Here is a 72089-nt window from a genome sequence, read left to right as displayed (position 1 = left end):
ATTCCTCACGTGTAATTTATGTTTTTGGTCCGACGGATGTAGCATACTTTTGTTTGATGTAAGAGCTCTTTTTTCTTTTTTTTCTTTGTTTTTTTTTTGATGAGTAGCTTTTACTTTCGATTGAAATACAAGAAAACCAATGGATGGATATAAATATAAGAAGACCCTCGTCCACTTTCACTTCATATATTTTCTGTTTCTTTTACTTGTTCCTTTTGCACCCACAATGTCTATGCCACTTTCTTCCCCTCTAGTATTCTCAGTGAGACATTGCGAGCCGGAGTTAATTGTGCCTGCAGAACCAACACCTTATGAGTTAAAGCAACTATCAGACATAGATGACCAAGAAGGCCTTCGTTTTCAGCTTCCATTTATAATGTTTTACTCAAACAGTAATCCATTGATGGTTCATAAAGACCCCATGAAAGTCATCAAAGCAGCTCTAGGTAAAGCACTAGTGTATTATTACCCTTTTGCAGGTAGGCTTAGAGAAGGACCTAACCGCAAACTTATGGTGGATTGCACCGGAGAAGGAATCTTGTTCGTTGAAGCTGATGCTGATATCACACTGGAGCAGCTTGGTGACACAATACAACCACCATGCCCATATATTGATGAGCTTCTACGTGATGTTCCTGGCTCTAATGGTATACTTGGATGCCCTTTGCTATTCATTCAGGTATACAAATGTTAAAGTCGTCTCTAAATTTCCTCCACTCCAAGTTATAAATTAATACCATAAATTCCGACTTCGAAGGTTAATTTTAATATAGTGGGCTGGTGAAACCATTGTAAGGCCTAGTCAATACCGTACTCAATGTCATTTCACTTTAGATCGAAGAATTACATCTTCCGTTTCTAGTTAATACTAAGGGTCCGTTTGGATAGAGCTTATTGCTAAAAACTGAAAACTGAAAACACTGTACCAAAATAATTTTTAAATGTGTGAATAGTGCCGTGGGTCCCATTTTTAATTTTAAAAAATCTGAAAAGTGAAGTTTGTGGGTCCCGTGAACAGTATACGGGACCCACAAATTTGCTGAAAGTCAACAAAATCGGCTACTGTTCATGCACAGTAGCATGAACAGTAGCCGCTTCTCCTATGAAACGCGTGAAGCAGAAGGAAAAAAAAAAAAAAAAAAAACGCTGAACGCAGACACCCCTTTTTTCATCCGTATCCAAACTCAGCCTAAGAGTCTATTTAGGATTCATTTAGGGTCCCTTTGAATAGAATTTAAAACTGAAAATTAAAAACACTGTAGTAAAATAATTTTTTAATGTGTGAATAGTAGTGCGCGACCCATTTTTAATATTTTTTTTGAATAAAGTGCTTGTGGGTCCCATGAATAGTGTGTGAACAGTACTGAAACAGTGCGTGAACAGTGATAAACAGTGTTATTTGTCTCCAAAAAGCAGAAAATGCGTGATTCAAAAAAAAAAAAAAAGAGTTGAAACGTGATCTCTCTAAACGCAGATGCAAATAATTTGTATCCAAACCGCACCTTATTTTGTTGGAATTAAAATTTTTTTGCTAAAAGTACTGTACATAAAAGTAAAAGTTAGTTATATTAGTATAATAAGTCTCATGAATAGTACCAAATAGTTTAAATACAAAATATATCAAATTTAAATTTAAAATAAATATTAAAATAATGATATTTAAAATTATAATGCCTAAAAGTTTATGCAGCACAATATTATGAATTCAATCAAAAGTCAAATGTTTTTGACTTTTTTAAACATATTTTACTCTCATTATAATTTTTTTTGTTGTTGTAAATTTGTTATTGTTGCAAGTAGGTTTTTATTTGGGAAAAAAAAAACTTGCCTTTAAATGCATCGGCATTTTTGTTTCTAACTTGTTAATTAATGACATTAAAAATCATGTAGTTCAATTGACACTTTTATGAAGTTAAAAATATAACAAATTTTACCATGCAAATTTTACAAATGAAGGATCATCAATTATAAAAAAATAATTCAAAAATTCATTTAATAGGTTTTTTTAAAATTTTTTTTATAGGAAATAGGTTTCTTAAGCGGCACCAATTATTATTTTTTGTTACATTTAATTTATTTGTAAGGTTGTTGTGGTAAAATTTGTAATAGTTAACATTTATTTAATATGTTGTTTTAAGGGCACCTTTTCTGGATTTATCCTCATCTTGGTAGCCTAAACTGTCATCTAACGAATTGCAGGTGACCCGTTTGACATGCGGAGGATTCATCTTCGCGGTACGACTAAACCACACTATCAGCGATTCACTTGGGATGGTGCAATTCCTCAACACTGTTGCGGAGATGGCAAGTGGTTCATGTGTACCATCAAAACAACCCGTATGGCAAAGACATATCTTAAATGCACGAGACCCACCAAGAATTACTTGTATACATCACGAGTACGAGATGGTGAGTAACAACAAATGCACAACAATAATAGAGAACAACGACATGGCCCATTGGTCTTTCTTTTTTGGTCCAAAAGAGATGAGATCGATACGGAAGCATCTTCCTCCACACCTTCAAACATCCTCTACCTTTGAGATACTCACCGCTTGTTTATGGAAATGCCGCACGATCGCGCTTGAGTTTGATCCAAATGATGTGGTTCGTTTGTCATGCTTTATCAATTTGCGTGGTAAGCAACGCCTGAAATTGCAAGTGCCTAATGGATATTATGGCAATGCATTTGCATACCCGACTGTACTTTCCAAGGCTGAATTACTATGTAAAAATCCATTAGGATATGCACTAGAGTTGGTCAAAAAGACAAAGGCAGAAATGAGCGAAGAGTACATAAGGTCAGTGGCGGATCTTATGGTGATCAAAGGACGTCCTTCTTATATAACTGCTGGGAACTATCTCGTTGCTGATACAACACAAGTTGGGTTTTCAGGGATCGATTTGGGGTGGGGGAAGCCGGCTTATGGGGGTCCTAGCGGGGCCAAACCATCTATTAGCTTCTATTCAAGGTTCAAAAACAACAAAGGTGAAGATGGGGTTGTAGTACCAATATTGTTGCCTTTGTCTGCAATGGAAAGGTTTCAACTAGAGTTGTTGAAGATAACTCATGAGGAGCCAGTTGATCAATCCTATGGCATAATGCCAACAAAAATTACATCCATGCTCTAAAGTGACATGAGTATTGTTAAGTTTTAAATTGTTTAGCTAAATTCCGATATCAATATAAAATGTTTTAGAAGTTGTGATTGTTGGGAAAATGGTTTTTCCCAAGTGTTTGGTGGCTATTTTTTTAAGCCAAATTAAATGTGAAATCCTCTTGTCCGTGTCCTTTAAGGTGGATCTAAAACAGGATGTGTTCTCCTTCGTATGACAGAGCAGAACATAACCTTATGCTTTAATTTTTTTTTTTTATTGGAATATAGCTATAATACTTTTTAACAAAATAAAAATATTTTTATAATTGTTCCTGTAAGGACAAAAAATAAATATGTTCACAGTGAGCATGTGAGTCAAATTGTCCACCAAAGTGTGACTTGAGGGGCTGGATCTTAATTTTACATGATCCAAATAAGCAAACTTGCAAGGCCCATTATAAAAGAAAATAACACAGTACACTTTTTGGAGGTCCACGTAACTGAAGGCTTTTGTAAAAGTGAGCATGTGAATCAGTTATCCACTAAGTCAGAATACAATAGAAGTTACCAAACTATGAGGAGGGAGCAATAACTGTTTTTGTCTATTATAAATAAAGATTAAAGATGTTATTAGAGGGACACAACAAAAAATTTGACAAATTAGATTCACATACCCGGTCAACGGAAGGATAACTTCAGGTTTGTAAGTGCGTTTGCCTCACATGAATTATCTAAGGATAGTTTTTGTTATTTAACTTAGGAATTTGTGTGATTTGAATCTTTCTTATTTGTATGAACTTGAATTTTGAAATAAAATATCTACATATTGTGATTACATTGCTTGTTCCCTTGTTTTTCTTAGTTGAATATTTTGTACTTTTGAAGTTCTATTAATTTAGGCAATGGCAGAGCCCATCATTTTGGTGTGAAGTTTTGTCTTCCAAGTACTTATTTTTCAAGATAGTTTGTATTCTCACAAACAGTTCCTGTTGGCATGAAATAATCAATTAAGTTTAGAAATTATTAAAAATATAATTAGAAATTAAGAAATTTTGGTTGGATATTTAGAAAAGAAGATTAAAAATATAAAGAATTAAATAGAAAACTGCACACATATGAGCTTTAAGAGGCATTTTGAGATAAGATAGTTTGCCATGCGTTGCGCCTAATTAATATGTGCTTTAAGAAGCTTTTGCCCTTTTTTTTTTTCACAAGTAGAAAAAATGAAATATTACTAATTAAGAACATTCTCTACATAACCAGAGTACAACTACAAAAGAGTCTAACCTCTGTATTTGTAGAATGGGGTTATAACAACGGACACTAGACACACCCAACTAATGTGGGATAAACATCTCTATTTCCTTTTGTAATTGTACTCTAGTTATGCAATGTATTATAAACCCGATTTAAAACATTATTATTATTTATGTGTGTGTTCTAATAAGTATTATTATTTACTCAAAAAAGAAAGGAAAATAGAGACGTTTATCCCACATTGGTCGTGTGCGTCTAGTATCCGATGTTTATAACCCCAGTCTACAACTACAAAGATTAGACTCTTTTGTAGTCAAGTCTGAGATTTGGCTAGATTAGTCGAGATCTGGCCTAGATTGATTTTTCTAATAACTATGAGATCTCACTGGATCTCAAAGCATCTAGACAAGATCTCAAAGCATCTAGACAAGATCTCTATTGATCTCAACGAGATCTTGTCGGATTTGGTCTGAAATGCTTGAAAAATTGCTAAGTCTAAAGTATTTCGCATGGGTCGGGTTTCATGAGTTTTGAAAGAGGAGACCCTAATCGGCCATTTTGGAAGGTCAGGACCTACGTTTGACCGCCGAAGCAGTCAGATCAAGTGGCGGCGGATTGGGTGGGTGTATGGGTGCTTTGGACACCCCTAGCCCTAAGGGCACCCATTAAGAGGACCCAAAATATATAAATAAATTATTTTTTGTAAGAAATAAATGTGGATAATTATGAGTATATAAATTTATGATAAGCATTTAATTATAAGGCATGGTCATTAGTAAAATGTGGCGGCCAACTAATTAGAGAAATTGATATTGACTAATTAACTTGTGCTATGTGGAATTATGTATCCAAATCATCTTAAATATTGACACATATTAGTCTGGAGAAGAAGCTAACACAACACATTTTTTCGTGGAGAGAGAGAGAGAGAGAGAGAACTTACAAGATCCATGTTGGAGTTCGCTCTTCGATTTTGTATTAAACGTCATTGTAGTTCTTTTTTATTTTTAGTTCGTACCATTGAAGTAAACAAATTCCATAAACCTGCATGCTTTTATGCTTCACAAATTCTTCAAAGCATTTTTTTTTTCAGCTTGTGCACCACTTGGTTGTATTGAATTATTTGGGAACGTCATATATTTTCAAAGTTCAAAACCCTCGGCAACATATTTGGAACGTCATACACTTGGTTTTGACATTTCCTTACATTTTTCAACCTCTTTTTCTAGGCAAGTAGAATACTTTCTTTGAGCTTTATAAAATTTGAAAGGATGAGAAAGCAGGATCGACGTGAAGAGGGGTGGAAGGAGGTAGCTACCACTCAAAAGAAAACTATCACTTCAATGCGCATTAGGATAACCAAATCTATCATCATCGCCATAAATTCTTTTATAAGTCCATCAATATTCTACCACTCAAAACAATAATTAAGATTGAAACCCTTATTACCTTATATAAAATTAAAAAATTATAAACATTTGAAATAAAGATTTCAATCTATAAAATGATTTATTCTTAAAATAAACTTGTTCATAAAAAAGTTTGTTTAAAAATTTTGAGCATTTTTAAATTGGTTGGCTAATAGTTTGTAATACCTTTTGGTTACAGTCACAAGGTTTCAAAATAATTTTATGTCGACATATGATTTTTCACATGTTAAGAATAGACTCATTAGACAAATGAATATGTGAGACAATGCATAATCCAATAATCACAGAATATATTATCAAGGAACTTATTTTAAAGATTTTAAAAGAAGTTCTTGGTTCAAAAAGTATGACAAACATGTGATATTAGTGTATGTAAAGTTGTGATTTACAATTATGTTTTATGTTGGCTTTATTCCATAACAAAAAGTGTTGTATTTGTTTTAATTTTGTTCCTTGTATTTTGTGGGATTTTATTGTTTTAGGTTTAGTATTAAGTTGGTGAAGAATCGAGCATAAAATGAAGAATCAGTGGATTTCGCGAATGTCTCGCTAAAAGCTTACCCGTGAAAGAGCTACGTGAAAAGCACATGCTGGAAGCTGAAAAGTCGTGTCAACCTAGAGGATTTCGCGAGTGTCTCGCGAGAAAGGCCTTCCCTCGAGATATCTGCAAAACTCTCTGCTTGAAGGATTTTTAAGTGTAACTTTCTTATCCTTCACTAATACTATATATACCCTCATAATCTACAGAAATTGTAAGGAGGCCATTTAGAAAAAAAAACCCTAGATAGGTTTTCAACAGCATACACACCCATCTTTTTAGAGAGAGAGAGAGAGAGAGAGAGCTACTCATCCTTAGTGAGAAATCATTCTAGCCTCTTCTCCTTCCCTCTCCCATTGTCATACCTTGAGAGGAGATTTGTATATAAACACAACTCACACATTTTCAGAGTGTAGAGAGTATTTTGGAGCTTAGGAAGTTTTGGAGATTTGCCAAAAGAAGCCGATGAAGCTTGGCGGATGCAATCGGACGTATTGCGAGATCCGAAAAACTAGACAAGATATGGTTCCAAGAAGCCTTGTTGGAGTAGGACCTTGAAGGGCTTGAGTGCATTAGGTAAATTAGGCTTGAAGGGTCTCTTACTATTTGTGTATCCTAATTTATTGTCTAATGGATCGATTTACCGCTTAAAGGGCGGCGGAGAGGTTTTTTGCTGAGTTCTTTTATTTCCTCTTCGATAATACATCTTGATATTATCTTGTGGTTACATCTCTCTTCCCTTACTCTTGTGCTTTACTTTTATTGTTTGTTATTCATGTTTATGCACTAGAGTAGTTATCGGTTTATTGCGCTTCATTTACTTTTGTTCTACACTTAGATAAATTAGAGTAAAAGCAATCTAGCTGTAACTTTTAATTGGGGGTCTAAACAAGCTCTTGTGTATTTACACAAATCCGAGCTTTCAGTGTATATGGAATTCAAAAAATCTTACTGTTCATTAATTGAAACTCAACATATATGATTATATTTTATGGTGAAATTATTATTTAGAAAACTTTTTCAAAACATATAAGAAAAAAATGAGTTGTTGTATTTTATGATGTGACATTTAATTTGAAGCTAGTAGTATAAACAAAATTACAACTTTGGTCCTATAAAAAAGAAAAACGACTTTGGATGGTAGTAATCAGTTAAATCTATTCTTAAAGTTGGTGAAATGCTATATGGTATTAACATTACCCTAAACAAAGTGTTTTTTTTTAAATGGTGAGTTATTTAAATATGTGACTTTTGATAAATACAGATTATGTATTGACCAACTTGATAATGTCCTTTGGTCATTGTTATGAGATTTTTAAACAGTTTATTATGCAGCTAGTTGATAAATTTTAGCAAAAAGCATATAAACTATAAATCATTGGTAATATCTATGATAAACAACAAATTTTTTTTCAATCTGCCTCCTAATTTAAGATTTATTTAAAAGTTCTAACAATCATTTTAAAATTGGCAACAATACCTTCCTCTCTTCCAACCAGACATTGAACTTCTAAGTCCCCCATTGGTGACAATTTTTGGAAGAGAAGACCTCCATCTCTCTGCAAAATAGGTCAACCTTCCTCCCTTCGATTTTGAGTGAAAAACTTGTAGTGTTGAAGTGCGAGTCATCTATTCAATAGTCAATTGTTTACAAATTATAATTGCTACCCACTCATATAGGACGGGCTTAGCCTATTAAACTCATGGACCATGGCCCTTCAACACATGTCTATCTTAGAAACACAAATAAATTCAACCACTTTATTGTCTTACTTGGTGACATGCCAACGTTATCCGGCATGGCATAAAAACTTGTAGTGGGTTTCACACTTTCACGTTAGTGCTGAGACTTATGGATTCAAGGAAAAAAAGGATTATGAGGAAAATATTGTAACTTGGAATTTGGGTGGGGACCAAACCCCACAGGCATAGAAAAAATTTGGTAGCAATCCATTAAATTAATCGATTTGAATTCATGTCTGACATATCTATTAGGTATATATCAAATCTTTTGTTGAAATCGTATTTTGGCCAAATTTTGTTATTTCATGTATTTTGTGTGATGTGCTATTTACAGGATAGATCCTACACATGTTGCAGACTTGCAGTTAGAAATTCATATACATCGAAGTTGTCTGTGCTACATGGTTATAATGGAGGCGACCATGCATGGGATTGATTTGAATTTGGTTTTTTATAACAAATTGATTTCCTTAATTCGAATAGTTATTTCCCTTTTCTTTTGGTTGAAAAGTTATTGCCCTTTTCTAATCCCAAATCTGTCAGGAGAAAGATTTGAGTTAGCCACTACATTTAAGAAATTTTAATAAATCATAGAGTGGCCACTTTTGGGAGGAAAATTTCATAATAACTAGTGTCGATAGATTAATCTAGCTACACTAAAAAATTTCAAATTAATTGGATAAATATAGATTGGTAAAACGAAATTTACAAAAAATAAAAATAAGAAATGAATATATAAATAAGAGATGACATACTGTTAATTACTTAATTTAATCTGAAATAGAATGGAAAGCCTAAAACCTTGTGAAATTTGTTATAAGCTTTTGTTGATTGGAATTAATTTAATTTAAGAATTTTTTTTATGTATATTACTTTTTTGAATTTCATTATGGCCAAATCCTATTCTATAGTATCTAAAAGGATGTTTGCCTTGTTTTATTTTATGGTATTCCCTTATTTTATGAATGATTTCTTTTTATATAATATTCAAATGATTTGCTTATTTATGAAGTGCACACAGTTGGGAATTGTATTTGACCCAAGCTATAGGAACTAAGCCATAGGTTATTCCATTTACACTACATTTGTTTTGAAATAAAATATTTTTCCTAAAATGTTTTATTTTTTTATTTTTTTAGGTGTTTGTTTACATGTAAAATGCAGTCAATCTTATAAACATTTTCTGTTAACAGTAAAATTTAATGCAAAAAATTGTAGAGCATTTTACTTTTAAAAACTTAGTAAAACATCTTATAAAAACACACGATGACCCTACCCCCAATCTAGTGATTAGGCCACTAGCCCGACAACTAGTGTTAGTGGTTTGATCGTTGGAGTTGCCTGTCTGGTCAATTTGGCAATCAGATTCGCTAGTCTGACTACTGATACTAGTGGTCTAGCCTTAAACACTAGCTACTTTGGTGGTTAAGCCTCTGATTTTGGTAGTTTATACTTGAAGAATTTTATGTCATACCAAATACTTAAAAATATTCTTCATAATATATTTTCTTTTGAAATAAATGGGGTGTTAGAATCAATTTAGATTAGGGAATCTAGAGGAGACATGTGACCATTTAGGTGCCCATGTTATTTCCTCTAGTGTACCAAAGCATTGATGTAAGCTAAGTCTTTATACAATTGATTTTTTCCCAAGATTAAGGGCATATTTGGTACATGTGTTTAAAAACGGTACATGTTTTCAGTTTTTAAACAACATTATATGTATTTTCACACATTTTTTCACCCACACGTATTTTCAAAAAAACTAAAAACTATTATTTAAACACACCTACTAAACCGGCACTAATATATTTGAAACATGCTTTTCCAGGTTACTTTGCTTAAACTTGACACCACTTGCAATGGGTTCCAACTGGCATATGGTCAAACTTGAAATATATGGGGATTTGCCCAGCTGTGCATGGTGAAACACATGGGCCTCATTTGTTGGATGGGCTTTTCCTTACTTTCTCCCTCAGGCTTTTAAGTATGATGTGCCTCATTTGGGCCTACACATGTAAGAAAATAATGGATTTAAGTGTTAATAGATATAATTTTGAAGATAATGGTCATGGGTTCTTTGATAATATTTATAGGGCTAGATTCCATTGACAATTAATTTTTCATGGGCTTAAATCATAGACTTTAATAAATATATTTGCTATAGGTTTGAACCATATGCTTCAATAATGGGCTTGGATCCATTTGGCAAATAATTTGCCACGGGCTTTTAACTATGGGTAGTGTGACATGATCATTGAGTCATGGGTTTTAAAATATTGTGTCATGATCTTTGACTCATGCGTTTTATAATAATGAATTAATGATGTGCCATGATCTCTGAGTCATGAGCTTTGTAATAATAGTGGAAACAAAATAAGGTGAGGTATGAGAATTTGGTTTTGCATGGATGGGTTTTTCTTGTGGACCAATTTTGTAATGGAATCATGTGGCTAGAGCTAGTCACGAAATCTCAAATAAAACAAAATAGTAATACTAATAAACTACTACCAGCTTCTCAAAAATAAATAAACTACTACCATAGAGCTAGAGCTAGAGTTACGTGATATCAAATCTAAGATGTTAACAGTATAGTGGATGAGTAAGTTGATGCCAAGTGTCCCTATAATTAAATGGGCTTCAATTTGTGCTCAGTGTCATCCCATCTCATCTATAAAATTTTGAATATACAGTATGGAAGCAAGAAATTAAACCGTAGCTTAATCACTCGCTTAAGATCACAAATTAATTTACTCTATCGGTTCAAATCAGTCCGCAATGAGAAATTTGAATAAGAATCAGATAACCCTGTCTTTCTTTTATAAAAAAAATGCCAAAAGCTTTATTCATGTGATTTTCACTATTACATTTCTCGCTCATTGTTTTCACACACTTTTTCTTCTGATTTTTCTCTTCTTATACACTTCCTTCTCTGCTTCTTTCTTCTTATCTTCATCTTTTGCTTAGTTCTCTTCATTTTCTTCTCCAGCATGTGCCATAGCAGGTGTTGTCCTAATATAGTTGGCCAACCTTTGTCCATTAGGCTCTTCTTTTTTCAAGGTTACGATAAATAAAGACTTTTGGGACTTCTTATCTTATTCTGATAAGTTATCTGTTGCATTAAATGCAATTGTGTCAAGTGGTATTTTCTTGATTTATCAAGAAGATCCGGACAGAGAGACCTCAAATACTTCTCGAATACCTCAGAAAAGGTCTTCGATAACTCAGGGCACAGGTTGAAGTGGGTGGTATAGTCAATGGGCATTTAACTCAGACAACTCTAGTGGTTCGTTCATGATCGGACTAATAAGAGTCATGAGTCCTGTTAGATCAAATTCCAAGGTTAGGGATCTTATGGTTGTTCCTAATGATCTCTTGTTTTAACTTCAGTTCATGCTTTGAGGTATGTGCGTCAGTAGTGGGGCCCCATGTTTCGGAATGGTATTTTCTAGGCTTGTTCTAATCTAAGGCTCAATGCTTACTTGGGTTTTAAGTGCTACTTCCCTACATATAATACTTCCAATTTATTTAAAAATATTTGAAGTCCATCTAAAATTACTTAATCTAAAACCACTTCTAACTCATTCTATTTAGGTTCCGTTTGAAAATTACTTCCAATCTATTTAAAACCTATATTTTCATAGTAAAAGTTATTATTAGTTCAAATAGAATTTTCAATGAAAAAGAATATTATGTTTTAGAATTTAATTGTTCATATCTTATTTTAAAGACGCACACATGAAATAAATTTATTGCATCACAATAACCAAAATTAAGTTAAGAAGTAATATAATATATTTTTTTCTAAAATAAAATACACATGTATGAACAATTTTCATTGCTAAAGAATATTCTTACAATGCATTTTTAAGAGTTAACAAAATATAATAGTGACTATATTTAGTTTATGTAGGAATTATAAAATGGATCTAATTGCGTATTTAGCTCATGTAGGAATTAAGTGAGACCCAATGGGATTGGGACACATGACATGTGGAAAAATTACCCCTTAACAAAAAATAATAATGTAATTCTTTCAATGCACCTAATAATTTCACGTTATTTGCTTAAGGAATTTGTCTTTTTATTCATTTTCATTTATTTTTTTTCCCTTTTATATTATGTCATTTGAGTTTATCTTGAATTATGCATTATTACTATATTTTATTTTGACATCGTTACTATTTAACAAAAACATCATTTAGCCATTCTCAAATCAAGTAGAGAGAAACTTAAGACAGTATCATGAGACCATCCTCTCGTGATGCATAAAAACTACATATATAAAATTGATATTTATATAATATGAGAGAGAAGTTTTTTTAGAGAGTTTCAACCAATGTTATCTGTTTTTTATCATAGCTCTTTATCATCAGAATAAGACACCAATTGATTTTTGGTGTAATCAAGAATTGAATCACAGATCTTTATTCAAGGCTTATAACACCGCTCCATAAAATATTGTTTCCAAACCTAGAGCCGTAGAGACCAAGTTTCAATAGACAAACAACTACCTTGGAAAAGGTTAACAAAGGAGATCCACACAAAGTTGTTCTAACTTTCTAGTTTCTATTCCCTTCCTCTTTAGAAACCCCAAAAACAAGGAAGTAGTGCCATACTCGATTATAGAGATGCCCCCTATATAATATAACGAGATGAAAACAAATGGGTGATAGTGGGCAGGGCTTGTATTTTTGCACTTTTCTAAGCTTTGTTGTGTAGCAAATGAAATGAGACAAGCAATCGAAGGTGGCAAAGGCAATGCAAAAGGTGCGAATTTCAAAAGGGGACAAAATGGACACAGCCGCTCCTACAATCTTGATTCCCCTAACGCATAACAGCTGCAAGCAATGATGGGTACCGAGCGTCAAGAAGCGACAATTGACAGCCCCCCTCTCTACCGGCGCCTTTCTTGGCCCATAAAATGTGGGACGAGGCAGAGGCATAACACACACTCTTCCTCGTGTGATTTATGTAACGTCCTTCTTCTTTCAAATTTTTTTAAAAAGCTAATGATCTTTTACATTATTCTTACTTTCCAAATATACAATATTATAGCTTTTTAGACCAAACACTATTTTGTGTAAATCCCAATGCATTACAGCTTAAATAATAATAAGCTTTGTTCAATATTTTATTCTCATCCCAGCATACTATTATTCTTATGTTTTTAAGATAAAAATATAGATATAAAAAGAGAGAAAATTATTGTGTACTTCGGGAGTATACTTCTTCCTTCTCACATAAGGATAAGCTTCATAGTGAGTGAGACTTACTACTTTGTAAGAAGAGGGAGTATACTTTAGAGTACACAATAATCGTCCCAACAAAAGGGGCTTTTCCTTCTTTTTAATTAAGATTGATACAGCTACAATAGGTTGAAGAAAGCCGAGCCAAGCATAGGATGAAGGATGAACTTCGGCTCTGTGCTTTGACTTTTGAATTATGAGCTTTTCTGAGAATCGATGTTACGGATTTTTGGTGCATACTATGAGTGTGGACATAGATACAATATATTAGAAACATGGCGGTTAATATATAATATGTAATTCGATTATTTATGTATAAAATGCGAAGCCATGGAAAGACATAACACTTAATTAATTAATTCTTATAAAAAAAAGTAATTAATTAATCATATAAATTATATATAAATAAATTTTACAAATTGTGTCCCTACTGTAGATCGTACAACACAACTTTTGTGTTTATTTTAGATTTTAAAAATAAGTAACTAATATCAAAAGAAAGCTCATCTAAAATTCATTTAAAAGTAATAAAAGATAATAATGAAATACAATGATACCCATAAAATTTATTGGCAATCTTCAAGATGAAATATCGTGTTTTGATACGCTTAGCTTTCTCACAACATGCGGGACTCACACATTGTTTAGAGTCTTGCATATTGTGGAAGCTGAGTATATACACTCGAAACACTATATATATACACGCGCGCACGCGCGAAACATAAGATCATTTTGCACAATTTATAGTAGATGCACTAAGATAGTTAGTATGAAGCCTAATTGTCTGCAAACTAGTTAAGGTCTTAAGGGTTATAAACTTCGAACCCTAAATTGTACTAGCCAATCATAATTAAATTTCTTAATTGAAGAATGCTAGCCCACATAGGCTAAGTGGTTTTATATGGTAGTGGAAGAAAGGTTTATAAGTTCCTTTGAGCATAATTTTATTTCAGCAATAGGCCTAAGGCTTCAATGGGCCTTATTTTCATGACTCATTTTCTTTTTGGAGAGTATGCCTTGAACATGTGGACCATTAAGTAGGAGGGTTTGAGAGTTGTTACCTGGTTTAGGTATAGGAACCAACTTAGGCCCCTTGCAAAGGCCTACACACTAAACTTTGGGTATAGAGTTAAGCTACGAGATGGAAAGAAGCTGGTACCGTAAGTCTACTTGGTCCATAGACCAACCTACACTCATTATGTTCCATAACCTAGTTCTATCCTAAAAACACACACTATGTTCATTGTACTCATCACACAACATGTTATTCACCATCTCTTCTAAACATTCATCACAAACCCATCACACATTAATCATACGTTTGTCATCTCATTCATTAGAACATGTTCAACTCACGCATTCATCATGTTCATCACATCATGCATGATCATGTCACCAAATTGCTTTGGATTTGTGCGATTAATGTCATCATTTTATTGTTTGATTCTTCGTGGAAGCTCATGTCACAGTTCAGCCTTGGCTCTCCAATAAGAGAGAGAGAGAGAGAGAGAGAGAGAGAGAGAGATAAATTTTGGGAGGTAAATGTTAATTTTTTAAATAAAAATTAATATTTTTTTTAATCTACTATATTTGTATATGATGTGGTCTGACATTTTAATTGGAGAAATTGTAAATATTGTAGGACCATTTTGCATTTAATGGCCACCTCAATGACCTCATCACTTGGAAGGAATTAAATTCTATGTAACGCTAGGGTTACGAATCCAAATTTTAAAAATTTAAAGAGAAAATTAAATTACCTTAAATTTAAGAGTGTGAATTTCAATTTTGTGAATTAAGTGACTGTGGAGGTAAATTATGAGGACTAATCCTAAGTAGCTTAAATTTTATTTTTTATTTAAAAAAATGCACAATGAGTTTGAAGGTACAAGATCTTCAAATGTTTACATATGTAGCAATGTTGCAAATGAAACTCGCACAAGCCTAGATTAGGCAGAGCCAAAACTTATTAAGAAAGAATTTTCAAAGTAAGCTTAACTATGTTGTCTCAACCCAGCAAAATTGAGGCCCAAACTTTTGACTCCACATTCATAAGTTAGCTTATAATAAATGTGAGAAGGGGGAATCTGACCTCAAGTTCTCTCCATAAAAAAAGAACTAGAAAATAATATTGAGTTATAATGTTTTTTTAATGGAAAATTGTTTGAATGGATTATACTTAGAGGTGAGCTCATTGAGTCATTGCATATTAGAAAAATGTTAAATTTACTACAATTTTTAGTAATTTTATTAATTAGATATAACAATAAACGTTATTGGTATTAATTCAACACATTAAATAAGTTAAAGAAGGTTAAAGCTCAAATAGTTACTACCTCTTCGTATTTTCAAAAAAGACATCCACTCCCAACTATCAAATTATAAAATAAAAAATAATACATATTAAATAATAGTCTTAATTACAGTATTTGGTGGTTACTAACAAATCAGCGGTACTGTAAAATTAGTAATATTGATGATAGATAGATGTAAAAAATGTTAGAGTTACAAATTATTTTACAATCAATAATTTGTAAAAATATTATAAAATAATTTTATAACTGTAGCATTAATCCATAGCATTATCTATATGAGTAATGCTACAAGTACAAACTATTTTTTTTAGTAAACAGTAATACTTATTAGAACACACACGAAAATAGTAATATTAGTATTTTAAATCGAGTTTATAATACATTATTTAACCAGAGTACAACTATAAAAAAGCCTAGTACAAACTATTTTAGATTATTTTTATAAACTGTTTTCATCTAAGTCCACCACTAATATTACTTTTTTACTTATTAATAACCATCTACCACATTAATAATTTGTAAAATACTTTTTGTGATTTTAGCATTTTTTTTTTTTTTTGTGTGGCTAAAAGGCAATTCATTAAAAGAAACTAAGTAGCTACAAAAGGTTGACAAAGGCTATTAAATTACATGCCATTAAAGTCATCCTTACAAACTTTCAAAACACAATACTCTTAACTGTTGGACAGCACCCAATCTCGCCACAAAATTACTCTATCTATATCTATACACAAAATTACATTAATATTTTCTAGGAGATTTAAAAAAAAAAAAAAAAAAGTAATCGGCGCGGCGCTATCCAACATATGAGTGGGCCCCCAAAAGCCCGCGTATGACAGAGGTCCACGAACCAACACCAGAAAAGCACTGTGCATCACATCTGGACCGTCCAATATAAACAGTAACAATGTAGGACCAACATATCAAACGGTTGAGATTGAGCTTAAGCGCGTCCCGTTAATTCAGAGGAGCCTCCAAAGCTCTTTATATCCACTCTCTCTCTCTCTCTCACAAATAATAAATTCTCTTCCTTCGGTAATTAATAAACGTGCCACAAAATATTTCACAACTTTATTATAGGCAAGTTGTAAGCGGTAAAAATAAAATAACGAACCTACGTGATTTTATAATTTCATCCCTTACGGGTTATCATATAACAAAATTGTGATAAAATTATAAAAATATTTGTGATACTAAACTTAGCCTTAATAAATACACCCTTTAATTTCTCTGTAGTACACTCTTCTTACTTGTCCCACCAACCCCATTTGTGTTATCTCATCTCCCTCTTCAATAGCCTTCACCACTCTTCATTCTATTAACACCCAAAAACAGATTCTCTCTCTCTCTCTGTCTCAAACCTTAGCTCCCTCTCTCTCTGTCTGTACTATGCTGTACAACATGCAAATACTAGTTTAATTAGGGGGAAAATGTTTATTCTGATTGAATGCTCCAATTGAAGCTGAAGTTGAATGCTTTGCCTAGCTCCTCCTGACCATTGTGCTTCCCTTCACTAAGGTCTGTCTGTTTATCTCATCTGTCTGACTGTCTCCATTTTTCATATTCTTTGATTAATATGTTATGTGGGTCTTTTTCATTTTTCTCATTTCTCATATGCTTTTCGGTAAACCATATTGATATGCATGTTGGGTCTCTCTTCTTTCTCATTTCTCTGTTTCTCTCTTGCATTTCTTTCCTTTTGGTTGACTGGCTTGTGGTGGCTACTGGCTACTACTATTTGGTTTCTATTTTGATTTTTGAACTCTAAAGTGTTCTTCTCTTTTTAAATTTCAAAAGCCAAATTTTGCAGCATTTGGGGAGACCAGAGATGCTCCTTTTCAATTTCTTTTTAGATCTCTATTCATTTTACATCAATCTTGTTTGCTTTGGTTAAAAATTGACTGTGTATGATGGTGTTGAAAAACACAAATTTTCAGTAAAAAGAGTGATTGTGTAAGCTTTTTGAACTATAAAATTGACTTTTTTTTTTTTTTTTTTCTCCCTTAAAAACTAGAACTTTACCTGCAACTTTTTTGTACGCAACAGTTTGAAATTACAGACTTTAAAAGTTTATCAGGCTGACACATGCTAAAGCACTTTTTCGATATTCTCAAGATTCGACTGTCAGTCCTAAAAGCCTACATAATTACTCTTTTTTACTGAAAATTTTTGTTCAACATCATACAAGTAACTCTTTATTCCTAATTCAATAGCAATAATTCCAGTCTTTATTCCAAAAAAACAAATTCAATAACAATAAATAAAATTGCCCTTTTTTTAATACAAGTTTTGATGTGGATATTATGAATCATAATATAAAAGTAATTACAAAAAAAAATAGTGAATTTTTTTTTTGAGGTTTTAAAATTTAGGATTGCCCCTTTAAAAAAAAATTACTAAGTATGCGTATATTAAGAAGGTCCAACTTTTGAATATGCAATCCAAGTTTTTTTTTGAAGAAAATATGCCGCACAATTTTAAAAATCTCTTTAATTCATACTTATTTTTTAATATAAGATTAATCTATTATTTTTTCTATTGAAAATTCTAAATATTTTTAACACATATGAGCCACAGGGAGAGGGGAAATTTTTTTTAAAGAAAGTGGTGTATATCCTTAATTACTTCCTTTTGTTTTACAATGATTTCAACCAAAACAAATTGAGGTTCTTTTTATTTTTTTATGTGTTTTACTGTTTTTGGCTGCTTAATAAGGATTAGTGGTGGGACCCACCATTGATTATCTCGAGTTAGCAGATTTATTAATTTTAATTTTTGAAGGGAGATTAGAGCTTGGTCACACAACTAAGCTAATTACACAGACCAGACCAGTCAGCGGGTGCCACGTCATCAAAAGTACAAAGTTAGTAGGAAAGTCACCAATTACCACGAGTTTGGTCATATACCCATGGTTGACTTCTGCTGACGTGGCTTTCTTGCACGTAAATCTGTGACTTCTGCTTAGTCTGTCATGGTGCTGGGACCTTATTGTACATCTAGTTTGAACACAAAAAAAAAAACAATTATTATTCCTTAATTTTTTTTTTTTTTTTGTTAACTTATATCATGTGTGAACTGTGAACCAGAATGAATAGTTTTTAATTTAGGACCACCACTAGTGACTCTAGTTATTTGGCTTATTAAAATGTGTAGTGTAGAGAATATTATTTGTTTAATCAGAAAAAAAAGGTTCAAATTATAATGTTGATGGAACGTCCTTCATTATGTTAAGAATATATATAAATTTTTTATTTAAGTGAGATTAACATTAACATAATTACTAAAAGTATATTAATGTTGCTTGATTGATGTAATTGTAGGGCTGTGGAGCAGTGGGATTGTCTGCTAAATCATATACTAAAGTTTGGTGTTATTTTTTATTTATTTATATATTTCCAATTCAAAAGAAAGAGACAAAAAGATTTCAATAGAACATGATGATGAGAAGAAGGCTCGTTTGCTGCACTCGTGACAGAGAGATAAGCCTCGACTTTGACGAGCAAGAAAGTAAGGCCCTCATACCATTTTTTTTTTTAAAATTTAAAATTAATACTTTTATAGGTAATTTTATTAATATTAATGCCTATTAATTTAACTTAATTTTCCATGATTGATGCTGATTTGTTTCATTCATGTGGGGCATTGATAGATGACATGCTAAAAAATTTCAAATCTTCGCCGTCCCCCAAGATTTCTAGACTTTTTTAAGGTCTAATATATACCTACCCACATGGGATGAAAAATTGAAAATTGAAAAAGAAGTAATAGATTATTATAGGAGTATAGGGCTTGGACTTGGTCGTATAGGTAACATGATTTAGACCCAAAAAAAATAGTTTTATTTATTTATTTATAATAAATTCGTTTGTGATATTTTGGGTAAAGAATGGAGTTGGATTGAGATGAGAAAGTCTAGCTATATATACAAAGAAAAAATTAACACTTGCTTATATGAAATATTGTCAGTAATAACCACTGCACATTCTTGGTGTGTTGATCATTTCATAAGTATAAATGCTTATGGTATGTAGGGGTAAGGGTCGGAGTTCAAGTCTCTAGGAGGGAGTTTCAGATACATATGCACTTAAATTAGGTTAAACTAGAAATTTTATCTTGTATAAAAAAAAATATTATCAGTAATAAATAAAAATGATTATGTTATTAATGGGTTTAGATAAAAACCAGTAAAAATTAATATGAAAAAAGTTATTACAATTTTTTGTTGGGTGATTTTTTTTTTTTTTGGATGGGTATTTGTTGGGTGATTGTTGAATGGAAGAGCTGGGGGTTTGATCTGATAGGACGATGGTTGGTGGTGGGGTCTATATGCTGAAGAAATTGGGATATGTGAAGGAAAGCCCACCAGTCCTTTGTGAACGGACACTACAATAGCACCATGTCATTTATGGTACACATTTAATTTCTCAGTCAGACATTGACGGTGGTGTACCTATAAAAAAAATTTCTTGAATTTCTTTCCCATCTTGGAGTAAAAGATCAAAATTTTCATGGGTTAGGGTTAGGGTTAGGCAGAATGTTCCATGTATTTGGATCCAATACGATATGAATGTATTTTGAAAATTTGTCATATGTTCAGGTCGTGTCAGATCCAATATAATAAAACACTGGACCCCAACTTTGTTGAATTTTTATACGAAAACCTAGTTGAGTGTTCATCTAGATATTGATTTTAATATGATTTGATATAAATTGGTTATAACTATTTTGGTCTTTCAAATTTAAAAAGATTGAATTTAATATCTAATATTTTTAAAACAAACAATTTGTCATGATTTTTGGGGTTGGTTCAATTTTGGTTGCCTAGATATGATGTTAGTTTTGATCTTGGTCCTCTAGATATACTTAGTTTGATTTGATCCTTCTTGTTATTCTTGTCTCTCATCCAAATAGAAAAATAGATGTAGATGTAGTGCCCAGTTCTTTTCATTTTTTGAAATTTTTAGTATCAAATCTTTTTTTTTTTTTTTTTTAAATTTGAAAGACAAAAATTGATCTTTCTCCAAATTTCAAAAATGAAAATTATAATTTATTCAAAATATTTTACCAAATAAAGAAAGAATATCAGAGTAAATTTGATATGTAAAGAGTGGTCGCACGTCTATTTAGTATCTAGTATTGTAAATCAAGATAGGTAGATCAGAAGTAGATGTGGAATTGTGTGGTGTTACAAGTTAACTAATTCTTAATTGTATGATTTGTACGTACAAGCCACTTGATTCCCATAATTTGAGCTTTTTTTTTTAGGCGTGTCAAAGATCTTGGTTTTTGTGTGTCAAATAGAGATAATAAATATATCAAATATTTTTATAAAGTGATGGAGAATTTTCAAATTCGTAAAAGACAGATCCGCAGAAGTTGCATGGCTCTCACTATTTATTTTGATTGACAATTGTGGACCCTTTAATAATAATATGGTACTACTACTAGATGAGACAATGATGTAACTTGGTGGGGGTCACAAAACTCATTTGCCTTCATGACTTTGTTTTTTCTTTTTTGGATCAGCTTGAACTGTAGAGATTTCTCTCCTATGGTCCAATTCCTTTCCATTTTGTGCTCTTCTTTTATGTGTTGTATTATAAGTACAACTGTGCTATCACGTTCTTAACAAACCTTCCAAAGTCAAGTCCTTTTCTGATGGTTTCTGGGAAAGTCCCCTCTAGCTGTGGTTCAATCTTTTATGGCCAGGAAGCTTCTGTAATTCCATTCACAACTACTTCTTTCCATGGTGTCCTGTGCTTTTACAAAATCTGAAATTTTGTTGATTTTTGAAAACTTCCTTACTACATTTTGGGGCCTATTCTAAAATTTTGTTGCAAGTTTGGTGATTTTGGTCCTTGGATGATGACAATAATTGATAGTGTCTTTTGGAACTTTTTACTGTGTACTGAAAGAATGGAAAACTAGTCGATCAATAAGTCCAATGACACAACGAATTTAGCAATTTTTTTTACATGGGATAGATTGTGATTGGTGTGCAATACAAGTGACATCGATGGTCGTCCCAAATGAAAGTGATGGGTTAATACAATTTGCTCCATCAACAAGTTATGAAAAAAATTGTGCAATTTGTTAGGTAATTTAGCATTGTTGCTGATTCTGAAATTACTGTTGAACTAGCTGCTGTTCTTTGTTTGGTGTAAATTTGGACTATGTGTCCTTACATGTATGAAGCTTTCACATATATATATATATATATATTTATTTATTTTGGACTGACTCTCATTTGAAATGACATGACAATCGAGAGGGGACTATAACACCTAAAAATTTAAATTGGGGCACATGATCCTAATAGATCTGGGACAGTGAGTCAGAAAAAGATAGAAAACGAAAAAAATTGACTAATGGCACATAAAAGTTTCATGTGCTCTGATCTATCTCTTGTCCCATAGGGACACATTTGAATGATAACCTGCCTAACTTTCAAGTGTGAACCTCGTGGGGGCAATGTCAGAAATATTTGACTTTCTTGGCAGTTTTTAATACACTAATTATATATTTTATAATTTTTATAGGCAAAACTTGAATTTGTTAACAATTTGTTTTCCCAAACATTTAGATGTGCCTTCGGATAATGGGAGCATAAGCGTGAAAACTAGGGGCAGTATAAATGTGACTTGTTGCGAAGGCTTATGACCTGATTAAACCACCATTTGCCATGATCTCTGAGTGATAGACACACATTTTTAGCCAAAACAATAAGGCAGCTGCACAATGAGAAAATCTAATCAATTTTAGAGCAGTAAACATTACAAGAATATAACTATTTTGGGATTGAAATTATGTACCACCTTATTAGGTGTATTATACATATAAAAAAAAAAACCCTTTTGGGTTTTTATTTATTATTTAAATTTTATTATTATTACTAATTCAGACAAGTGATTCTGTCAAGGAATACCCCAATGGTTCTAGCAAAAAAAAAAGAAAGAAAGATCTTTGGAATCTCAATTCTCAACAGAATCATACTACTTAATCAAGAAAAGGTGTCTAGAAGAATTGACATTTTAGGTGCTGATTTGATTCTTTTAAAAGGACAGGAGACCATAGGGAGAAGGGGGGGGGGGGGGGGGGGGGGATGAACCTCTTAGATGCTCATGTTAATTAATGTTCTCAAACTCATACGTGTGATCAAAGATAAATTATATAACTCTTTCAGGGTTGACTTGTCTAAGTAAATATGTAACCTCTTAGACGCTCACGTTAATTTGGTTTCAAGATTCCTACAAATGAAAATTATCTATCTTTCAGAATTTCCTTATCTAATTTTTTTCTTCTGTGCTTCTGCTGAGAGCACAATCAGTACATTTTTGTTCAGTGTTAATTAATCCTTCAGATGAGAGTGTTAAGATTGGTATGCATGTAAATAGTTTATATATGATTCTGCCTGCAGTTAACAGAGGATCTCAACAATGTTGTATAGCTTGGAAATGAACATTTAGGTGTATTTATTGGCATTTATAATTTTTTTTAGTATGCCACCTCTACTAGACCCCATTAAAGTGGGAGATTTATGCAAAAGGTACAAACTTGTTAGATGGATGAGCACCATATGAATGTTGATGCTAGAGAACAAACAATAATTTTTTTATATTCATTTCTGAGTGTGTCAACCTTGTTAATTTCAATTTGTTCTTGATTTTTGGGTGATTAATGATTGGTATCTTTCAGGAATAATGACATATAATGGCCTTGAGAGTTGCATTCTCAACAATAAATCTTATGAAAATGAAAGCAGAACAAGCAGAGGGGATGGATGTCCAACTGACTCCTTGGATGATGATGACTCAAGCTGTTCTTCCAGCAAAGATGCTTTTGGATCATTTTCTTCAAAATGGTTGACGATGAAGAGGGATGAACATGGTTTGGATGAATGGGAGCTCTCAGAAAGCCCCCAACATTTTTATGTCAAAGACAAACCTGCTTATCCCCTTCAGTTTTCAGATGTGGAGGCAATGAAAGAAAAATTTGCAAAGCTGTTATTGGGTGAAGATATTACTGGAGGATGCAAGGGCCTTGGCACTGCTTTAGCATTGTCTAATGCCATCACAAACCTAGCAGGTATGCAATATACCATTTGCTTATCAGAAAGAATTATTTGATCTGCCTTTTGCCTTGTTATATATTTCTTTGCACTTGCGCTTAGTAATTAATCACAAATGTGGCAAACTAATACTGCATTACAATCTTATCTGTATCTTATGGGGATGCCGAGCTCATAGGATTAGAACTCCTAAATATACCAGGGAACTGATATTGGGATTAATAGCGTATAATCTTTCATCATTTGAAAACTTAACATTCTCATATGTTTTGCAAGAGAAAGTACCAATGAGCAGAGACAATATGTGAATTTTCACTAAATATTGCAAGAATCTAAGAGCTTTTGAATCAGAAACGAAATTTTGTGATATGGAATTATTTACTCTTTTGCAGTTAAACTCAAGGCTTTTCAATAAAGCTAAAAAAAATTTGGCCTCTTAAAATTTTGTATTTGTTATGTGCTTTTAGCCTATATTGCTGGATATTTTTCTTTTGATTATTAACTCGGGGACCACAGCCTGTTCCTTAGAAAGTTTCTTCTGTTTTCCTAGTGTGACACTTGAGAACAATTACTACTGTTTTACACTATTTAAAAATATAAAATTGGATTTTCAGCAACAGTTTTTGGAGAGTTGTGGAAGTTGGAACCGCTTACTGAAGAAAGGAAAAGCAAATGGCGAAGAGAAATGGATTGGTTACTTTCCCCCACCAACTATATGGTTGAGTTGGTACCTGCTAAGCAAAATGGTGCCAATGGCCGGACCTTGGAGGTATTTTTTTTATTTCAGTTGGATCTAGATGAACAAAGCAGTATTAATGTTGATCTATATTGTAATTTGGGTTTGATTTGATCTGTTCAGATAATGACACCGAAAGCCCGTGCTGACATCCACATGAATCTTCCAGCCCTTCAAAAGTTGGACTCTATGCTTATTGTAGGTGATCTCTTTATTCCCTTTAAAATTTTAGAGAACTTGTCTGTTATTTTGGCTCATATTAACCTTATTGATTTTTCATTTGACAGGAGATGCTGGATTCAATGGTGAATACTGAGTTTTGGTATGCAGAAGGAGGTAGCCGAGCAGAAGGAAGGAACAACAGTGCACGTCAAAGCAAGAGATGGTGGCTCCCCTCACCTCAAGTACCAACAAAAGGTCTCTCTGACAGTGAAAGGAAGAAACTGCTTCATCAGGGTAGAGTGGTACATCAAGTATTCAAGGCTGCTAAATCCATCAATGAAAATATTCTGCTTGAAATGCCTGTGCCAAGCATTATCAAGGACGCTCTTCCCAAGGTAATTTAGCTCTCTCTCAACTAGAGCATTCTCAATTGCATCCTCTCTGATTTTTTAGGAGGGAACTTTCTCTATGTTCAAATCCAATCCAGATACATATTATGTTATGAATTTAATACTAATCACCACTTGTTTATTCTTCCTCCCCACCCCCCTTTTTTTTGTAAATTTTTTTTCTAGGAGTACCTCTCACCAAAGGCCAGTTTTGCTTTCTAAAAGTTTCGAGTTTGTAGCTTGAGCAATTTGCTAATTTGTGGCCAATATTAAAAAAAAAAAAAAAAAAGTTTCTAAGTTCTGCAAATTTACTTCTATATGAACTGAAACTTAGTGGAGATTTTGTCCAGAAGCATACTAGCCTTAAGTTTGATCCATGCCAAAAGGGATTCATACCAAAGTTGAAGATGACAGAAGCCTTCATTTTTTAGTTTCAGCCAAGCAACTTTGACACATGAAGATAATCATTGCTGTTTTGTAAACTTACAGATGAAATTTCAAAATTAGCAGTCTTCATTGCATCGTTATAACTTATTGCTACATTTGTTTTTATGTACTCAAAAGTCTGGGAAAGCAAGCCTTGGTGAGGAACTGTGCAAAGTCTTGTCTGCAGAATCAAGCTCAGCCGAGGAGATGCTCAATTCCCTCAATTTGAAATCTGAACACAATGCTCTTGAGTCCATTAACAAGTTGGAAGCTGCTGTATTTGCATGGAAAGAGAAAATTACAGAACAAGCTAGTGGCAAATCTCCAGTTCGAACATCATGGTCCTTCATAAAGGATCCAATATCTGAGATGGACAAGATGGAGTTGTTATTGGATAGAGCAGAAGCCCTTCTACATCAGCTTAAGACCAGATATCCAAACCTTCCTCATACGTTTCTTGATGTTACAAAAATTCAATATGGCAAGGTGAGTTATTGAGTACCCATTTAACTCATTTGTGGACAATCTCTACACTAGTAGGTTTTTGCATACCAGAATTATTTCACTGTTATGAGTCCACTGTATATATTTATTGGTAGTCTTTATAATGGCAATCAAATTTGTGCTAGCTTCCACTGCAGTTGTCTATTTCATTTTACTTTCTTATGCTAATCCCTCCCCCCCCCCTCTCAGAAGATTATTTTGGCTGACTTATATAAATATGTTTTGGGAGCTTATTCTTGTCATTCTTGTAGGATATTGGGCATTCAATTCTGGAAGCATATTCCCATGTTCTTGGAAACTTGGCCTATAGCATACTATGTAGGATGCGAGATATTTTGCAGGAAGATGCTTTGAGCAATCCAAATTTACCTGTGGATACACATTATTTCCCCAGTATAAATCTCTGTGAAACTCCAGCTGTTGGTCTACATGTAAAGCACTCACTGACTGATGAGATGAACAAGCTATCTGTACATTGCCACTCCACTTCAAGTAGTACTTCTGATTTGGAATTTTCATATAGTGATGCCAAAACAAGTTCTGTGGCGGCAACACCTAGTCGGAGTAGGGTATGGTGCATCAGCAGAGAGGCTTGTATGAGTTCCTCCCCAAAAAATTCTCCTTGATAAAATTTAAAAAAAAAAAAAAAAAAAGTACGGTTTTCAATAGCTCTTTTTGTAAATGAGATTTACTATAAGTTTGATGAGAAGAAATTTTCTTTGGCCCTCAAAGAATGTATTGCCAGGAATATGTAGCAAAGTATATATTTTGTGTATGGTTATGACTAACCAGGAACCACAATTCTTCGATTGAGCAACACTATTGTCTATTGCAAATATTTTTATATTAACAACATTTGCTAGCAAAATCCAAATTGATCTAATTCATTTTGACATGCTTAAGTTGCAACATATATCGGCCAGCCGCATCAAGGCCTTGAACTCTGCCGCAAATCAATCCATGGCATTGCAAAGGGCCTGGAGCTACAAATAGGAGGATAGAAACTAATTTCACTGTGGCAAAATGGTATACGGACAAAGCAATTAAATATTGGGAACTAAGTAACGAACCCCATCAATATATATATATATATATATATATATATATATATATATATATAAGTAGAGACTTTATATGGGAAAGCACGAGGTTCTGCCAAGTGGCATATTCTATACAAAGAGAATTGAAACACTCTCAAGTGTCACATTAGAAACAAGAACAAATTAAATATTGACTTTTTATTTCATTTTGGTTCATTGTTTCAAGATTTTTTTAATTAAAAAATAAATATTTTTTGTATCATTTGGTTCAATGATTCAAGACATATTTGTTTTTGTCTAATTAAATCAATCAATACACACACACACACACACACACACACACACATATAAGCAGATACCTCATGTGGGAAAGCATGAGGTTCTGCCAAGTACTGTATTCTATATAAAGAGAATTGAAATACTTTCAAGTGTTACATTAAAGATAAGAACAAATTAAATATTAAAATTTTATTTTATTTTATTTTGGTTCATTGTTTCAAGACTTTTCTAATTAAAAAATAAGTATTTTTTGTATAATTTGGTTTAATATTTCAAGACTTTTCGTCTCTCGCATATACACACAAAGCTCTTTGCATTTGAATATATGCACCATTTTCACCTCTTGCACTTCTACCCCTTTATATATACATACCCATAACCCTTCATGCCATATCATGTCAGATATACTCAGACCAAAAAACGATTCCATTTACCTTCAATTTTTCAACAACACCTACATAGCTCTAACATTGTTGTTTCATCTAATCTTAACTCATATGAGTGGGCTACAACCAAGGAAGGGGGCTTGCATTTTATATTGAGTGACAACAACAATTACGATTTTGATATTATGGTCGGAAGTTGTAGATTTATGGGCTTTGTAAATGATGTAGATGTGATTGATTGTGGGTGTTTGAAATGTTTATTTTGTTTTAGAATGAAAGAGAAAGAGAAAGATTCATTCTATATCAACTTTTTTTCTATAATATTCCTCCAAAAAAAAAATCTCATTACTTAAATTGAATAATTATAATGGATATGTGTGTACAATTTATAATTGTTACTTTTTATGATGAACTCATTACTAATAAAATTCTATAACAATTATGTTATAATACTTATACAACATTCTTCAAAATTATCTTACATAATATATTACAATATTATCTGCGTATCGCACAGATAACTTACTAGTTTGTTCTAAAGACCAAAAATAAAAGGAATAGTATTGTTGCCATTCAGCCTAGTAAACTAGGCTTGCTTGGTCGTAAAGGGTGTTAGAAATGCTACAAATACAACATTTTTCACTAGGGGTGTGTAGCCAACCCACCGACTTACCAAAACCGACTCGACCCAACCCAACTTACTGGGTTGGGTTAGTTTTTAGGGCTTAGTGGGTTGGGTTGGGTCAAAAAAAATTTTCTGATAGCGGGTTGGGTTAGGTTCGGGTCATAAAATTCCAAACCTGCAAACCCGACACGACCCACCCATATATTTAATATATATTATATAATTAATAATTTTTTTAAATAACTAGCTCTTCCTCAATCCTATTTAAAAGCCAACATTAATGTATACTAGTATGTAACCCATGTTACTGCACATGAATGGATATAATTTAATAAAATAATGAAAATAAATATATTGCAATTAATTATTTAAGTGATACTATTGGTTTTGTTTTATTTATTTATTTATTTATTAATCATGAGTTTAGTCATGTTTAAAAGACTTAGTTTTTACATGTTTAATAGAACTTAGCATTACGTAATTTTTTAACAAATATTTTTATCATACACAATTCTAATGAAAGAATGCTACACAAATATATATATATATATATATATATATATATATATATATATATATATATATATATATATATATATATATATATATATATATATATATATTCAAGGTTGATTCATACACGGTACATATAACTATGATTAAGTTGCTTTATCACAAACCATTTTTAGCAAAATATTTTAATCAATTAAATGTGGATCTCATAACGTGCATCTCATAATAATATATAGCAATAGAATAATGTGGATCTCATAAAAAAAAATTTAATCAATTAAAAATCACTAAAATTATGAGCATAAAACGTAAAAACAAACAAATAGGATAAGTACTAATTCCTTAAAAGAAAACTTACAGTGAGTTGAGAAAATTACACAAATAATCTTTGATGATTGAAGAATAATGGGATTACAACTTCCTTTCGAAATTGGTTAGAGACTCGTGTTAATAACGTGTTATGAAAAAGAAAAGAAACATGCAACATTAATGATAGGAAAAAAAAACAATTTTATAATTAAACAATAAAAATTATTGACAAAAAGGAAAGAAAGTATAGGCAAATGAAAGAAAATAAACATTCAACATCAATCAAAGGAAAACTACAAAATTATATAATTAAACAATAAAAAATTTACACAAAAAGGAACGACAACATAGGCAGATGAAAGAAAGCAGTAATTAAATCTTAGGAATGGTTGGAATTCGTTTTGCAGAGCATAAACTAGGTCCATGAAAATTGTAAAGACAAATGCAATCGGAATATCTAGAGAACCTCTTCTTATATAAGATACAAAAATATCCAAATACATGTATCATTGATATCGAGAGATTCTTTTGAAATTCCATAGCATTGATTGAAGAAGAGGGGAGTTGTATATTAAGGTACCTGAATCGGTGTGGAAAAGGAAGGTAAACCTAAAAATACGTGGGTGTGGAAAAATGAGGTGAACTTGAAAATACATGGGTGTGGGAAAAAAGAAAAAGAAAAAGAAGAACATCGGAATTACAACAGATGGAGGAAAATTATACTCCAATTTCATATTTACATTGATATGTGGCACAAAATAGATTATAATTCTAATTTAGAATTGCAATTGGAGTTTCTCTCTGCTTCACATATTATATATATATATATATATATATATATATATATATATATATATATATATATATTAGTTCATATATTAATGTATATTTTTTTTTATCAACTCAGGTGATATGTGTGATTTTTTTTTTTAGCTCAATTTAATAATAATAGTAATAAAAAAATTGTCAAACTCATGGGTTCAACCCGACCCATGCGGGTTGGGTTGGACTAATGTGATGGATTGAGTTTGGTTGAATTTTTTTTAACCTACCATGGTGGGTTGAGTCAAAAAATCTCTTTATTCCAACCCAACCCGACCGATGCACACCCCTATTTTTCACGATTGCTAAAATGACCGACTGCGAATGGTGGCAAAAAAATAATTAATCCATATAAAAAGTTGCATCCACAACTCGACTACTCCAACAAATATATAATATATAATTGTTGTGAAAAAGGTTGTATTTGTGACATTTATGTATATAAAACAGGGTTGCATGGTTATAATAGTTTTTTTATGGCCATACTATTTGTGTCACAGCTTGAAGACAAAGGGAAACTGTGATAAACTTGTGTTCATAAACTTTCTCAGATTATAAAGTGAAGGGGAATAAAAATGAATGTGACGGATCTACATGGCTGGATGTGACGGAACAAGGGTGACGGACTGATAGTTGGCAGCCAAGGAGCTCGAATCCACAGTAGACGGACAGATACAACGTAGTAGTCATCCTTCTAGTTTTGGTTCCAAGAATCCCTAAATAGGATTTACGCTTTACGATTAAGTTTGACGTGGCTTTGCTTGATCTCCACGCAAACGTGTATAAGAAGAATTCTTGCGTTACACGTTTAGCCTTGATCAAAGGACTCCTATAAGGAAAAGAACTCCAAAAGGTATGTAAAAGGAAAGAGTTCCAATTCTAGAAGGAAAGGAATTCATGGTTAAGGCTGGGATGTTAACCTTATGCCACTATAAATACTCCAAAACTCTCACAAATCAAGGTACGCATTATTGACTCAACTCTGGCACTCTAGGGTTGTGAAAAAAGTTCTAACTTGACTTTCGGAGGGTTTTTGGTCAGCACCACACCGGTGCTCTCTGTTAGGTCATCTCTTTTCGTTTTGTAGGTATTGTTTTGATTTGGGAGTGTGTGCAGTTTATTGGTAATTTTTTCGGCATTATCAGTTGGCACCGTCTGTGGGAAAAGTGAGTGATCAGCCTTTGCTTTATCCTTGAGACAAAAAGTTGCATGGTACTTACCTGATTGATGGCAACAACCAACAATCACGGCAACGAACCGCACACCACAGCCTTGGAGAAGCAAGTCCAAACGCTCGCTGTAGCGGTCGAACGCCTAACCAAGCAAAATCATGATTTGGAGGAGCAGTTGCGACAAAGGAATGCTCATCTTGGCACACAGGAGGAGGACCAGAAAGGAACAAGTGCTAAAAGGAGAAATTAGGAAAGACCCGAAGGTAGCCATGCTCCGAGTAGACCGGAGAGGCAGGACACCAACCGACCATCTTTCTCGGACACTCCCCCTCCTCACATAGCCGCTGAGATGTAGATGATGAGGGAACAGATGGATGTGATGATGAATGCCCTCAAGGGTCAAGTATCCAGCAACCTCGATGACTTGGTCCAGCGAACTGATTCGCCTTTTACAGCACTTGTTAGTTCATGCCCCCTTCCCCCGAAGTTTCGCATGCCTCAGGTGGAGAGTTATGACGGGTTCAAGGACCTCTTAGACCACCTAGAATCTTTCAAGACCATGATGCACCTTCAAGGTGTGCCGGATGAGATCATGCGCAGAGCCTTCCCCACTACGCTGAAGGGACCTGCAAGGATATGGTACAATAGACTGACTCCAAATTCGATCAGCACTTTTAAGGAGTTGGGCGCTCAATTCGTTTCGCACTTTATTGGAGGCCATCGATACAAGAAGTCCACAGCCTGTTTGATGAGTATTAAGCAACAGGAAGACGAGACGCTAAGGTCATACATATCCCACTTCAACAAAGAGGCTCTCTTGATAAACGAGGCGGACGACAAGATACTGTTAGTAGCTTTCACAAACGGGCTGTGGAAGGGTAAGTTCTTATTCTCCTTATATAAGAATGACTCGAAGACAATGTCAGATGTGCTCTACAGGGCAACGAAGTACATGAATGCAGAAGATGCATTACTGGCCCGAGAAGAAAAACCTAGGAAGAGGGAAAGGTAGGAAGACGCACGATCGGATAAGGGACGGAAGATGGCTAGAACTGGAGAGTGACGGGAAGATCGACGATCCAAACCACCCACGGGAAGATTCACGAACTTCACCCCTCTCACTGCCCTAATCGACCAGGTATTAATGCAAATTAAAGATGAAGGAGCCCTGACATTTCCTGACAAGATGAAAGGAGATCCTAATAAGAGGCCAAAGGACAGATATTGCCATTTTCATCGTGATCATGGCCACGACACAGCGGATTGTTATGACTTAAAACAGTAAATTGAAGCCCTTATTAGGCAAGGAAGGTTGCAGAGGTTCGTAATGAAGGAAAGAATGGACCAACCCTAGGACTAAACCCCTCGACGGAAAAATAAGCGTCCCAGACCACCTGTAGGAGACATACGGATGATTGTAGGGGGCACTACTTTTGCAGGGTCGTCTAAAAAGGGCCGAAAAACATACTTGTGGATGGTACAAAGCGTCTAGCTGATGGGTTCCTCACCAAAAATGGCGTGACTTGATAACCCCAGCATCAGGTTTTCAGAAGAAGATGCATGGTGCCTTCATTACCCACATAATGACGCACTTATCATCAGTATACAGGCAGAGGACTACAACATGCTTCGAGTTTTGGTTGATAACGGAAGCTCAGTGGATATCCTCTACTACCCGGTGTTCCAACAAATGGGGATTGGTAGAGAGCGACTAATCCTAACAAATGCACCCCTTGTTGGCTTTGGAGGGACAAGGGTCTACCTTTTAGGTGTCGTCACATTGTTTGTGACGGTCGGAGATTACCCCCAGCAAATAACCAAGGATGTGGTTTTTCTTGTGGTCGACTGCTTTTCTGCCTATAACGCCATCCTCGGACGGCTCACTCTTAATGCATGAAAGGTTGTAACCTCGACCTACCATTTGATGGTTAAATTCCCCACCGAATACGGAGTTGGAGAGCTACGCGGAAATTAGGTGGCTGCACGGGAATGCTACGTCGCCATGATGGAAATGGATGACCACCTGTAAGCAATGAACATCAAAGAACAACAAACGGTAGCAGAACCGGCGGAAGAGTTAGAAGAAGTACACCTCGATGATTCTAGGCTCGAACGGACCGCAAGAATTGGCACCTTGGCCAGCCAAACAGTTCGACAAGCGCTTGCAGTATTCCTCAAGGAAAACCAAGACGTTTTTGCATGGAGTCACGAAGACATTCTGGGGATCGACCCATCTATCAAGGTCCACAGGTTGAACGTATCACCCTCTTTCTCTCTTGTCCGACAGAAGAAGCGAGTGTTCGCCCCTGAACAAGATCGAGCCATAGCAGAAGAAGTACGGAAGCTACAAGAAGCAGACTTCATACGCGAGGTGTACTACCCTAATTAGTTGGCAAACGTAGTAATGGTCAAGAAGGCCAATGGGAAGTGGAGAATGTGTGTCGACTTTACAGATTTGAATAGGGTCTGCCCTAAGGATAGTTACCCACTCCCACGTATTGATACCTTGGTAGACTCCACCGCAAGACATGCACTCTTGAGCTTCGTGGATGCCTTCTCCAGCTACAACCAAATTAAATTGGATGAAGTTGATCAAGAGAAAACCTCGTTCGTAACAAGTCAGGGGCTTTTTAGCTACAAAGTAATGCCTTTCAGGCTTAAAAATGCAGGAGCCACATATCAGAGATTGATGAACAAGATGTTCATGCACCAAATTGGTAGAAACGTGTTGGTAAAAAGCATTCAGGAGTTCGAACACATAAGGGACCTCCAGGAGACTTTCGACACCCTTCGGTCATACAAAATGAAGCTGAATCCGAGCAAGTGCGAGTTCGGGGTAACCGCAGGAAAGTTCTTGGGATTCATGGTATCCCAAAGGGGCATCGAGGTCAACCCAAAAAAGGTGAAGGCGATAATGGAATTGGCTCCTCCAAGGACGGTTAAGGAAGTACAAAGTTTAAACGGCAAGATAGCAGCCCTGAATAGGTTCGTATCAAGAGTGACAGACAAATGTCTTCCCTTCTTTCGCAGGCTGAGAAGATCATTTGAATGGACAGATGAGTGCCAAAAGGCATTTGAAGATTTAAAGGTGTATTTCTCCGCTCCGCCATTGCTCAGCCCATCTATAACAGAGGAAGAATTGTTCCTATACCTTGCCGTCTCCTCAGCAGCCGTCAGTGCGGCTCTTCTTAGATAAGAAGACAAGATACAAAGGCCCGTATATTTTATAAGCCAAGCACTGAGAGGAGCAGAAGAAAGGTACCCTCAGATGGAGAAACTCACCTTCACATTGGTGACCACGGCACGAAAACTCAAACCATACTTTGAAGCACATACGATAAATATCCTGACAGATAAACCCTTGCGAAGAGCAATAAATAGCCCCGAAGCTGTTAGACAAATGGCATTGTGGGTGATCGAGCTAAGTGAGTTCGATATTCGGTATCAATCGCGATCGGCAGTGAAAGGGCAAGTGTTAGCAGATTTCCTCACTGAGTTCACCATCATAAAAGACCAGAGGGCAAAGGATACTTCCATATGGAGAATCTATATGGACGAATCGTCCAATAAACATACTGGAGGGGCTGGAGTGGTACTCCACACCCCGAAAGGAGATAAGATCGAATGCATGATCCATATGGATTTCTCTACCACTACTAACGAGGCAGAATATGAAGCCTTAATAGAAGGACTGGACCTCGCGATAGCCGCAAGAGCTAAGAGTATGATCATATACTTCGATTCTCAAGTATTGATTAGTCAGGTTTATGGAAGCTACAAGTGCAAGAATGAAAGACTGAAGAGGTATCTCGAGGAAGTGAAGGGTCGAGCGAACAACCTCCAGATCAAGTTGGTTTAAATCCCCAGAGAAGAGAACCAAGATGCCGACCGACTCGCAAAAGTAGCTTCAGCAGAACGTATGATCATCCCCGACCAGTTATTATCCTTCGTCCAACTCTCATCATTATTAGATGGCACTAGCATGCAGGAGGTAAGCAGTGAGCATTCTTGGATGGCTCCAATAACAGCATATCTTAAGGACTACGAACCGCCAGACAACAAAGAGGTCGCAAGAAAGTTGAAGGTTAAAGCTACCCGGTTCGTTTTGATTAAAGACGTCCTATACAAAAGAGGATTTTCTCGACCGTGCTCGAGATTCCTCAACCACGAAGAAGCGGACTACGTCATGAAAGAGGTCCATGAAGGAGTTTGCGGCAACCATTCTGGATCTAGGTCTTTGGTGCACAAGCTACTCTTTGTAGGATACTACTGGCCAACAATGCAGAAGGATGCTAACGCATACGTCAGAGCCTGTGACAAGTGCCAACGATTTGGCAATTTCATAAGGAAACCAACGGCAAAATTCACCCCTATGACGGCCCCATGGCCATTCGCACAATGGGGGTTAGACATCATGGACCCGTTTCCAACAACGATTAGGCAGTTGAAGTTCTTAGTAGTTGGCATTGACTACTTCACCAAATGGGTGGAAGTAGAGGCTTTGGCCACAATCACCAAATGGAGGAATATTATTTGCAGGTATGGTATTCTGAGGGTGTTGGTTTCGGACAACGAAAAACAATTCGACAACTACGCATTCAAAGACTTTTGTTCCCAGCTTGGGATCAAGAACCACTACTCGTTGCCCGCCCACCCGCAGGCCAATGGACAAGTTGAAGTCACGAACCGGTCCTTGCTCAAGATCATCAAGACCCAGCTCGAGGGGGCAAAGGGCATATAGCCGGACGGATTGCCAAGTGTTTTATGGGCGTACAGGACAACGGCGAGAACACCGACAGGGGAAACACCGTTTCGATTGGCGAATGGTAGTGAGGTCGTCATACTAGCAGAAGTGGGGCTAGCAAGCTACCGGGTGGAGAACTACGACATGAGCAAAAATAAAGAAGCCATTCGTCTGCAGCTCGATCTTGTGGACGAAGTTAGGGCCACAGCAGAGCAGAGACTAGCTCGATACCAGGACCTGATGGCGAAGTATTACAACTCCAAGGTCCGGCACAGGAACTTCCAGGTTGGAGATCTGGTCTTAAAAAGAGTACTCGACGCTACAAGAGATGCCTCCCAAGGGAAGCTAGGACCTAACTGGGAAGGACTGTACAGGATCATTTCATGGCATAGGAAGGGAACGTACTACTTAGAGACCCTAGACGGGAGAAAGTTGAGTCATCTATGGAACACGGAGCACCTGAAGAAGTAATACCAGTAGACGAAGGACAAATGCAACATTTACCTCCTCATTTCCAGTTTATCTTTTCTAGTAGATAGTTATAATTTTTATTTTCTACAAATATTTTTAGAGCCAAAAGACGTTTTTCTTATTTTTTGTGAATAATATACTACCAATCCATTATAATAAGAGGAGTTTATTCAAAGCATATGAAATATATTTTGCTCAAATTCTACTAAGTCCATGAGGTGGACGGTTCATCCCAAGAGGGATAAAAATTTACCAAGTCTACACAGTGGACGGATCATCCAAGAAGGATGAAATCTACCAAGTCCATGAGGTGGACGGTTCATCCCAAGAGGGATAAAAATTTACCAAGTCCACACAGTGGACGGATCATCCAAGAAGGATGAAAATCTACCAAGTCCATATAGTGGACGGATCATCCCAAGTGGGATAAAAAATTTTATCAAGTCCACACAATGGACGGATCATCCAAGGATGATCCAAGGGTAAATTCACCAAGTCCACAAAGCGGACGGGTCATCCCAAGCAGGGTAAAATTTAACATATAAGGGACGAATCGTCCCACAAACAACAACGTTCACTAAAATGACAGAATGAACAGATCAATCCAAACGAGATAAAATTTCTAGATGAGGGATAAAAAGTAACGAGGACGGCCAAAAGAAGACGGATTCATTAGAAAAATTTGTCAAAGCAAAACACCAACAAAGTAACACAAGCAAATGACAATAGTTGGAATTAGCTATTCCCTCATACATTCCTGATATTCCAAAATAAAAATAAATAGACAAGGCCTATATGGGAGAATAGGAATGTATGGGAGAACAGCTACCTTTGGGCGTCATCCTCAACGGACGTATGGGCGTCATCCTCAACGGGTCCTTTTTCACCTACCTCTAGGGCCTTGTCGTCACCAGGTCCTTCACCAATCACCAAAAAGCTCATTCGTTCCCTCAGAGTAGACAGGGCGGGCAAGGGTCTGGCCTCCAATGTCTATATTGATGTGTGCAAGGTTCAGGTCAGGGAACGAGGCCTTCACTTGACGGATATAGTCGTCAAACCCATCGGCAAAAGAAGGACCCAGTTCGTTCAAAAAGGCGTCTGAGTTTCGGTACTCTTTGATGGCCTCAACCTTTGCTTGACGGAGATTATCTTCATTAGCCTTCACAGTCTCCCTCAAGAGCTCCACCTCTTTCTCCAAACTCTCATAGGCTTGCTCGGACATTCTTAGTTTTTCCTCGTGACGGGTCTTCCAAAGCTTCAGCTCCTCAAGCTCTTGCTGTTGCCCTTGACTTTGCACGGACACGCTCTAATGACCTCTCGTGAGCGAGACACCGGTCCATTAATCCCTTAGCCGTCACGACCATCTGTACCAACAATATATAAGCGAAAAAGTAAAAACATGACGAAACAAGTAAGTGACGGGTACTGACCTGAGCAAGACTAAATAAACAGGTCTCCTCCATTGCCTCCGTCGTATGATTACCTAGGTCTTCGTAATCCTCCTTTTTAATGATAGAAGTTAATTGACCAAGAGCGTACTGTGAATCCTCGCGAAGCAAGATGGGGGGTTTCTCTTTGACAGGGTCAGGATTCACCATCAGACCCTTGCCCTTGCCTATCCCTAGCTTAGGGGGCAACTTCGTCACACCGGACCCTTGACTAGTAGGCAATCCCGTCACCAGCTTTTGTTTCTTACTGTGATGGTTAACCTTTTCAGTTGGTAGCTTTTTTTGCAGACGGATGAAAAGAACCCGACTTGGTAGGAAGGTCAACACCTTGTTTTCTCTTGAGAGCTTGTTGTTTGATAAGAGCTCTTCTCCTGGCATCGTCCATTTCTGCAAAAAGTAGACAGGTGAAAACAATGTTGTACAACAAAGCAACGGTGGAAGGTTAAAAGACTTACGCTTGCGTATTCCTGAGTCGTATCGATGGGCAGTGGTTGTAGGTTCTGGACCGTCACAATACCAAATGCAGGGTGTCTAAGGTGACGAGCTTGATCCAAGTCCTCTCCAACAACCTAGTGGTCTGGAAGATATTTTCTAAGAAGCCAAATTGTTGTGTAGTAACAAGTGGACGGTCCCTAGCTGCAAAACTGAACAGTTAGAATAACTTCAATACTTAATAAAAGCTTGTAAAGTAAGACGGGCTCATACCGGACGAAGGCATTATCCCCCAAGTATTATCCACCGGCATGTATTCGTGATCGTTAGGACGACACGTCCAATCGTCTCCCTGAAGGAAGAAGTATCGACCCTTCTAGTTACGATTGGAGTCTGGGGTCTCGGACACTAGTCTAAGCACCAGACTCTTCGGCACGAAGCTATACATACCCTTCGACTTGGTAATCTCAGACGGACGATAACAGTGAAAGAACTCTTCCACTGTTAACTGTCTCGCCCCGTCAGACATCACACCATACAAGACCTTAACGCTTAGGAAAACTCTCTAGGCATTAGGTGAGATTTAACTGATGGCCAAACCTAAGTACTGAAGGAGACGACGGTGCAAAGCACTTAATGGGAATCGAAGGCCTGCTTTGAGCATCTGCTTATACACACCAACGTCTTAAAGACCCTTGTAATAACACTTCTCAGATTTAAAAGGTAGACGGATGAGAATGTTATCAGGTATCTGATATTTCTGCTTAAGCGTATTGAAGTGTGGCTGCTTGATGCTGGAGATGAAATCGTTCACCGTCCACAAAGGAAGCATGACAAATTTCCTGAAACCGTCAGGGCCTATGACGGATTGGATCGGTGGATCTATACCGTCTAAGTCATCGTTCGAGTCATATTCTGACCCATCCTCATCCTGCCCTTCATCTTCCACATTGGAAGGAGAGCTTGCTGACGGTTCCCTCTCCTCACTAGAGGTGTCTTAGTCTGCTTGACCTGGCGGGAACACCTCTTTATAGCCTCACTAGACATCTGACACCTACATATGACAGGTAAAGGAAACCTAAGACTCTAGATCTATACTAATAACGGACCAACATGCGAAATAAAAAACAGAAATTAACAAGCAAATAAGGTACTCACAGGTGGATGATACGAAAAGGCAACAGACGAGCTGAAAGGACGACGAATCTCAACTTCTTGAGGCGACGGATCACACAAAGTGGATAGTTGCGCTCTGATCAGTAGAAAATTTTCCAAAGTGTAAAAATGAAAGGGATGGACAGTATATATAGAGGGAATGGCGCGGTAAATGAAGGGGCGCATCGATTCCAACAAACCACCAATGGAGTACCACCACGTGTCCCTGGTACATTTATGACTCTGATCCAACCTATCCATCGAAACACGCCTATCAAGGGTCAAACATAACCGTCATTCCATAAGCCCGCAAAGGAAAGTTGATAGTCTCATGGAATGAGGAGGCAACTGAAGGGGAATGAAAATGAATGTGATGGATCTACATGGTTGGATGTGACGGAACAAGGGTGACGGACTGATACTTGGCAGCCAAGGAGCTCAGATCCACAGTGGATGGACAGATACAAGCAGTAGTCATCCTTCCAGTTTTGGTTCCAAGAATCCCTAAATAGGATTTACGCTTTACGATTAAGTCTGTCGTGACTTTGCTTGATCTCCACGCAAACGTGTATAAGAAGAATTCTTGTGTTACACGTTTAACCTTAGTCAAAGGACTCCTATAAGGAAAAGAATTCCAGAAGGTATGTAAAAGGAAAGAGTTCCAATTCTAGAAGGAAAGGACTTCATGGTCAAGGCTGGGATGTTAACCCTACGCCACTATAAATACCCCAAAACCCTTACAAATCAAGGTACGCATTATTAACTCAACTCTGGCACTCTAGGGTTGTGAAAAAAGTTCTAACTTGACATTTGGAGGGTTTTTGGCCGGCACCACACCGGTGCTCTCTATTAGGTCTTCTCTTTTCCTTTTGTAGGTATTGTTTTGATTTGGGAGTGTGTGCAATTTATTGGTGATTTTTTCGGCATCATCATAAAGGGTGCTTATGTGGCCAGCAATAAGTGAGAAATCCTAAGCAAGAGAAGCCGCAAAGGCAACGCAAAGGTGCGAAGTTCAAAAATCTTCATTCCCTAACGGCTAATAGCTGCAAGCCTTGATGAGTACTAGCGTGAAGAAGCGATAACAGTCAATAGAAAAAGAATAGACAGCCCCCTGACCCCCCTTGGCCCATAAAAAGTGCAACGAGGTAGAACAAACACTCTTCCTCTTGTGATGTATGTAACATTTTTCTTCCTTCAAAGTTCAAATAAAAAATGGCCAATGACCTTGCTATCCTGACTACAATATCAATATATTTTAACAATTATAACTATTGAAAATTTTAAATCCCAACTAACACTACTTTTAGGAAAAGTGTGAGTAAAGTCTCATATTGAATAACAAAGACATGAATGAGTGGATTCTCAAAAAAAGAAATAAATGAGTGATTAATATAATATGATTGAGATCATACCCAGTAGGTTTAGGCCTTTTGGGTCAAGTATGTCTTTATATGTTATATTATTTTTTTTCATCCAAGCATACTCATTATTCTTATGTTGGTTTTAGCAAGTACAACTTTGCTTGTATTCATTTAATATTAAAATACAGCTATGGCAAAAGTGGCTTTTCTTTTTTTCTTCCTTTTTTTTTTTTGGAAAAAAATTGGCCAAGCATAAGATGAACGTTTGGATTGTGAGAATAAAAACAAAAGAGATTAGTTAATTTACAATTAAGAATACTCTTAAGCATCTGGTTTCTTTATGATTTAACTATATTTGTAAATTAGAAAATAAACATTATATCTTTCAGCTGCACAGGTCAAGTGCTCTTTCTTTATGAATACATAAAAGCGAAAAACCAAGCAAGTCACATTTCCATGCTTGTACGTTTGTGTTATATACATAAAAGGGACTGATTAATTTACAATTAAGAATATTCTTAAATATTTGGTTTCTTTATGATTTAACAATACTTGTAAATTAGGGAATGAACATTATACATTTCAGCTGCACAAATCAAGTGCTCATTCTTTATGAATTCCTAGAAGTGAAAAACCAAGCAAGTCACATTTCCATGACTAAGATTTAAAGCATTCTTCAAGATTTTCATTGGCTTCTTGTTTGAATATAGGACATCAGACCAAGTATTGGTTCTAGCTTCTAGGGGAATATTAAATGAGCTCTCTTTTTTACTTAAATCAAGTTTCTTCCATAGCACATGACCACTCAAGATACACCAGAAATCAAATCCATAACATTGAAGATCGTGTTTTATGGAAAAAACTTGATTTGAGTAAACTAAAGTCTAGCTCATTTAATATTCGCCTAGAAGCTAGAACCAATACTTGGTCTAATGTCCAATATTTAAGCAAGAAGCCACACTCGAGGAACACTAGAAATCAAACCATAACATTGAGAAGCATCTTGACAAGGATATCATAGTCCATGTTGTTCCAGCTTCGAGCACTTGAGCGTTTGTTCCTCATTTGTTCAAAACAAATTTTCACTTCATCACAAAGAAATAGAAACATAATAAGCATATATGGTTTCTTCATGATTTAACTATACTTGTAAATTAGGAAATGAACATTATACCTTTCAGTTGGACAGATCAAGTGCTCATTCTTTATGAGTACATAGAAGTGAAAAATTTACAATTAAGAATATTCTTAAATATTTGGTTTCTTTATGATTTAACAATACTTGTAAATTAGGGAATGAACATTATACATTTCAGCTGCACAAATCAAGTGCTCATTCTTTATGAATTCCTAGAAGTGAAAAACCAAGCAAGTCATATTTCCATGACTAAGATTTAAATCATTCTTCAGGATTTTCATTGGCTGCTTGATTGAATATTGGACATCAGACCAAGTATTGGTTCTAGCTTCTAGGGGAATATTAAATGATTTTTTTTTTTTTACTTAAATCGAGCTTCTTCCATAGCACATGACCACTCAAGGTACACCAGAAATCAAATCCATAACATTGAAGATCATGTTTTATGGAAGAAACTCGACTTAAGTAAACTAAAGTCTAGCTCATTTAATATTCCCCTAGAAGCTAGAACCAATACTTGGTCTGATGTCCAATATTCAAGCAGGAAGCTACACTCGAGAAAAACTAGAAATCAAACCATAACATTGAGAAGCGTGAATATCTTGACAAGGATATCATAGTCCATGCTGTTCCAGCTTCGAGCACTTGAGCATTTGTTCCTCATTTGTTCAAAACAAATTTTCACTTCATCACAAAGAAATAGAAACATAATAAGCATATTTGTTTTCTTTATGATTTAACTACTTAAGAATATTCTTAACTATTTGATTTCTTTATGATTGAACTAGTAAATTAGGAAATGAACATTATACCTTTCAGTTGCACAAATCAAGTGCTCATTCTTTATGAGTGCATAGAAATGAAAAGCCAAGCAAGTCACATTTCCATGACTAAGATTTAAATTATTCTTCAGGATTTTCATTGGCTGCTTGCTTGAATATTGGACATTAGACCAAGTATTTGTTCCAGCTTCTAGGGGAATATTAAATGAGCTCTTTTTTTACTTGCATCGAACTTCTTCCATAGCACATGACCACTCAAGATAGACCAGAAATCAAATCCATAACATCGAAGATCATGTCTTATGGAAGAAACTCGATCTAAGTAAACTAAAGTCTAGCTCATTTAATATTCCCCTAGAAGCTAGAACCAATACTTAGTCTGATGTCCAATATTCAAGCAAGAAGCCACACTCGAGAAACACCAGAATTCAAACCATAACATTGAGAAGCATGAATATCTTGACAAGGATATCATAGTCCATGTTGTTCCAGCTTTGAGCACTTGAGCGTTTGTTCCTCATTTGTTCAAAACAAATTTTCACTTCAACACTAAAAAATAGAAACATGATAAGCATCAATGTAGACGTCATTTAGAACCAATTGAATCTACTTGAGCTTTCTTTTAACGAGTACCAGGTAGTTAAGGCATAATAGGACCATTGAAACATTAAAAACACCCAAAGGAACATACAAAGTAAAGTTCATCTTCTCAACTTAATGTAAGAAAGCATGTAATACACAGGAAAACATTGTCATTGATTTTCTTAGCCCACAAAGTAGAACATGTAGGAACATACGAAAAGTCATTAAACAAAAGAATTCAGATTGAACTCTCAAGGAAAATTTACACATAATATTAAATTTATTTCAGGCCCTTAAAGTTTGTATCTAGATCATTTACAGTTTTCTCTGTTACCGCAAGGCTCAGATAAAAAATTTAACTTGAAGACATAATGTCAAGATAAGAATATTAGCTTTCATTGCAAAATGAAGGACCTAATACAAAATCCTGTATGCCAAGGAAGGAGTTAGAGAAGAAAAGTCATCTTGGTTCTAAGTTCTAACAAAACATAATATGGATTAATTCAAATTCTCTACGCTTAATTAATATGTTGAATGTGGCAGCTAAAAATATATTGGGCATTTGCAACTAATTTTGAACATAACATGTTTGTCTACACAAGCAAATATCAATAAACAAGATAATCTGAATAATGAAATTTTCTTTAAATAACTTCGCTGACTCTCTCAAGGATAATGAACACTTTAAAAGTTTGAATATCATTTTATAAATTACACTTTTTATTATGTTTTGCAAAAGTGTAATTTAAACCACTTTTATTGCCTCGTACATGTAATAAAAGTAAAAAGTTTGAATATCATTTGATAAAAGTGCTAAAGTGTAATGAGCCAAAGTACACTCAAATTATGATAAAAACAAATCACAGCACTCACAATGAGGTTTTAGCAATCCAGACACTAAAAACACCTGTACAACAAGGTTGTTAAAATAACTTATTGGTATAATATTTTGACACTTTGCTACAGTAGGCTGCCAGAGATAGCAGTCCACTGTAGCTGAGAGTTATATGCAAAACAGAGACTATTTTAATCACACAAATCACACTCTAGGTGTCAGCCTCTCCCACATGTTTCGTACTTCCTCACCTTTATGTAATAAAATAGAATATTTAAATGAAAAGCTAAAAATCTTAAATGCTTTGATGTTGGATGCATTGTAAAATGAGTTGTTAAAATAGATAAAGTAGCTTTTTGAGTTGTTAAAAACTATAAATTTTAGTAACTTTACTGTGAGTGCTAGCAAATTAAGTTATTGCCTTATACATGTAATTTGACTTTAAACTATTTGACGGTGACACTTACCTCTTGTTTTCACAACCCGAAAGATGAGAAACTTTTACTCTTTTGCAAGAAATTTGTAAGCTCGCATAAGAAAATGAAGTAATCAAAGATAAGGAAAAAAAAAAAAAACTCATTCATAAAATAAAATAAAAAAAGAAAAAAGAAGAAGACATCTTTGCAAAGAAATGTACTTACCTTAAGCCAAAGTCATGTTTGGATCTCTTTTCGCACTTAGATTTTGAAGTTTGAGAGCAATTAGACAATTTCATTCATATGGATGGCTCAAAGTGTTGAGTCTTCAGAGCAATTAAACAGTTAGACCAAGATTATGCAAATTCAATTATTATCTGCCAAAGCTAAAGGTACTAAGTCATCGGACAAACGGTGTTAAAAAAAAGTTTTGGTCCGTCTATTGGACAACTTGAAAAATTTGGAGGTGCTGAATATATCTCATTGCCTCTGTGTAGCAGTTCAGGACTCTACATGCTCAATTACAGTGTGTCGAGAACTTGATCAAACATCTTTCATTTTTCAAGTCAAGTTTTCGACACACTGTAACGGAGCATGTAGAGTAGGCAATGAGATATATTGAGCACCTCCAAATTTTTCAAGTTGTCCAATAGACGAACCAAAGCTTCCTTTTACGTGATTGTGCTTGAAGACTCAACACCTTTAGCTTTGACACATAATAATAGCAATTGCATAATCTTGGTCAAAAGGGCACAACTTTAAGTATGAAGAAGTTCTTGCAACAGGTTTGATTGGATCAAGGTGTCGGATTTGATCAAAGTGTGACACGTAGTGTCATGCAGTCATGAAAGGCTGAACTGCCAACGGAGGCTTGTGACTTGAGCTAGACAGCTCGTGAGGTGCATGAAGGAACGTGGGAATTTCTAAGGGGTGTGGGGAGTGCGTGAGGTATTGTAGTGATCAATTTTCAGGTGTTGTGATCAAGGAAGTTGATTTCATAACATACAGGTTGATACATCCAGAAGATGACCTAACCGATATGGTGACCAATTCAGATCGGTACCAATTTTCTATTGAAAATTGTTAACATTCCCATTGATAGCTGCTATCCTTGATAGAGTAACACTAGCAACACCACAACCGCTCCACAAATGCTTTGTGGGATGACTGTTTGTACCTCTTTTGACCTCAACTTTCTCAAATAGTCTACGCATAGATAATTTTTTTTTTCTTTTTTTTGGAGGCAGCCTGAGGAAAATGTGGAGAAGAAAGAGTGAGATTTATAATGAGGGTTTGGTAAGGGAGTTTGCTAATGGATGGTTGTGATTGTGCATTAAGTTTTGGTAGGTAGGTGAGCGTTAAAAGTTATGTTTTGAAATGGAATCTTATTTAAGATATTAAATACATGCTTTTACTTTTTACTTAGGTTCACGTTTTTTATGAGGAGCGAGGCTTGTGTCTAGTGGCCAGTTTCACTGGACACGCTAGGATATGGACCCATCTTGAGAGGAATGTGGAGAAGAAAAAGTGAGATTTATAATTAGCGTTTGGTAAAGGAGTTTGCTGATGAACGGTTGTGATTGTGTGTCACGTTTTGGTAGGTAGGTGAGCGTTAAAAGTTATGTCTTGAAATGGAATCTTATTTAAAATATTTTAATAAAATATAAAATATATGCTTCCACTCTTTACTTAGGTTCACGTTTTTAATGAGCATTCTTTTTTCTACATAGGTTCACATTTTTTATGAGGAGTGAGGATTGTATCCAGTGGTAGTTCCATTGGACACACTAGGATATAGACACGTCCTAAGAGAAATGTGGAGAAGAAAGAGTGAGATTTATATTTAGGGTTTGGTATGGGAGTTTGCTAATGAACAGTTGTGATTGTGTGAGACGTTTTGGTAGGTAGGTGAGTGTTAAAAGTTATGTTTTGAAATGGAATCTTATTTAAAATATTAAATACATGCTTCTACTTTTTACTTAGGTTCATGTTTTTTATGAGTGAGGCTTATGTCTAATGGTCAATTCCATTAGACATGCTAAGATATAGACACGTCTTGAGGGTAATGTGGAGAAGAAAAAGTAAGATTTATATTTAGGGTTTGGTAAGGGAGTTTGCTAATGAACTGTTGTGATTATGTGTGATGTTTTGGTAGGTAGGTGAGCGTTAAAAATTATGTTTTGAAATGAAATCTTATTTAAAATATTTCAATAAAATATTAAATATATGCTTCTACTCTTTACTTAAGTTCACTTTTTTTATGAGCATTCTTTTTTCTACATAGGTTCACATTTTTTATGAGGAATGAAGCTTGTATCCAGTGATTAGTTCCATTGGACACACTAGGATATGGACATGTCATGAGAGGAACATGGAGAAGAAAGAGTGAGATTTATATTTAGGGTTTAGTAAGGAAGTTTGCTAATGAACAGTTGTGACTGTGTGAGACATTTTGGTAGGTAGGTGAGCAGTAAAAATTATGTTTTGAAAATGAAATCTTATTTAAAATATTTCAATAAAATATTAAATACATGCTTCTACTTTTTACTTAGATTTACATTTTTTATGAGCGTTTTTTTTCTTACATAAGTTCACGTTTTTTTTATGAGGAGTGAGGCTTGTGTTTAGTGGCCAATTCCACTGGACACGCTAGGATATTGACATATGTATGCATCTCAACGTGTCTAGTGAAACTGGTCACTGGACACAAACCTCACTCCTCATAAAAAACATGAACCCACGTAGAAAAAAATAATAATAAAAAAACGCTCATAAAACACGTAAGCAGAAGCATCTATTTGATATTTATAGATTTTAGGATACTTCAAAAGCAAAGCACCTATTTAATATTTTATTGAAATATTTTAAATAAGACTCCATTTCAAAACATCACTTGCCAAAGTAAATTGAGAGATTTGTTTGAGATATTGAGAATAGTTTAGGGAGAGATTGAATTTGAGTGTTTTTTTTTAGTAAAATAAGAGAACTGTGACTTTTGTTCCAATGATAAACATTTTTATAGGAAATCAATGAATCAAATTTTAAAAGGAAATTATTTATTCCAACGATAAATTTTTTTGTAAGGTTATATTTGTAAGGAAAGAATCATATTTTATCAAAGGACTTTCTTTCCAATGAGTAATTCTTAAATATTCCTAGAGCTCGAAGAATAATGCTCCATCATTTCACATTAAGGTAAGATCCATTCATTAAATTCATAATAATGTCCACTATGAATGTAAGAGGAAATAACATCATTTATTTATGCTCCGTGAGTACCTAAGAATTTTTCCTTTTCAACAGACCAATGGTCATCTTTGTCCCTTTTTATTTATTTATTTTTTTTACTTATTTATTTATTTATATTTTTATTGGAAATAATTTTTTTCCATAATTTTTGAAGGAAAGGACGAAGGAGTCAATTTTTTTTAAAAAAAAGTAATCAAAGAATTTATAAATTTTTTAATTTTTTAAGTCAAAATTTTTTATAAAGATCTTGAATAGTTTTTCTTTTCTTTTTCTATCCTTCAATAAAAAAAATGTCCAATGGTTAGTTTAAAAAAAAAAAAAAATCAAAGCTATAGACAAATAGCAATATACACACACACACATGTATGTATGTATGGAGAGAGAGAGAGAGAGAGAGAGAGAGAGATTATCCAAATCACTCAAAGTATTAGTGGTAGGTGTGTGGTCTAAGTTCGATCACTTTCCGCCCCCACCCTCCACTAAATTCTTTTGTTAAAATCATCTCTAGGATGAAGTACAATTTAACCTAACACAGACTATACCTTGATTCCAACTTTACCCAAAGAAAGAAAATATATGTTCACAGGTGACCGAAATCATAGCATTTGCATCCAAGATTATGGTTCTGTCAAAATGCATTCATTCTCACACTTAGGGGGGGTAAAAAAACAATGCTACATCATATAAAGGTTAATGAGAAGTAAAAACGAAGATCTATGAAGCAATTTTTTTACAGCATTAGCTTCAAGAAACATGTTTGAGACCCAGAAAAGCATTCCAAAAATGAGATCCTATAAAAAGCTTTAGGAAGAAGATGATAATTAGGGATGATTTGTTACAGTTCCGGCTTGCTCTTACTTCTTTTCATCTTTGCCTTAAACCTTGACTTTGCCATGAGTGTCTGTACTGTATTTACGAAGTTCCCGACAGCCATTAAAACTAGAAGGATCCCACAAAAAAACACCTGCCAACAACGGCTTTCTTTCTATCAATAAACATTGCTTCGATACATAGAGGCAAGAATGCAATATCGTTTGGCTAAAGATTTTTTTACAAAAATTACCTGCCATTCAGAAACAACCCCAATGAATGCAGTCTTGAGTAACTGTAGTCCAACATATGCCTCGAAACCCTATATCAAGTCCAAAAACACAAAAATATACAAGCCACAACTAAACTCAGCTCACTGTGCTAACTTCAACAAATTTTATATAACAAAAATGAAAATTTTTAGCACAAAATAACATCTAAGGCCCCGTTTGTTTCAACATTAACATTTTTCTGAAATTTTTTTCCTCATTTTCTGGCCTTTAGGGCAGCTAAAAAACTTGATCAAACCAAAATCATTTTCTATTGACCAGGAATAACATACTTTTTGGGGCTTTTACGGCTTTTTTTTTTTAATAACATGGAACCTTACCAAGGCACAGGCCCTTTGGACCCACCCTTGATGAGTGAACCACCTATATCCAACCCCACTCGCCAAAATCATGTATCAAGTAATCTTTGAAAAAAGAAAAAAAGTAGTCCTATGGAACTCCTATTGGGGAAAAAAGATTTATGCCTTTACAGGAGTGTAAAGTAAAACATTTTCAGCCTCTAGAGAACAGAAACCCCCCTTTCTCATGAAACCGAAACCCCTCCTCTTTCAAAAGAACAGAATTCCTAAAACTGACAAAATGACAAAAGTATCTTTGAAATATCCAAAATATCGTGAAATCACCAAAATGATAAATAAACTCCAAATTTCCAAAAATACCCTCAAGAGTGGTACAATGTCCTAAATACCCTTGAAACATCTAAAATGACCAAAACCCTATAAAACATCAAAATAACATAAATACCTATAAAATCTCCAAAATGATCAAAATGCCCTCCAAACCTCCAAATTCCTAGAAAACACCAAAATAACATAAATACCTATAAAATCTCCAAAATGATCAAAATGCCCTCCAAACCTCCAAATTCCTAGAAAACACCAAAATAACATAAATACCTATAAAATCTCCAAAATGATCAAAATGCCGTCCAAACCTAACAAAAATACCCCCTAAAACCTCTAAAATGATAAACCTAAACAAAATAACAAAAATACTTTCAAAACCTCTGAAATGACTGAAATTCCCCCAAACCTAGAAAATGAAGGGGAAAAAAAACAAAGCCTTGAAACCTTCATAGTGACCAAAATTCCTTCAAAACCTCCAATATGACTAAGATACCTCTAAACCCACTAAATGATAAATAACTCTCAACCATCAAAATGACAAAAATACCTCTCAAATGTGTAAGTGGTTGATAGCTTCTATTGCTTTCAACAACCAAAAAAAAATATAGTAATAATAATAGTTGATAGCTTCTGTTAATTGTAATAGTAATTTTTTTTGTAGCAATCTTATTTTGATTGTTCTTATTTTTTAGGTTGATTTAGTTTTTCTATATTAATATTTTAAAGTGGTGAGTAAATTTTTGCCAAACAATGAAAAATGTTTTCCAGAATATTTTCTAGCAAGAAACATTTTACACCGAAACAAAGGGAACCAAGCCAAACCCCCCTCTCTTATCTTTACGGAAAAAAAAAATTCAGCCACCCCTTAGTTGACATGACTTCTAGGTTCCCAAAACAACCTTTTCATTGCAGCTGTGCATAGGTAATCAATTAATATCATTGCATGTCATGCAAAACACATAACGGTGTGACAGATGCAATAGGTTTTTTTTTTTTTTGATAGGTAAGAAATATGTATATTCCAAAAGCTGCTAAATGCAAAGAAGCACTAGCATATCAAGCGTACATAAGAGAAGAAAAGCACAAACAAAAAAGAAAAGAAAAGAAACACTAAGAACAAAGGAGAGAGCTAAGGAATACAGGAAGAAAATCACTGGTTGAGTCCCCAAGCCCTAGCCCAATCATGCAGGGAACCAGAAAAGAGAGCGAGCATTTGGTCATCGGATCTATCCAAATCCTCAAATGTCCGCCGGTTGTGTTCCTTCCAAATACACCACATTAAACACAATGGAACTAAATTCCAAATGTGCGATGAAACCTTCCCCAACCAATTCCACCAGCCAAAAAGAAGATCTGACACCGTACCAGAGGGACCCATGAAATCCCAAAGGTTCTATAGACAAAGCACCAATAGGTTGTATTCATCTTTAAATGAATCATTGAAAAAAAAATGCTCAAAAAAGGGGAGCAATCCTAAAACATGGAGAATATATGAAGGATGTGCCAAAAGAAAAGGAAAGTTAATAAATACAGGAAAAAAAATATCTATAATTCATGCTAAGCAAGGACTCTAGTAACTGATCAAAAAAAAAAAAAAAAAAGACTAGTTAGTTCGATGTAGAGAATGATACAGTAGCTGAATAATTGAAGTAGCATGCTTCTGTAAATGTTTAATAAGTAATGACCAAGTTTTGCGTACATCACCTGCATAGCGAAAAGTATTGGACACAACAACCACAGTTGGCCAGTCACACCGGCTGTTTCTCCCCAGACAACATCCATCCTCTTAGCCTGAAAATAATAGTCAAACAAATATTTTTTTTTTTTGATAAGTAACGATAAAAATATAATAGAGAAGAACACAGCCCCGTACATAGGAAATGTACTAAAGAGGCAAAAACATCAAGAAACCAAATTACAATGATCAAGCAAAATAGGAAGGGAAAGACAAGAAAAAGATGGTAAAACTAAACACCATTTCAGAAGAGTAAAAAAGAAAAAAGACTTAATCTCAAGAATGGACCGATCGCGACCCTCAAAACTTCTAGAATTCCGTTCCCGCCAGATACACCACATCAAACAGTGCGGCACCATCCTCCAAATCACTATATTGTGATGATGCCTGAAATTGCAAGCCCAACAATCCAATAGATCCACTACCCTTTGCGGCATCACCCAACAAATACCAAACAAGCAAAAGACCATACTCCACATCTCAAAAGCTATAGGACAGTGAAGGAGGAGATGATCAACAGATTCCCCACACTTTTTACACATATAACACCACTCAAGGACAACAAAGTGCCTTTTCCGAAGATTATCAATAGTAAGAATCTTGCTTAGAGCAGCAGTCCAAGAAAAAAAAGCAACCCGGGGAGGAACCTTCGATTGCCATATCATTTTCCAAGGGAAGATATTCCTCATATCATTCTCGTGTCTTGTCATTCTAACAAAGAAGTTTTATAACAGAAAGAACAAAGGGTGGGTATGGAGGGACCTAAGACTAGGGATCAAAACGTGAAAAATGATTCTATATTTAATATAAAACATAGAATGACTTCATCAAAAAATAAATAAAACATAGAATGGATAACAAAGGCAAATAAGGGGAAAAAACAATTTGGGGATGGCACCTTTCCCAATGCAATACGAGTATAGAGTCTCTGGCGTTGATATCTATTTTGTAAAAGCATTGCAACCCCTTGCATCATAGCCCATTGTAGGAAAAGTTGAACCCCTCTCTGCACATGATTTAACTGAGAATTATTTACAGAACCAATGATATTATTAACACATTGTTAAACAAAAGTAACCTGCTTTTGTGCACAATTTGGTTGTCCTTTAATCTCCCAGGTGAGACTAACCAGGGCCATACCCATAGCACAATAGTGATGATAAATCCACCTGCAAAATCAGTGTATTTGTAAAATACTCAGTGTGCTGCGCAACACAGACAAAACAAAGTGCCATGTCAAGGATGAAGCACTGATAAAGAAACTAAAATACATGCCATTTAATGTGCATTTTAACAAAAATATCATGTTGATATTTATTTTGAGGTAAACATAGAAAGTTTAATAAAAGAAAACAGGTAGAGCCCTAAGTATAGGAAGCACACAAGAAAAGCCCCTAACTACAAAGAGACAAGATGAACCCTAAAAGCTCAAGGCATTTGCAACACCCAACAGTACAGTTGAACAGAGCCAAACTTCCTTTTTTTTTTAAGTATCTGAAGTCAGCCAAAGTCAAACTCATATAGAGCTTGATCCATCACCTTTCGAGCAAAGGGGCATCTTTGTGCTTGCTTAATTCAATTGACAACCTAGTATTACTACTTAACAAAACAAACCTTCTTGTTGGAAGTTATGATTCACTTTCCAAACCATGAAGACTAAATCAAAGGATTGATTGCTCAGAGTAAATCAAGGATTGGAGCAAAAAAATTTATTTATAAGAAATTCAAATTCAAAATAGACATGAAATAAACTGATAGTTGACCTATTTTCAAATTCTTTTTTTTAAGTAACAAGGTATATATAGTCCAAGTATACAATAGGGTTGTTAGAATTATGGTTAAATGATTGAATTCATCATTTCCTAATAACTTAAGCTATTAGAAGAATTAGTTATATAACATGGTATCAAAGTACAAGATCCTAAATTCAATTCCTGTCTTCACTCTACCTCCCATTCAAATTGTTAAAAATCCCACGTGTTGGGCCCCACTTATTGAAGGGGAGTATATCCATACATGAGGGGGACTGTTAGAATTATGATTAAATTCATCATTTATTAATAGTTTAAGCTATTGAAAGAATTGGTAATTTAACAAGGTACACCAACAATTAAATTCTAAGTTACAAAGATAATCAAATCTAATAAGTTTGAAAATGAAGATAATCCTGACACTATCATCCATTTAAACATGAATCTGAAAAACAGCAGTTTCAAATCCAAAATAGTAATTTCACACCACTCAAAGCTTCTAGAAATCCTAATTTGCCTATGCCCTAATGCACCATATTAAGCAATAATGAATCACCTTTCCTAGAATTTCCTCTATTTTTTGGGGATAAATAATGAACTTTATTGATACCAAAACAGTCAACAAGAATTTCTATGTTCTAACATCAACCAAATTGACCTTCCCAACAAGCTAATAAGTCTTACTTCCCTTTGCATCACCCATTGAGCCCCAAAAAGGCTAAAAGACCATAGTCCAAAACTGTAAATCAAGTGTACAATGGAGTAAATGATCAAATGTCTCCCCCCAAGCCTTCTGCACATACAACACCAATTCAGCACAATAATGTTCTTTTTTCTCAAGTTGTCTATTGTTAAGAATCTCCCCAATATAACAGTCTACAAAAAGAAGCAACTCTTGCAGAAATTTAAGGCTTCCAAATGCTTTTCCAAGGAAAATCCACCTCTTGATCGGAGTTAAGGCTCTGTAATAAGATTTGACCTCAAACTATTTTTTTGCATATGGCTTCCAACAAAGCCTACCTTCCCCTCTATCTCACTCTAATAGTGAATACATTAAGTCCAAGAAAGACGAAATGGACTCCAACTCCCAATCATGTATTGTTTGTATAAAATTAAAAACCCAATGAATGCACCCATTGATATACTGCAAATAATTTGTTATTATCACATGCAATACAAAACAGTCCTAGGAACACCTCCTTGAAAAAAGGATCACCACACCAGACATCAAAGAAAAATTAACTTGTGGTACCATCACCCATCTAAAATGAATTGCGAAAATTTTGCACAAATACTGGTGCGGACACAAGGTACAAGCCCCCAATTATACGCATGTATGGGAGGAAGAGCAAAAAGAATATGGCCCAACCTATGGCCTTATGGATGGAGCCTGTTAGTTATTGGATTTGAGATTAAGCAAGCCCGAGCATTTAATAATTAGGGTTTCTTTATGAATTTTATTGTTAGCAATTTAAGCACTTTTTATTATTATTGTAAGACAGTTTTGAGAATAATAAAAAAAAAACATGTGTTTCTTTTTACACCAGTACCAACTCCAGTTTTTGCTTGGTGCTAACTCCAAGCAGCCCTTAGGTGCTAACTCCTTGAGTTTATTTTGTTGTTTATTTGTTCCATTGAAATAGTGAGGTTGTCCTACGTCAGATACTTATATATTTTCCTAGGCTAACACCATAAGACCCATTAACAACATTAGTACACCATCCACCCCATAAAGTGCCATACTTCTTCTCTACAACCCTCTTTCACAACGCCTCTCTCTGTGAACCATATCTCCTCAACCACTTCCCTAAGAGGGCTCCATTAAATGATTTCAGGTTCTTGATGGCCAAACCTCCACTTTGAAAAGGTTCACAAATTTAATCCCATTTAACTATATGAAGACTCTTCATCTAAACCCCTCCATAAAACTCTTGCTACAACCTTTAATTAAATTTAGTCATTTCCATCCCGCCTGTCTTTTTTCCATATTTCTAGAATAGTGTTCCAAATGATCTTTGCTTTGAATTTAAAACCAAAAGGCTGGCCTAAATATTTCAATGGTAACTTTGACATTTTGCACCCCAAAATAGTAACCAACTGGAATCAACTGACTTTCCTAGGTTAACCTTTATACCAGAGACAACTTCAAACCAAGTAAAAACAGACCAAAATTTTATTCGAGTTAGCTTCACAAAAAACTAATGTCTTTTTTTTGATAAGTAAATAACTTCATTGAAAAAAGAAAATAATACAAAAAAACCAAAGCACACAGGCAGTATACTAAGTAACTAGAAAAAACAGCAAAAACTATAAAACAAAGAAAGAACAACTATCTAACAAATCTGTCAAAGAATTAAAAGTAAAAACACCTGAAGACAAATCAATGTCCTTTTTTTTTTTTCTTTTTTTTTTTTTGATAAGTAACATAAGAAAATTTATTAGAAAAAATAACCAAGTACACTGGAAGTGTACTATAGTGGCACAAATCAAGAACCCAGATTTCAATGATCAATAAGACCGGGGAGAGAAAAACAAGAATAAAAAGGCAAACCTAAATTCCAATCAAGGATAGTATGGAAAAAGGACTTAATGTCAAGAATAGATCGTTTACAATCCTCAAAACATCTAGCATTCCGCTACCGCCATAAGCACCAAAACCTCCATAACTCTATATTTCGATGTCTACCAAACTTGCCCTGCCAAGAAGCCAACAACTCACTAACTTTATATGGCATAACCCAATGTATACCAAACAAACAAAAAACCATAGATCACAATTCATATGCTGTAAGACAATGAAGAAAAAGGTGATCCACCGATTCCCCACACCTTTTACACATAAAGCACCACTCTAGCACTGCGTATGCCTTTTGCAAAGAGAATACAAGAAAACATCAATAGATTATTCTCTGAATTGCTGATTGTAAAGCCCAATAATTACCTACCTCCTTATGCCTTATTTTTACATTCTACTCAATGCCTCCATAACAATAACTAAAGGTAACCACTAGGATTGCCATTGATGAAGATTGAAAAGCAATCTGTAGATATGCAAAAATTCTACAAAACAAAATCCATCTCCTCCATTTTGCTGAAATCCCACATCTTCTCTTAGGCTTTCTCCAAATCAAATTTGCAAAGAACTCCAGATCTCCTGACTTTGATCTGCTCTCAAAGCATTCATTAGCTCTAAGGATGAATCATAAATTAGCTTCCCCTTCACATGGGCGTTTTGAGAATATTCTCTAACGCCAATCTTAGCCAAATAGCCAAAATTTTAACAAGAATTTTATGAATTCCACCCACAAGGCTAATGGGCTGAAAGTCCATAACATCAAGTGTGCCATAGTTTTCTGGAATGAGAGCTATAAAAGTTACAGTAAGAGTTTTACTAACTTTTCTCAACTGACTTTTCTCAAACTAACCCTACTTGTGGAAAGCCTAAAACACTGCCATAATATCAGACTTAATTATGTTCCAACATGTATGGAGGAAGGAAAAAAAAGCCACAGGAAAGCCATCTGGCCTGGTGCTTTATTTTCATTCAAGCTCTTGACCACACCACACCTAAAACTTCTTTTGAAAAAAGACTTTCCAACCATTCTGCATCATCTTCAGTTACAGCTGAAAAGTGTAAACATCCAGCAAAAGGTGCCTAAATTTTAATACCTAACTTCACAGGAAAGGATTTCACCATGTCAATATATACTTATATCTTCGTAGGAGTATCTCTTGCGGAATTTTGATTGAGAGGTTTCATTTTAAAGGTTTGACATGTAAATTGATTCATAGCAAGTTTCTCATTTGATCACTAATTCTCATACTGCCAAAAAAAAGGAGTACAAACTCTTTGCAGGAAGTAGTTTTAACATAGGTTTCATTTCTTACAAGTTGCACATTTCCATAAAAATTTAATAATTTAATGCACATCTCGGGGGAAAGTGTGGGAAAGTATCTTCATTTTCCAAAGAATGAAGACTAAATCAAAGAATTAATTTCTTGGAGTAAATCAAGAGACTAAATCAATCACTTATATTGATATGAAATTTAAATTCAAATTACACATGCAATTATATTGATAGTTGATCTATTTTCAAATTCTATAAATTCCATTATAAATATGGGTTGCCTTGTAATGTTTTGTCTATGAAGTGAATGAAAGACATAGGCATTTGGGTTTTGGTGTTGTGGACATAGGTCTTAGTGACCGAACAATAATAATTTCTTCCATTCTCTTTCTCATCTAAGGCCAAACCAGGTTAATATCTTCCATTATTATTTTTTCATCTTCTATTTATTTTCCATAGTATTTCAAAGTTTGACACTTCTCATTCATAGAAAACCTCCAAATCATCTAAACCTCACCGAACTCTCAGGGCTTTTCTGAATAAATGAAGTCAAAGGTAGTATCTATCCATTCCGATTCCCAATCTTTCACTGCTGTACAAATCACAAATTCCAACCAAAACAAGTCTGGAGACTAATAGAATGCCTAAAAACCGAACATCATGCCAAAGCAAAGTCTCTGACCATCCCCAACATCAAATCTAAAATACTAACTAAACAACCTCCAACACCCCCCCCCCCCTTCTTTCAACCTTTCCTCACCCCCTTTCAAAGAATAAACCCCCATGTTGACTTTGACAATGTTAGATATTTTCAAGCCAATGAGAGAGATGGCAATGTCTACTATTGTCAGAATACACATTTCTAGTACCATGTATTATACAATATACAGTCCCTTCATATTTTCAATCAGATTCTAGATTTATTTAAGTCAAACCACATATTTTTCCTTCACATCTCTTCATGCATGCAATACCTAGATTTTTTTTTTACTGGTAAGTCATGTATACACCTAATGGGTACAATACCTAGATTAAATCTTCTAGGTCAAGATTTGAATATCCTTTACCAAGAATAACCTGAGATAACCAACACAAACAACATAAAAAGTGCATTTGCCAGGTAGTGACACAAACAAGATACCCAAAAGTAGCTTGGTAGCAGATATAAAACCTCTCTTTATTTTTTTTTCTTTTTTTTTTTTGATAAATAACTTAAGTTTCTTGGAAAAAGAAGGCCCAAGTATACAAGAAGTAAACTGTGAGACCATCACCATCAAACTCTCAAGTTACAAAGATCAATGAAATCTGAAAGCTAAAAAAGATGTAAAAGAAATGTAACCCAAAGATGACATCCAATCAAACAAAGACTTCAAAAAAAACAAAAACAAAAAAACTTCTTTAAATCAAGGATAGTCCTTTCGCGACCCTCAAAACTTCTAGCATTAAAACAAATCCAAAACTCTTTGTAGCATAGCCCATTGAACTCCAAACAAACCAAATATCATACTCCACAAAACTGACTTTGCCAAGAAGAAAAAAAATCCAAAACTCTTTGAGGCATAGCCCATTGAACTCCAAACAAACCAAATTTCATACTCCACAATTCAGGAGTAGATGGTCCACAGTTGCCCCAGAGTTTTTACACATATAACACCAATCTATCACAACAATACTTCTCTTCCATAGGTTGCCAATAGTATGAATTTTTTCCACTGTAGAAGTCCATTAATAATTTTCCACGTAAAAGGCACAGTTGTATTGGGCTTCAAAGAACTGTAATAACCTCCCCCCCAAAACCCCTGCCCTTAGCTGGCTTCCAATCAAAGTTTATTGTCCGCACTTCCAATTCTGTACAGGTCATGAGAAATGCAAATCCCTATGAACTCCATTACAGAATTGCATAAGGGCCACTATAGAAGACTCTGTGCCACAACTAATTCCATACAGTTCTGGTTAAGTGTATTTTAACAAATGATCTCCATGTCTTTTAATAAATGATCTCCTTACCACCAATCATGCCAAAACTTCACTCTAGATCCATCCCCCACCTCATAAGATGCGGAATGAAATTGCTAGTTGCACTACTTCAAAATAAAGCTTCATTAAATTTTCTTAAATTCCTAATAGCCAGCCCCCCACTCTACTCTCTCTCTCTGTCTCTCTAAATGCTGCTTGAACCTTCTTATTCCACTACCAAATCTCCTTAGGTGGTCACTCACATCCTTTAGGTTCATTGTGTATCTCTTTAGCCACTCTTTCAATGCAACTAGCAATTTCATTCCGCATCTTATCAACAACTTTGTCTAGATCTCACTTGCCTTTTTTTTTTTTTTTAATCTCTCTAAATGCTGCTTGAACCTCCTTATTCCACTACCAAAACTCCTTAATCGGTCACTCACATCCTTTAGGTTCATTGTGTATTTCTTTAGCCACTTTTTAAATACAACTAGCAATTTCATTCCACATCTTATCAACATCTTTGTTTAGATCTCACTTGCCTTTTTTGAACATTTTAATCTCATCTCCTTAGTCGGTCACTCACATCCTTTAGGTTCATTGTGTATTTCTTTAGCCACTTTTTTAATACTATTAGCAATTTCATTCCACATCTTATCAACATCTTTGTCTAGAACTCACTTGCCCTTTTTTTATCATTTTAAGTTAAACAAATTTTATTTCTCTCCCTTCAAATCTCACCACCTAATTTATGAGTTTCCAACCATGCATAGACCTTCATAAAGGAACAAGTAGATCCAGATCAACTGAATATTAACTAGAAGGTCATCCAAATTAAAGTCACCACAAAAATTAAATTCCGATGCCTTCTAATATATAATATATAAAATCTTTGTTCAAACTGTCAATCCAGTTTGTTCTAATATGTTATGACAAAAGCATGCTCATTGTTTAGTTGCAAAAATTCAATGCCATGAAAGATTGTATGCACTTTTACCATGGACGAATATCACTTCCGTTCACTCTCAAAATGTTTTCTCGCAATGCCAAGCCAGTGTAGAGGAACAAAAGCCAAGCCTGAGAAAGTGCATGTTCCATATTAAATAAAAATAAAAATCTTCAAAATCAGGCTTTAAAAACTTAATTAGGGAAATACCTGGTACAGCTGAACGGGAAAAGCTGGCAAGCATCCATCCCAAATCCAAGACCTTAGAATAAGAAGCACTGCTGGGAAAAAGAGAAACAGAAGGGCAGTTCTATCCTGGTTTACACAGATAAAAGAGAGTTTTTAGTGGAAGTGAAGCTTCTCCGGTTGATATTCTTTTAGGTTGCGTTTGAACATGAAGATTTAAAATCAAGGGACTCGAAGAACAATTGTTATTATTAATAGCTTAATATGAATTAAACAACACTTAATTGAGCTTTCGAGACTTTATTCCAATAAAAGCATGAATGATGTTATGGACTTGAAATTAAATTTTGCACCTAATTATTTCAAATCCACATATTAATGAAATTAAACTCCATCCAAAAATTCCATCAATAGCAAAAAGTTTGCTCTTTCATTCTCTATTTAAATCATTTAAACTAAATATTGAATCACAAATTTTAATCTTGAATTCCTTCAATTGAAATGAAGCATTAGGTACCCATTATTTATTATTGGTAATTACATCTTACGGACGTAGCAGGTTGGTGTTGAACCCACAACCTCACCCTCAACCTTGGTTGTACAAGGGGAGGAGGTATCATGTTGAGCTAGAGCTCGTCAGCTTGAAATTCTTTAATGCAGGACAGGAAAATCTTGAAAGTAGTGAGTAGAAGTAGAAAAAAAGCTAAATGTTTGCAGAAGAGGGTGAAAAGAAAACATATGGTAGAGTAGTAAAAGCAAAAGGCAGAATATAGAAATAGAGAAGGAAGCATACTCTGTAACTGTTGTACTCCTCTTTAACCTTTAATTGAACGTCTTTTTGCGAGGCACGGACATTAATAGGACCCAGAAACATCTTCAAAAATCCCCCTTCACATCAATTCATTCATTTCAATTTTAATAAACAAATATAAATTTGAATTTGAATTTGACTACTATTGGAATATAATAATATAACCTTGAGTTTTTGGAGGAAGGAAAGAAGCGGCATCTCCATCAACCATGATACATCTAGCTCTCTGTAAATCTTCTTCGAGCTGCAAAAAATTAAAAATGAATTCAATGAGGAAAGAATGGGAATGGGATCCAATTAAACTTGCAATGAAAGAATAATAATTATTGCCTTGTCTGCTAACTTGGGATCGAGAAGGTTATGGTCGTTATGAGAGAGGAGAGAATGGAGGCGGCGAATGGAAGAGTCGAGGGAAACGGCACGGTTACGGAGGGATTGGTCATCGGCGGAAGCCTTGGAAATGAAAGATGCCGCAGAGTCCTGAAGCTCCTTAGCCTGCTCCACCACTCTTCGTACTTCTTCCTCTATTTTCTTTGCCGATTCCGATTCCCCCATCTCTTCTCTTTGTCAGTTCCCTCAACAAGTTTGTAACAAGGAACTGGTAACCGGAAATCGAATATGCACTATGACAAGTTTCTTATTTCTGAAACTAAAAGTAGACATACAATTCCTTTAATCAAACATGTAAGATATAAGCAAAATCAGAAATTTGACCAGACTTACAAATCATCCAGTGCCATTAGTAACATATCTTAGGAATACTTGTGTGCCTAATTGCCAAGCTTGTATCTGAGTACTGTTTACCACAAAGCAAATATATAAAATTATGAGTTTCTTAATTCTGAAACCATTACTACACCTACAACACCTTTGATGACTTAACCTAGCATTTAAGTTTTATTTTAGACATATGGATCAGATTGTAGAGGAGAAAACCAGCAGCAGTAAGAACTTAGCAGAAGTCATTAAGCTGCAGCAAACCACCATCAGAAAGGGTTGGTAATCAGGTAATGACAAGTTAATCCATCCAAAATTTGGGCAGATCATTAAAATATCGTTCTAATACCACAAAAACAAAAGTGACTAAATAAAAATGAAAGGACCAAAAATATTTCATAAAAATTATTGTTCTTTTAATCCAGGCACCTCATCCCTACTTTACACTCTGTTTGTTTCGTTGGAAAACCTTCTATGAAGATAGTTTTCCACATTTTTCAGTGCTTGTTAGCATAAAAAAAGATTGGTCAATGGAAAATTATTTTTAGTCAACGGAAAACTCTTAAAAAAATAAGGCTTATTTTCTATAGGTTGTTTTCCAAAAAAAAAAAAAAAAAGGAAAACAATCTCTCTCACACAGTGCCTAGCTCCTATAAATACTATCTTCTTCTAACCTAGTAAAAAATATTTTCTTTCGCTCGTTCAGCCTTTCTCACAATAAACTCTCTCACTGCTTCTTATCCCTTTTGTTTTTTCTCTCTTCTTACACCCTCACTATCACCCCCTCTGGCCTCTTCTGTTCCCACAAATTTCTCTCTCTATCTGCCTCTCTTCTCTTTTTTCTACCTATTTCTTCTCCCGTCTATAACATAGTTCTTTAATAAGGTTTTTATTTTTATTTTTCTCCTCACAGATCGGTTCTATAACAATTTTTGGTATATTTATCAACTATTTATACTAGATTAGTTTAGTTTGCCAGTAAAACTATCTGGCCTATGTGGCATTTTGAACTATTTAAAACGGAACTTAAGGTTATAATGGTTATTTTGAATTATGAAAAGTATGGTTTATATATATATATATATATATATATATATATATATATATATATATATATATATATATATATATATATATATATTATGTACGTTACTGTTCATATACATGAGCAAGATGAGTATTTGAGATCATGAAAATTGGATAGCTAATTTTGATTGTATCTGTTGTCAAAATTTTAGTTTAAAAACCAAATTCATTCTTGGTTTTTTATTATTATTTATTTATATTAATTACATTGGGTGGGTTTACACAATACACATATTATACATGTTTTAAATTATACAAGAAATATTATAAAACTGTGGATACCAAACACTAGAAAACATTCTTAAGCCCATTTTCAAGATTATTACCAAACACTGAAAAATGAGATGTTTTCTAAAAAATGCTCTCTAAAAATTGAATCATTTTCTAGAAAACGTTAATGCCGAAACAAACAAAACATTATTATTATTATTTTTTTTTTTTTTATGACATAGGATAATGGGCTACCCTCCAATTATCATATACAGTAGGTAATAATTTCGTGGTATTGTTTGATGTGGTGTATTTGGAGTGAGAGGAATGCAAGATGTATTGAGGGATGTGAACGGTCCTTGCTAGAGATTATTGCTAGAGATTACGTCTTTCTTCTGCCAAACTCTCCTTGTTTGAAGCGTGGTGCTGTCGCATTTTTCTTGTTTTTCCATTCCTGGTTTACTTGATCATTGTAATTTTGGTTTTTGATTTTTTTTCCCCCACTGTACATCTCAATGTACTCGGGTTGGCTTCTTTATTAATAAAATTTTTCATTACCTATCAAAAAAACAATAATAATCAACCATCCAAAGTTAAAAAGGAATTTTCCATTGCACCCTTGGAAGAAACCTGTTATATATTTTAACATTTAATTTTTGAAGTCACAACCACCATATGCAATTTCCAGTGCCTAGAGTAAAAGTACTACCTACACAACTAGTTGCTGACTAATGAGTTATGACCCAAATCCATTTCTCCATTTCAGTTCGACACATACAAAGAGAGCATTGTCTTCAGCTAAGCATTTCATCAAACACATAATTTGCATTTCAAAGTACCCACAAACAAAAACAGAAAATAAAGACAAACAAACAAACAAACAAAATCAAATGACGAAGAAGAAGAAGAAGAAGAGCTGAGAGAGAGAGAGAGCGAGAGAGACAAACCTGAACCACATCAAAATTCGAGCATTCACATCAAAATTTTCCACAACCACTGAGCACAGCAAATGCCAAACCAAAATCCACTCAATAAAGATCAGTTACGTAATTGCAAAATTGAACCGCCGGTGATTGATTCAACGGCCACCGCAGTATTGTGTTTCCGATTGCGAATCGGAGATCAGGGATTGAATCGGGAAGCTTCGGAGAGAGAGTGACACAGGTACACCACACCGTACACGCAACGCAAGAGACAAAGAGAGATAAGTCTTTTTTAAGATTAGTTTGGCGAGGCTGAGGCTGATGCTGATGCTGATGCTGATGCTTAACTATATTTTTTAACATCAGAGTAGTTCAGCTTTAGTCTGATTGGGGCCACCGGGTTTGAAAGTATTTTGAAATTCATAGATTTGGACCTTTCAAGCCCAGATCCATCTCTAGTCCCAACTCTTTTACCTGATAAATAAAAAATAAAAAATAAAAATTGGATTTAGGCTCGCAACGGATTAATTGAGGTGGGGTGGGATTTTTTTTTTTTAGTGATTTTTTTTTTATTTGTGCTTATACAATAATTTTTATTATTTTATTTAAGAAGTAGAGGTATATAATCAATATTCTATATATTATTAGCTCTATATATTAAGAAGATTTAGAAAATTAATTATGCCTTAAAAAAATGTCAAAAATACTCCTAAGTTAATTAGATAATCTTTATTCTTAAAAAATAAAAAACAGGGTTAAAATTGTAATTCAATAAAATAGATCAATTCAAATTGAAAAATTATATTAAACTCAAAATAAAATAAATAAAATCATCACTTGCGGAGCGCGTGTAATGAGACTGGTTGTTATTATTATTATTATTATTATTGTAAGTGCACAATTGCACCTGGACCCAAATACAATATTATGGGCTCAGGCCTTATGAGCATTAGACAATGAAATTTGTAGAGTGTGGGTTTGAAATCTAAGTTGGAGGTACTGAGAACTTAATAACAGGCTAAGATGTGCAAACACTTGTAATTAATAGATGATAGTTGCAAATGGACCTCCTCGGACGTGAGCCGAGAACTACTTCTGTATTATTTCTCTTTCTTTCTTAAAGATAACAATTCTTAATTTCTTTCTTGGTTCCTCACTGATCCCCATTTTTCTTTGGCCTTCACCCCCTTTAAATACTTCTTCTCTTGGTGTTTCATCCACGTGTTGCTCCAATCTCCTTCCCCCTAGATATTTCTTCTCTTAGTGCTTTGAATAGTAACCAGAAGTTTCGGTTCTACTGTTCAGGGGCCACTTCCCCATTAATGCGGTCAGGGAGGTAGGTGCAAAGTCTTTAATGTGGAGGTGGCAGCCTTTGCTTATGATATTTTTCTAACACCGGTGTATCTAAAAGGTTCAGAGGTTCCCCCTTTTAACCAACAGTCTTTCCGGAATTCTGCCTTGACCTTCATAGTGAACCTCCGAGTTCTCTTGGGTCTATCCGATGAGCAACTTACCCTCGGATATGTCCTCGGATATGTCCTCGGACCCTCGGCGTATGGGCCGATTCGCAGTACTAACAAATTCTTAGCTCAAGAACAGATCAGCCCTCCTTGCTAGAGCCCAAAGGCCCAAATGCCTGCTTGGGTCCTTTTACTCCCTACAATAGCCCCTCAAAACTCTATTTTTCAGCATCTGAGGAGAAAAATAGGGTTTTGATCCAACGAGAACTTACTCCACACGTTTTGTAAATAATTGCATGTGTAGAGATCGTTTCGTGTTCCAGAGGACGCCACTTGGCGGTTTTAATTTCAAAAAACGCGCACATTTATTACCGTAAGTTACACATTGTCCCCCACGTTCAACAGTGAGATGAACATCTAACGGCCCTTGTTACCCCCTGAAAATTTGGGCGGGACGAATGCAATTTCGAGACCGCTTCCCGCACGTTGTGACGCTTTGGGAACCTGCGCCTTCATTTATTTCTTCAGAGGCTAATCCCATCAAAACATCAGTAGTCACCTTTTCTCTGCAGAAATTCGTGGAAACTCGCACAACTTCAAACTTGTAAGTTCCTATTCTTTTTCTTTAACCCATTCTCCTCGGATCCTGTCCTCGGCTCCCGTTTTAACCATTCTCCCTCTTAAAAACTCAGTCTTTCGTTCCTTTTTGATGGGCAGATTTAAGTGTTTAGTTGACACCGCCGCTGGGATGGAAGGTTTTAGAGCTAAGTATCACATTCCCAACGACGTAGGTTTAAGATACTGCCCGGCGGAAGCCATGGCCGATTCTAGGAAAACCGGAGAGGTCATCATCCCTATGGTTGCCTTCATAGAAGGTGGGATGACCCTCCCAATGAAAAGCGTAACCAGGGAGTACCTCTGCAACCACCGGTTGTGTCCCAATCAGTGCGCTCCCAACGTTTTTAGAGTCTTAGGAAGCGTCCACGCTCTAAACGAGCAGATGGATCTAAACCTCACCTGGCATGATGTCGCTTTTATGTACGAATGCCACAAACTCACTAGAGTAGGTTATTATATCAAATCCCGCTCTAGTGTAGTTAGGTTGATTTCCTGTCTGCCCAAGTCCAATAAAGGCATGAAGGACGACTACCTCATCGCCTCAGGCAACTGGCATGACGGCCCCTACTGCCCAGTCGAGTGGAGAGATCCAGGTGTGACTCCTTAGGGTCTAACTTCCCACCCCGTAGCTCCATCTAACATCCTGAAATGTTCATTTACATTCACTTAAGCGTTTAACTTCGATTTATTACATGTCCTACAAATCTGACCATGTTTGTATGTCTTGGTGCCTTTCTTTGCAGATAAACAACACGTGCGCCCACGCTTAAGCCACTGCAACGTTGCAGATTTGAACCGAGTGCTTCACTCGGAGATTTTTGTAAGCGAAGACTTGCTGCTTCGGGCGGCTCACTTGATATTAGGGTATGACCCTATCTCCTCGGACTTCTAGGAGATCGAGAACGCCATCATTGCGGGTGACCGGAGACGTAGGCGAATCAACGTTGCCAGGCCGCATTTCTTAGCCGACCACGATATTCCCGACGATCTCCACACAATCCTATACACGCAACCTCTCACGGTGATCCCTCTCGCAGCTCACTCTCAGGCGACCGCTATCCTAGAGGAGCAAGTGTCCTCTTCGAACACGTTGGACGAGGAGATAGAACAATTTCAACTCGAGGACGTCCAACGACCTCGCGTAAACCCGTTCGTTGTCCTTTCCGACGAGGAGGAAGAGGCTGCCGAGACCTCTGGGATCCCGGGCCTAGTGATAGCACGTCCAGACGACAGCTCTGTTGAAGAGGACATGGACGTGCTTAAGGGCCTCATGACCGTGAGAGGTGAAAAAGTTGCTAAAAAAGGGGTGAGGGGATCCCAAGCTCCCCCAGCCTTGCCACCACCCCTTCCCCCAGCCGATCCCAAGCCTCCTGCCGACGATCCGAAGAAGAAAATGAAGGTGGAGGCTGAGGGGACTGGTGGCAAGGAGCAGAAAAAACTGAAACAGCAACCACCGCCGGCTCAGCAGCAGAAGTTGGATAAGGGCAAGGGGCGCGCCCGCTCGGTTGAAAGTGGGGAGATCAGAGACGCGGCTGAGATGCGCCGAGCACCGGCTATGTGGTCTCCCGAGCTGAGACTGGATGGAGTGCCAATTCCCCTTCAGTCTAACATCAGGGCGTTCCAGCAAGGCCACGCCCTCCACCTGGCCGATGCGTTGAAGCGCCCACTTCTACTGCCCAAGGACATGGAGGCCTTGGAAAAAATGAGCCAGCCACAGCTGTTCCTTTCCTTGAAGAGGGACTTAGCTCTGGTAAGCTTCATTTCATTCTTGTATTCTTAGGGTTATTTATAAATTTCGTAGTATATTTAACCCCCTAACATTTATCGCAAGCCATTCAAGAAGTTTTTGCTGCCGAGAAATTCGTGGAGGATTCTCGGAAGCGGATCGGAGCGGAGCAGGAAATAAGACAAGAGACAGAAAGGTCCCTGTGCCAGGCCCTGGCGGAGAATGGAAAGCTTACCTCCCAACTGGCTGATTTGAAGAGAGAGAGATGGTGCTGAAGCCAGTCTGAAAACCATGAAGAATTAAGTGGAGGGGCAACACAAGCTTCTTCACCAAAAGGATGACGAGCTCTCCCAAGCCCAACGGGCACGCTCTGACTTGGGGAAGGAGCTTGCGCGGATGAAGGAGGAAGCTCTCGCCCACAAGCACACTCTAGAGGCTGCAAAGCAGGCCAGCTACCAGTGGTTGCAACACAGGACCAGCTGACAGAAGCTTTCGCGACATTGTGCCGAGAATACTGTTAGCAGGTATGGGGGGAGGCCTTAAACGTAGCAGGGGTTCCTCAAGCTTCCGAGCTGAGGAAGCCCGAGAACGTTTGGCTTCCCCTTGACATACAGGAGATAGAAGACGCTCCCATTCTCGCCTCTCCTGCCCTTCCTCCTGTAATGCCAGAACTCGTTCCTGATCCTACAGAACTTGAAGGTTCCCATAAAGAGAAGGACGGGTGTGGAGGTGCCGAGAAGTAGCAAATTCATAACGTGGAGCCCCTCATTCCTTCAACAGACAAAGGGAAACAAGTCTTGTCTACCTTTGAGTTGGAGTTGAAGAGCACAGAGGCTGGCAGCAGCTCCCTCCAAGACCCCCCTCCCCAAGCTTAGGGCCTAGCATAGGACTTTTCTGTACTCCTTTTTTTTCCTCTTTTTTTTTTATATGAAGATGTATTCCCTTTATAATTAATGAAGAACAATTTTACTCTATTTCCATCCGAGTTGTATTTATTTCACTTTATCCTTTTTATACTTGTCATGAAAGTTTTTACTAACACATAGCTAAAGACAGAACAGAACAAACAAGTCTTACTCCAGAAGTTGAACAATTGTAACCTTTAAACAGCCATGCGCGTATTTGCTTTGCAAAGTAAAACATTTAAGAACCTGACAGAAACTAACTTAGTTTGGATATTATACAATGCCTTAGTTAGAAAACCCACATGATGGTTAAACTTTGTAACCTGAGGTATCACTTTTAGTGGGATGTAAGGTCCGAGGACCATTCCTTACAAAAATTTGTTTAACACTTAAAGATATAGAACTTAAGACCCAAGCTAACGAATAGTAAGATACTAATTTCCACAAAGTGTGTGATAAGAATAAGAACAGTGACTAAGGTTCTGTTTAACGAATGATAAGATATCAATTTCCACAAGGTTTTTGGTCCAAGGACCATGCTTGACCAAGTTTCTGTTTGACACTTAGTAACAATAACTTCAAATGTTAATTTTCCTAAAGTAGGAGGTCCGAGGACCCGGCATAACTAAGGTTCTGTTTAACAAATGACAAGATATCAATTTTCACAAGGTTTGTGGTCCGAGGACCATACTTAACCAAGTTTCTGTTTGACACTTAAGAATAGTAACTTCAAATGTTAATTTTCCCAAAGTAGGAGGTCCGAGGACCCGGCATAACTAAGGTTCTGTTTAACAAATGACAAGATATCAATTTTCACAAGGTTTGTGGTCCGAGGACCATACTTAACCAAGTTTCTGTTTGACACTTAAGAATAATAACTTCAAATGTTAATTTTCCCAAAGTAGGAGGTCCAAGGACCCGGCATAACTAAGGTTCTGTTTAACAAATGACAAGATATCAATTTCCACAAGATTTGTGGTCCGAGGACCATACTTAACCAAGTTTCTGTTTGACACTTAAGAATAGTAACTGTAAACCCCTAAGGTATTTATAACTTTGAACTGTTAACTAACAAAAGCACATTTTATTAATAATAATACCTTCGAAGGTTATTTACATTCCACGGGCGTTGTACAATTCTTTCATCTAGGTCAGCTAGCTGATACGACCCTATGCCTGCTACTGAAACAATGCGATAGGGACCTTCCTAGTTTGGTTCTAGCTTACCCCAAGCTGGGTTCTTAGCAGTGCCCACGACTTTTCTTAGTACAAGATCCCCAGGCGCGAGTGGCCTTAGCTTCACGTGGGCATTATATCCTCGTTTAAGCTTCTGTTGATAATAAGCCATTTGGACCATAGCTGCTTCGCGCCGTTCCTCAACTAAATCCAGGCCTTTCTCCAGGAGACCATCGTTATTCTCCGGGCTAAAAGAACTCGTCTTTAGGGTGGGAAAACCAGATTCTAGAGGTATCACCGCCTCGGCTCCATAAGTCATAGAGAATGGCGTTTCTCCCATGGACCTGCGCGGTGTAGTCCGATACGACCACAGAACATGTGGTAGTTCTTCTACACATCTGCCTTTCGCATCGTCCAACCTTTTCTTGAGCCCACTGACTATGACCTTGTTAACGGCCTCGGCTTGCCCATTTCCCTGAGGATAAGCTGGGGTGGAGTATCTATTTATGATGTCCATATCACCACAATATTTCCTAAAAACCTTGCTGTCGAATTGAACGCCATTGTCCGAGATAAGTGTGTGTGGTATACCGAATCTAGTGACGATGTTTTTCTAGACAAACTTCTTGGAATCAACGTCTCTAATATTTGCTAAGGGTTCGGCCTCCACCCATTTGGTAAAGTAGTCTGTCCCCACGAGCAGCCATCTTTTGTTTCCTGCAGCCCTCGAAAATGGCCCCACTATGTCCAATCCCCATTGTGCGAAAGGCCAAGGACTGGAGAGAGGGTTGAGAACCCCTCCAGGTTGATGAATATTAGGGGCGAACCTCTGGCACTGATCACATTTTCTGGCATAGTCCTGAGCCTCCCTCTGCATATTGGGCCACCAATAACCCTGAGTCAGAGCTCTATGGGCTAAGGACCTTCCCCTAGTGTGGCTCCCACAAATCCCTTCATGCAGTTCTTCTAAAAGCGCTTCCGTTGATTCAGGTTGTACACATAACAAGTATGGCCCTGAGAAGAATCGTTTATACAATTTCTGATCCTTGGACAACCAGAAACGTGGCGCCTTTCGACGTATCTTATCTGCTTCAGACTTGTCTTTAGGAAGGATGTCGTTCTTAAGAAAAGATATGACCGGGTCAATCCAACTAGGTCCAGGCCTTATCAGATGGATGCGAGCTGCGTTGACAGCGGCAAGAGTTGGCTCCAGCAAATCCTCTACAAGGATAATCCTGGGCAAACCCTGAGCCGAAGACGTTGCCAACGTGGCCAAGGACTCTACATGGGTGTTTCCACTCCTAGAGATGTGAGATAAGACGAAGGAGTCAAATTTAGCTTACTAACGTTTGACCTGGGCCAAATATTCTTGCATTCTTGGGTCCCTAGCCTCCATGGTCCCCGTAACCTGGCCGACCACTAACTGAGAGTCCGGGAACGCATGGACTTCCTTTCCACCCATCCTATGTACCATGTTCATGCCCACCAAGACTGCTTCGTACTCGGCCTCATTATTAGTAGTCGAGAACGCCAGCCTCAGAGATTTTTCGAGAACAATTCCCTTAGGGGATATTAAGACAAGTCCGACACCAAACCCTCTCTGATTAGCCGCCCCATCCACATACACTTTCCAAGCCAGAGGTGCTGCGGCTGTGATCACACCAACTGATTTTTCATCCATGTGTGCTTCTTTCAGAATTTCTTCTAGCAATGGTTCGGTAAACTCTGCCACCAAGTCAGCAAGGACCTGGCCCTTCACCGAGGTGCGAGGTATGTATTAACGTCAAAGGCTCCCAAAATGGTTCCCCACTTTGCCACCCTGCCAGAGTAATCGGCGCTGCGTAACACCGCCTTGAGAGGCAATTGGGTCAGAACCACCACAGTGTGGGACTAGAAATAATGAGGAAGCTTCCGCGTGGCATGAACTATGGCCAGAAGTGCTTTCTCCAAGAGTAGATAGCGCACCTCGGCCTCATTCAAAGACTTACTAACGTAGTAGACCGGTCTTTGCACCCCGCTTTCATCCCTTATAAGGACCAGGCTGACCGCGTGAACGGCCACTGCCAGATAAGCAAACAGGACCTCGTCCGCCTCGGGGCGAGACAAAATAGGTGGCCGAGAAAGATATTGCTTAAGCTGTTGGAAGGCTGACACGCAGTCCTCAGTCCATTGAAACCCTTTCTATTTATTCAACAATTGGAAGAAAGGACGGCACCGGTTAGCTGACCGAGAGATAAATCTATTCAGTGCGGCAATCATTCCAGTCAATTTATGGATCTCTTTTGGGTTCCGAGGCGGCTGCAAGTCCTGAATAGCCTTTACCTGCGCTGGGTTTACCTCTATGCCTCTATGAGTAATCATATAACCCAAGAACTTTCCAGAACCCACGCCAAAAGAGCACTTTAAGGCGTTAAGGCGCAACTTGTACTTTCTTAGCACTTGGAAGGTGTCGGCCAAATCTTTAACGTGTGAAGGTATTGTTTTGCTCTTCACCACCATATCATCCACGTATACCTCAATGGTCTTCCCAAGTTGCTGCTCGAACATTCTGGTCATCATTCTTTGATAGGTAGCCCCAACATTCTTCAATCCAAACGGCATGACCTTATAGTGATAGTTTCCTGTTGGAGTAATG

General features: G+C 36.0%; 5 protein-coding genes across 11 annotated transcripts; 4 read left to right on the top strand and 1 right to left on the bottom strand.

The window, feature by feature from the left end:
• The first annotated feature begins 147 nt into the window (after window positions 1-147).
• LOC142612960 (methanol O-anthraniloyltransferase-like) lies at window positions 148-3286 on the top strand. Its single transcript, XM_075785136.1, has 2 exons — window positions 148-679; window positions 2200-3286. Exons 1-2 carry the CDS (start codon window positions 227-229, stop codon window positions 3130-3132), a joined length of 1386 nt encoding a protein of 461 aa, XP_075641251.1. The 5' UTR covers window positions 148-226; the 3' UTR covers window positions 3133-3286.
• Window positions 3287-16867: 13581 nt separating this feature from the next.
• On the top strand, window positions 16868-26732 carry LOC142613745 (rop guanine nucleotide exchange factor 14). 2 transcript variants are annotated; one of them, XM_075786230.1, is made up of 8 exons: window positions 16868-17148; window positions 18951-19137; window positions 23326-23715; window positions 24313-24467; window positions 24558-24632; window positions 24722-24991; window positions 25550-25897; window positions 26167-26732. In XM_075786230.1, exons 2-8 carry the CDS (start codon window positions 19065-19067, stop codon window positions 26539-26541), a joined length of 1686 nt encoding a protein of 561 aa, XP_075642345.1. In that variant the 5' UTR covers window positions 16868-17148; window positions 18951-19064; the 3' UTR covers window positions 26542-26732. The 2 variants fall into 2 exon arrangements, with proteins under 2 accessions (XP_075642345.1, XP_075642346.1); XM_075786231.1 differs by lacking the exons at window positions 16868-17148; window positions 18951-19137 and adding an exon at window positions 23066-23176.
• Window positions 26733-34329: 7597 nt separating this feature from the next.
• On the top strand, window positions 34330-34920 carry LOC142613516 (uncharacterized). The gene has a single exon (XM_075785891.1). It carries the CDS (start codon window positions 34330-34332, stop codon window positions 34918-34920), a length of 591 nt encoding a protein of 196 aa, XP_075642006.1.
• Window positions 34921-35475: 555 nt separating this feature from the next.
• On the top strand, window positions 35476-36276 carry LOC142613515 (uncharacterized). The gene is made up of 2 exons (XM_075785890.1): window positions 35476-35600; window positions 35838-36276. The coding sequence occupies exons 1-2, from the start codon at window positions 35476-35478 to the stop codon at window positions 36274-36276; spliced, it is 564 nt and encodes a 187-aa protein (XP_075642005.1).
• Window positions 36277-48261: 11985 nt separating this feature from the next.
• Window positions 48262-64085, bottom strand: LOC142613098 (uncharacterized). 6 transcript variants are annotated; one of them, XM_075785291.1, is made up of 12 exons: window positions 63594-63957; window positions 61357-61429; window positions 60964-61231; window positions 60799-60877; window positions 60616-60710; window positions 59847-59951; window positions 59688-59767; window positions 52214-52304; window positions 52034-52141; window positions 51105-51191; window positions 48738-48806; window positions 48262-48638 (listed from the first exon to the last, which is right to left on the bottom strand). In XM_075785291.1, exons 3-12 carry the CDS (start codon window positions 61186-61188, stop codon window positions 48510-48512), a joined length of 1068 nt encoding a protein of 355 aa, XP_075641406.1. In that variant the 5' UTR covers window positions 61189-61231; window positions 61357-61429; window positions 63594-63957; the 3' UTR covers window positions 48262-48509. The 6 variants fall into 6 exon arrangements, with proteins under 6 accessions (XP_075641406.1, XP_075641405.1, XP_075641403.1 ...); XM_075785290.1 differs by having other exon boundaries at window positions 60964-61276; window positions 63594-63882; XM_075785288.1 differs by having other exon boundaries at window positions 60964-61282; window positions 63594-63877.
• Window positions 64086-72089: the final 8004 nt, after the last annotated feature.

Source organism: Castanea sativa, chromosome 10 (genome assembly GCF_040712315.1).
Source record: "Castanea sativa cultivar Marrone di Chiusa Pesio chromosome 10, ASM4071231v1".
In the NCBI taxonomy this organism is placed as follows: Eukaryota; Viridiplantae; Streptophyta; class Magnoliopsida; order Fagales; family Fagaceae; genus Castanea; species Castanea sativa.
The sequence above is the reverse complement of the archived record's forward strand: the minus strand, read 5'-3'. Positions and strand labels throughout refer to the sequence as shown.

What these genes read in the sequence shown, in the direction of transcription:
- LOC142612960 (XM_075785136.1), top strand. Translation starts at nt 227, where the DNA reads ATGTCTATGCCACTTTCTTCCCCTCTAGTATTCTCAGTGAGACATTGC. An exon ending in GCCCTTTGCTATTCATTCAG is followed by an intron (nt 680 to 2,199) that starts GTATACAAATGT and finishes AACGAATTGCAG; the next exon opens with GTGACCCGTTTGACATGCGG.
- LOC142613745 (XM_075786230.1), top strand. Translation starts at nt 19,065, where the DNA reads ATGATGATGAGAAGAAGGCTCGTTTGCTGCACTCGTGACAGAGAGATA. An exon ending in CCAATGGCCGGACCTTGGAG is followed by an intron (nt 24,468 to 24,557) that starts GTATTTTTTTTA and finishes TGATCTGTTCAG; the next exon opens with ATAATGACACCGAAAGCCCG. An exon ending in CAAAAATTCAATATGGCAAG is followed by an intron (nt 25,898 to 26,166) that starts GTGAGTTATTGA and finishes TCATTCTTGTAG; the next exon opens with GATATTGGGCATTCAATTCT.
- LOC142613516 (XM_075785891.1), top strand. Translation starts at nt 34,330, where the DNA reads ATGGAGAAACTCACCTTCACATTGGTGACCACGGCACGAAAACTCAAA.
- LOC142613515 (XM_075785890.1), top strand. Translation starts at nt 35,476, where the DNA reads ATGGACCCGTTTCCAACAACGATTAGGCAGTTGAAGTTCTTAGTAGTT. An exon ending in TGGAGGAATATTATTTGCAG is followed by an intron (nt 35,601 to 35,837) that starts GTATGGTATTCT and finishes ATGGGCGTACAG; the next exon opens with GACAACGGCGAGAACACCGA.
- LOC142613098 (XM_075785287.1), bottom strand. Translation starts at nt 61,188, where the DNA reads ATGGGGGAATCGGAATCGGCAAAGAAAATAGAGGAAGAAGTACGAAGA. An exon ending in CTCGTATTGCATTGGGAAAG is followed by an intron (nt 51,192 to 52,033) that starts GTGCCATCCCCA and finishes TATTATTTTCAG; the next exon opens with GCTAAGAGGATGGATGTTGT. An exon ending in GGGTTGTTTCTGAATGGCAG is followed by an intron (nt 48,639 to 48,737) that starts GTAATTTTTGTA and finishes CGTTGTTGGCAG; the next exon opens with GTGTTTTTTTGTGGGATCCT.